Consider the following 71,611-nt stretch of genomic DNA (forward strand, 5'->3'; position numbering starts at 1 on the left):
CTACAAAAGAACTATCTCATTCCCAGGACTGGGCTATTTGCTTGCTAGCCTCTTGTCTAGTATGGACATTGTTGTCACATTATAGGATAACTGCATTTTATCTCTTTATGTACAGGGATAGGGCTATGTTAAGGTGCTGTACTGTAGTTCCCATGATTTTTAAAAAGTCTTTAGTGTACCACCCCTTTCTGTTTCCATCTTCTACCCTGTCCTGTCCTCTCACACACCAGTTTATCCCTTCTTGTTTCATAATTTCTTGTTAACCCTTGGTACCAGTGCATTTTCTCTCTCCTGTTTGTGGCCCCTTAGTGATTCCTTAACATCTATGGATATGTCAGATGAAATAACGTATCTAAAGAGTCAAAGCCAACACCCACAAATGAGAGGAAGCATGAAATGTCTGTCTTTCTGGGTCTTGGCTACCTCACTCAGAATGAATATTTTTAGCTCCATCCATTTACCTCTGAATCTCACACTTTCATTTTTCTTAATAGCTGAGTAATATTCCATGTGTAAATGACATTTCATTATCTATTCATCAGTTAATGGACATCTGGCCTATTAAAGTTTCCTGAATATTGAGAACAGAGCAACAATGAATATGGATGAGCAAATATTTCTATTGTAGGACGCAGAGTCCCTTGAGTATATGCCTGAGTTGACTAGCTGGGTCGTTGATAGGTCTGTTTTCAGCTCTTTGAAGAACTTCCATAACAATTTCTAGAGTGGTCATGCCAGTCTGCACTCCCAACAACAATGATTAAATGTCCCCCCTTTCCCACACACACTCTAGAATTGTCATCATTTTTTTTAAACTCTTCGTCATTCTGACTATCAAAGTACTTTTAATTTGCGTTTGCCTAATGACTGAGGATATTGAACACTATTTTTAATGTTTCTCAGTCAAGTGTGTTTCATCTTTTAAGAGTCTCATGCCCTATTTTTAGATGGGTTGTTTCTTTTCTTTTTGTAAGTTATTTTATTTTTTACTTTTTAATAATTTTATTTTTCAGGGCTAAAGAGTTTGCATTGGTGAAGAGCACTTGTTGCTCTTGCAGAGGACTGGAGTTCAATTCCCAACACTGTTATGGTGGTGCATAACCATCCGACTGCCATCCCAGGGGATCTGATGCCCTCTTCTGACTTCTACATATTATGCACATATGAATATTCAGGAAAACCACTCATACACATAAATATGAAAACAAATTATTTTTTCATACAATATATTTTGATCATGTTTTCTTCTTTCCCAACTCCTTCCAGATCCTACCTACCCAACTTCATGTTCTTTTTCTCTCTTACTGTCACTTCCAAAAACCAACTCAAACAAACCAACAAACAAACATCAACACTATCAAAAAACCAGTAAGACAAAAATGTCAAAGCAAAACAAAATGAAACAAAAAGCCTACAAAAAAGCCCCATGGAGTTAGTTTTGTGTCGGGCCAGCCTTGGAGTATGGTCAACAAACCCACTGACTTAGAGGAAACTGGTTTTCGCTTTCCCAGCAAATATCAGTTGTAAATAGTTTCTTGGTTGGGATGGGACTTTTCATCTAGTAGTTTTAAACAAACAGAACATAATTGGGGTAGATAAAGTAAATAAATAAAATGAAGAAGGGGAAGGCAAAAGATGGAGATAATAGACTCCTTATGTGGATGTCAGGATAAACTTGGAGCAGATTTACTAAACTACTTGAATAAATTTTTGAGATATAAATACTGATATTAAAATAATCTGCTAACTTTCAGACAAAATAAAATTAAAAGGCATGCACCATACCTTTGCTTACATTTATTAATATGTTAAAGTTTTATTGTTTTCCCTGATGAGAAAATAGTCATTGGTTTCTATGGATCATCCTGTTTGACCCCGTACAAGACAAAATGATGGAAGTTATCTTATATTGTAACTTTTCTATTGTCAACAAATTTTGTAGTTTTTTTTTTATGCTTATAAAGAAAAAACTAAACATGTACCAATGAAGTGGTAATTATGAAAGTAAAAAAGGTTATTTTTTTAAAAAAATTTCCTGAAGAATCATATTGGAATTTTGAAGATTATATTGAATTTGCAGATTGCTTTTGTAGGATGAACATTTTCACAATATTAATCTTACTAACCAATGAATGTGGGAGGTCTTTCTGTCTTTCTCCAACTTCTTTTTTCAGTGGCTTAAAGTTTTCATTGTACAGTGTTTGATACAGCATTTACATAATACCAATTTGCCTTATAAGATGAATGGGTACTCACTTAAATTAAAACTGGTAAGCTAGCCAAAATTCTTTTTGGTTTATAATGTACTAACATCAGTAAAGTTTTAAAACAAGTGGTCTTGGTTCTAGCAGCAATCCAAAACTTAAGCTTGACAAACCTGGTGATAACAATCCAGATATTATCTCCTAGATGATGTATCAAGGTAGTTAATGAAGCAGGAATGACAATAATTTTTTTTTTAAATTTTAAACCAGATATGCTAACAGCAGATCTTATTTTCTCCCTCTGTTCTCCAGATCCAGTCTTTCAAATCTCATCCCCAGATCTATAGCAGAAAATTTACTATGGTCTTCCTTTCCTTTTTGATCCTATCCGCAATGGATCACAATGATCTTCTTGCCCAAACTTCCTTTTCCCAACTCATCCTATTATCCCAGCCTTCAACAGAGCAGGCACACTCTGGGAACACACTAGGTGAGCAGGCCAGGTAAACAGGTCTACAGAAAATTTCTATCAGGCAGCACATAACCAGCACACTGTTCTAAAGTCCAGGAAGGAAGCAGAAACCAAGGAATAAGGCACTCATCCATCAGAGCCCAATCCAGATATCATCACATATACCCATAATCATCCCAGGCCTGAGTACCTAGAAATCACCATCAAAACACGATAACAGCCAGGACAATATGTCTCCACTAGAGTCCAGCAACACTACCATACTAGGCATTGAGTGTTCCAACATAGCTGAAGCTCAAGAAAAAGACATTAAAACAGCCTGTATGAAAATGTCCTGCAGATTGTAAGAGACCAAAGATACCAGCTCAGACTACTATATCCAGTAAAACTTTCAATCATAGTTGGAGAAAATAAGATATTTCATGATAAACCAATTTATATAAATTAAGTCTTAAAGAGGATTTTAGAAGGAAAATTCCAACCTAAAGAGATTAACTACAACAATGAAAACACAAGGGATAAATAATCCCAGACCAACAAAAATTCAAGAAACATATACATCTTGTTACCATCACCACCACCAAAATAACAGTAACCAACAATCATTGGTCATTGATATATCTCAATATCAATGGTCTTAATTCTTCAATAAAAAGACACAGACTAACAGAACAGATGCAAAAACAGGACCCATCCTTTTGCTGCATTCAAGAAACACACTTCACCATCAAAGATAGATATTACCTTGGATCAAGGGTTGGAAAAAGATATTCCAAGCAAACAGAACTAAGAAACAAGCTGGTGTCATCATTTTAGTATCTAACAAAATAGACTTCAAACAAAACTAATCAGAAGAGAGAGGGAAGGACACTACATACTCATAAAAGGAAAAATCCACCAAGAGATTTCAATTCTTAACATTATGCTCCAAATATAAGGGCACCAATGTTTGTGAATGAAACATTATTACAGTTTAAATCACACACTGATGCATTAGACTTTAATACTGCAGCCTCACCTATAGACTGGTCATCTAGACAAAAACCAAACAGAAAAATACTAGAGCTAACAGACCTTATAACCAAATGAACCTAACAGATATTTATAGAACATTTTATCCAGACAAAAAAGAATATACATTCTCTGCACCCAATGGAACTTTCTCCAAAATTGAATACATACACAAAGCAAGTATCAACTGATAAAAGAAAATTGAAATAATTCCCTGCATCCTGTCAGAGTGGTTATCAACAACAGCAGAAACAACAGAGAGCCCACAAACTCATGGAAACTGAACATCTCTCCATTGAATGAAAACTGGGTCAAGGCAAAAATTGAGAAAGAAATTAAAGACTTTCTAGAACCGAATGAAAATGAATGCACATCATACTCAAACTTATGGGGCACAATGAAAGTGCTTCCAAGAGGCAAGTTTATAGAACTAAGTACCTATGTAAACAAAAAAAACCAAACAAACAACACCCAAAGAGACCTCACACTAGCAACTGAACAGCATACCCCAAATCTCTAGAACAAAAAGAAGAAATCACACCCCAAAGGAGTAGATGACAAGAAGTAATCAAATTCAGGGCTGAAATAATAAAACAGAAACAAAGGAAACAGTATCAAGAGTCAATGAAACAAAGAGTTGGATCTTTGAGACAGTAAGACTGAAAAAAAGATAGAGAGAGAATATCCAAATTAACAAAATCAGAAATGGACTTGCTATCAAGGTGAGGGCAAGCAGGCAAAGAGCAAAACTCTTCTCTTCCATGTCCTTGTATAGGCTTCCAGAAGAAGGTCTGGCTCAGATTAGAGCTGGACTTTTCTAGCTTCAAAGATATAAAGGCATATATAATTAGAAGTGGATCTTCTTACTTCAAATTAAGAAAAAAAAATTCTTCACAGGTGTGCCCTTCATTTTGGGTTTTAGTTAATTCCAGATGTAGTCAAGTTGACAAGCAAGAATAGCTATCAGGAGCCACACTATTACTATGTTCCTGTAGCAGAACAAAGGAATTTGATTTTCCTGTAGTTCCATGGCCTATCTTGTCTCAGGTTCTCGGCTACCCAGGAAGTGTCAGGCGTGGCCCTTAAATCTGATTAGATAATGGTTGGTTACTCTCACAACTTTTGTGCTACTACTGTACCAGTGGCTCAAGCAGGCCGGGCACTGTTGTAGATCACAGGGTTTGTAGCTGGATTGGTGTTTATCTTTATCTTCTGCTATGGTGCAGAGTATCTTCCAGAATCCCAGACACTAGTCAGTAAGGGTAACGTCTCTAGTTAGGCACCAGCTCAACTTCTCCATATTCACTGAGTTATGTAGGTGTTGTCTTCAGCAATAGGGCCTTATCATCAGCTTGTGGAGAGCAACCAATAGCCTTGGAAATAGTCAGAGATGTTTGGGGCTTATCATGGGGCCCCTTTAGCCTACAACCCAAGTAGGTGTAACTCATTCCTAAAACTGGAGATTTCAGTTGGTGGTAAAAGATGTCTAATTGGGACCTTGTCTCCCCCATTATCTGGTGACTCCATTTAGATTCCATTCATATATGTATATAGTTTAAGATGCTTCTACTACCGTAGGTTTTCACATGACCCCTCAAAGGACCCTTAGTGTTAGCTCCCCCTCCTCATACTTCCTCCATTACCCCCTCTACCTTCCCCCCATCCATCCATTTTATTTTTTTAACCTCTGAGTAATATTCCATTGTGCAAACAAACAAACAAACAAACACATTTTCATTATCCATTCATCTCTTGATAGGCATCTAGGCTGTTTCCATGTTCTGGCTTTACACAGAGCAGCAATGAGTCCTTTCAGTTTATGTCCAAGAGTGGTGTAGCTGGATCTTGATGTAGATTGATTCCCAGCTTTCTGAGAAACCAGCACATGATTTCTATAGTAATGTATAAATTTGTACTCCCGCCAGCAATGGCGGAGTGTTTCCCCTACCCCTCATCTTGCCAGCATGGGTTGTGACTTGTTTTATTGATCTTTGTCATTCTGACAGGTGTAAGATCAAAGTAGATTTGGGTTTCCCTGATGACTAAGGATGTTGAACATTACTTTAAAGTATTTCTTTAAGTATTTCTTAAAGTATTTCTCAGTCAAATGTATTTCATCTTTTAAGAATTTTCTGTTTATACATAATCATCATTTTAAAATTGGGTTGTTTTCTTTCTATCCAGTTTTTTTAGTTCTCTATATATTTTAGGTATTAGTCTGCTATCATATGTGTAATTGGTGAAGATCTTTTCCCATTCTGTAGCTTACCACCTCATCTGAATAATAGTGTCTTTAGCCATACAAACGCTGTTCAGTTTCACAAGGTGCCATTAATTAGTGCCTATGCTATTGAGGTCTGATTCAAAAATCTTTTTTTTTTTTTTTTTTTTTTTTTTTTTTTTTTTGTGCCAGTGAGTGCAAGGCTATTTAACATTTTTTTTTCTTTTAAAAAAATCAGATTTGGTGTATTTGGCTTTATGTTGTGGCTCTTGGTTCATTTCAAGCTGAATTTTGTCAGGGTGATAAATATGGATCTATTTGTATTCTTCTTCTTGCTGTCAACCAGTTTGCCTGCACCATTTGTTGAAGATGCTGCCTTTTTTCAGTGTGTATTTCTGTTTCTTTTTTTTTTTTTCCATCAAGATTCAAGTATCCACAGGTGTTTGGCCATATGTCTGGGTCTTCAGTTTGATTCAACTGATCAATGTGTCTGTTTTTGTGCCAATACTATGCTGGTTTTATTATCATAGCTCTGAAGAGCAACTTGAAATCTGGGATGGCAATATATCCAACGGTTCTTTTATTATTCAGGATTGCTTTGGCTACTGTGTGTGTGTGTGTGTTTCTTTATGAAGTTGAAAATTGTTCCCCTATTTTCTGAATTATGTTGGAATTTTGGAGAGGATTACAGTGAATCTATATATTTCTTTTGGCAGGCTGGCCATCTTTACTATATTATTCTACTGTTCTATGAGCATGGGAGATCTTGCCATCTTCTGACAACTTCTTCACTGTTGTAAAGTTTTTATTATAGAAATCTTTCACTTGCTTTGTTAGAGTTACTTCTAAGACATTTCTTTCTTTCTTTCTTTCTTTCTTTCTTTCTTTCTTTCTTTCTTTCTCCCTCTTTCTTTTTTCTTTCTTCCTTCTTTCTTTCTTGTGAAAAGTATTATTTCCTTGATTTATTTCTTAGTCCATTTGCCATTGGTATTTAGGAAGACTACTGGTAATGAAGTATTAATTTTGTATCCTGATACCTTACTGAAAATGTTTATCAGCTGTAGGAGTTTCCTGGGGAAATTTATGTATACAATCACATCATCTGCAAATAAAGATACTTTAAATTTTCATTTGTTTATTCTATCTAGGTTCAGTTTTCTATTGTATCTAGCTGTTGAATAAGTATGGAGAAAGTGGGCATTCCTTGTTTCTGATTTTAGTGGAAATGTTTTGAGTTTCTCTCTGTTTAGGTTGAGGTTACCTGTGGACTTGCTGTAAATTGCTTATTATGTTGAGGTCTGTCCCTGTATCCCCACTCTCTCCAGGGCATTTACCATAAAGGATGCTGGATTTGTTAAAAGCCTTTTCTGAATCTAATTAGATCATGTGGATTTGGTTTTTCAGCCTCTTTATGTGGTGAATTACATTAATCAACTTCCGTATGTTGAACTGTCTAAGCCTACTTGATCATGGTGGATAATCTTTTTGGTGTGTTCTTGGATTTGGATTGCAAGTATTTTATTGAAGATTTTTTCATTTATGTTCATAAGGAAAGGTGGTCTGTAATTTTTTTTTATTGTTGGATCTTTGTGTGGCTTAGGTATTAAGGTAGTTGTAGAACTGTAAAAAATTGAGCAATATTCCTTTAGATTCTATTTTGTGGAATAATTTGTTGCATTAATTATTCTTCTTTAAAGGGGTCTGGTAGAATTTTTACTGAGTTCATTTTGCCCTGGACTTTTTTTTTTTTTTGAGTGGGAGACTTTTAATTACTGTTTATTTTTTATTTTTTATTTTTTTTTATTTTACTAGTGTTATGGGACTCTTTAAATTGCTTATCTTTTTTTGCTTCTTGCTTTTTTTTTTTTGAGACAAAGAATCTCTATGTAGCCTTGGCTATCCTGGAATTTGTTCTGTAGACCAGGATAGCCCTGAACTCAGAGGTTTGCCATGTGCCACCATAGCAAGCTTTGCTTATCTGATTTTGACTTAACTTATGTAGGTCATATATACCAAGAAATATGTTTAGGTTTTAGGTTTTCCAGCTTGGTGGAATACTCATTTTTATAGTATGTCCTTATGGTTTTATGAATTTCTTCAATGGCTGTTGTGATGTTCCTCTTCTTGCCTCTAATTTTATTAATTTGAATCTTTTCTTTCTGTCTTTTAATTAATTTGGCTAAGGGTTTGTCAACCTTACTGATTTTCTCAAATAAGAAATTCTTTCATTGACTCTTTGTATTTTTTGTTTCTGTTTCATTGATTTCAGTCCTGAGTTTTATTATTTCTTGAATTTACTCTTTTTAGGTATTTTTTCTTTCTTTCTTTTAATTCTTTTTAGGCCTTCCTTCCTTCTTTCCTTCCTTCCTTTCTTTCTTTCATTCAATTTATTCACCTTGTAGCCCCCTTCTTTATCCCCTCCCAATTCTGCCCTCCCTTCCTCTTCTCTTCCCATGGCCAGTCCAGTGTTAGGGGAGGTCCTCCTCATTCCACCTGACCCTAGCCTATCAGGTCTCATCAGGACTGGCTGCATTATCTTCTTCTGTGGACTTCTCCCTCAGGTGGAGGTGATCAAAGAGCCATCCACTGAGTTCATGTCAGAGACAGCGCCTGTTCCCCTTACTAGGGAACCCAGTTGGAGATTGAGCTGCCATGGGGTACATCTGTGCAGGGGTTCTAGGTTCTCTCCATGCCTGGTCCTTGGTTGGAGTATCAGTCTCAGAAAAGACTCCTGGGCCTAATTTTTTTTGGTTCTGTTGCTCTCCTTGTGGAGCTCCTGTCCCTTCCAGGTCTTTCTATCTCCCCCTTCTTTCATAAGATCCCCTGCACTCTGCCCAAAGTTTGGCTATGAGTCTCAGCATCTGCTTTGATACCCTGCTGGGTAGAATATGGTAGAGGTCCTCTGTTGTGGCTTTTGTCCTGTTCCCTGTTTTCTTCCTCTTTTAATGTCTATCCTGTTTGCCTTTCTGAATGAAGATTGATCATTAGAGATCTCAACATAAAAGCATACACAGTAAATCTGTTAGAAGAAAAAGTGGGGAAAAGCCTTGAATTCATTGGCACAGGAGACAGCTTCCTGAACAGTTAACCAACAGCACAGGCTCTAAGATCAACAATCAATAAATGGGACTTCATGAAACTGAAAAGCTTCTATAAAGCAAAGGACACTGTCGTCAGAACAAAATGACAGCTTACAGATTGGGAAAGAATCACCAATCCTATATCTGACAGAGGGCTAATATCCAAAATATATAACGAACTCATGAAATTAAACATCAACAAATCAAGTAATCCAATTAAAAAATGGAGTACAGAGCTAAACAGAGAATTCTCAATAGAGGAATAACAAATGGCAGAAAAACACTTAAAGAAATGCTCAACGTGCTTAGTAATCAGAGAAATGCAAATCAAAATGACCCTGAGATTTCACCTTACACCCATCAGAATGGCTAAGATCAAAAACTCAAGTGACAACACATGCTGGAGAGGTTGTGGAGAAAGGGGAACCCTCCTCCATTGCTGGTGGAAGTGTAAACTTGTACAACCACTTTGGAAATCAATCTGGTGCTTTCTCAGAAAATTGGGAATACTGCTACCTCAAGATCCAGCTATACCATTCCTAGGCATATATCCAAAATATGCTCAGCTATACAACAAGGACATTTGCTCAACCATGTTCACAGCAGCTTTATTTGTAATTTCCAGAATCTGGAAACAACCCAGATGTCCCTCAACGGGAGGAATGGATACAGAAATTGTGGTACATTTACACAATGGAATACTACGCAGCAGTTAAAAACAAGGAAATCATGAAAATTTCAGGCAAATGGTGGGAACTAGAAAAGATCATCCTTAGTGAGGTATCCCAGAAACAGAAAGACACACATGGTATATATTCACTTATAAGTGGATATTAGACATACAATATAGGATAAACATACTAAAATCTGTTCACCTAAAGAAGCTAAGCAAGAAGGAGGACTCTGGGTAAGATGATTAACTTCTTTTTGTTCTAGAGCTTTCAGGTGTGCTGTTAAATTGCTAATATGAGGTCTCTCCAATTTTTAATGTAGGCAATTTGCTTCTAGTGTCTTTAGGAGAGCTGAATTGGTAGACAGATACTGCCTGAATCTAGTTTTTATGTTTTTACTTCTCCATCTTTTGTGACTGATAATTTTCCTGGGTATAATAGCCCGGGCTGGCAACCGTGGTCTCTTAGAACTTGTGGACATCTTTTGTGGCATTTAGAGTTATGGATTTATGGCTTAAGAGTTTCCATTGACAAATCAAATGCTGTTCTAATGGATCTGCTTTTATATGTTACTTGGTCATTTTTCCTTACATCTTTTCATATCTTTTTTTTTTTTTTTTGGTCTTGTACTGTATGTTTAGTGTTTTGATTATTATGTGTCATGTAGAATGTCTTTCCTGGTTCAGTCTGTTTGGTGTTCTGTAAGCTTTTTGTGTCTTGATTGTGACCTTCTTCTGCAGATTAGGAAAATTTTCTTCTATAAGTGTGTTAAAATATTTTCTGTGCCTTTGCTTTGTGTGGGCTTCTTTCCTCTATCCCTATACTTTATAGATTTAATCTTTCCATAGTGTCCCAGATTTCTTGAGTTTTTTAGCCTTAATATTTTCTTTGACTGTGATATCCATTTCATTCACCTCGTCTTTAATACCTGAGGTTCTTTCTTCCATATCTTATACTCTGTTGGTGAATCTTACCTCTGAGTTTTTTTATTTGATTTTCTAATTTTTTACTTATGTTTTTATTTCAGTTTGGATTTTCTTTAGTCATTCAATTTCTACTTTCATGTCTTGAACTGTTTTTATTTTTTCATTCCACTTTTTGTATTTCATTCTACTTATGTATTTTCACAGACTTCATTAATGAATTTGTTCATGCCTTCTCTAATGTTCTTGAACATATTCATTATAACATTTTTAAAGTCTTGCTTTATGTTTCTACTGGATTTCTGCTGTAGTAGGTTTACAGGGTTCTGATGCAGGCATATCGTTTCAGATGCTAATGATTATTATTTTTTTTTACTGGTGTTTAGGCATCTAGAGTTTGGATGATAAAAGTGACTGTAGGTGTTGATATATGGCTTTTGTTGGGTGGATGTTTCTTTTCTCTGTTTTTTTTTTTTCTTTCCCTCTCTGAGTCTTAAAAATCTGTTGGTTACCATTTGGGTGTTTCTGCAGATCAGTTGGTGATAGAGCGGAATAAAGGTGGCATAGGAGAAAGGCTGAGAGCAGTTTTAGGAAAGAGTCCAGAGGATCCTGTTAACACCTAGAGGTGGGGTAGCCTGGGATTTAGTGATATCGTAGGAAGACAGGATCCTGCAAGTAGTTTGCAGTAAGGTAATGCGCTGTCTGGAGAGACAAGGATGAAAGGACCTGGGGAGTCTGTGTGTGAACCAAGAGTTGGAGTCTCCAGTGAGCAGAGTTGAGGTGGGAGTTGTGCCTCTGTAAACTTTTGTTACTCAGCTGAAGATGAGAGTGGACGGTAGAAAAGGCAGCGTGATTCACTTCCCTGAGTCCTTGCCACGTGTTGCCACTGCGGGCCTGGGTAGAAAGTGTTTTTAGATGTGGGGGGCTGACATAAAGAATGGGGATGATCTAGAATGGTGGGATGAGAGGGGCCACAGGAAGGAGGAAATATCGAGTCTCATCAAGATGTGGCAGAGAGCATGAGGATGGAGGTAGAGTGGGAGGATGGCACCTGTCAGTGGCCAGTTACAGGGTGGGGATGAGACTGGAGAGACTACACTGAGGGACAGGAACTGGAGTGGAAATTGGCTACCTGAGTCCCAGCCTGCTGTGGCCACTGGGTCCCCAGGTAGAGTTTCTAGGTATTGAAAGCCTGCGGCGGTAAGTGGGTCTTCAGGTAGAAAGTCAATAAAAATGATTTAAGTAGTTGTGCTTATTTAGGGGAAAGCTAATGAAGGGCTCTAAAGGGTTCTCTGCCTGGCATTGGCTTAAATTTAAAGTAAAAAAATTAAAACATAGACACGAGAATACATATAATTTGATATCCTTGGTCAAGGTATGATCTGTTTGCTTTCTTATCTGGTCAATACTTGTCTCAGCTCTGGTTCTGTAAATAGTTAAAATGACCCTTAATGGTTAATAAAATACCCTGACTTTCCCTCAGTTGGTAAGGGTAATGAGGCTCTGTTTCTTGAAGTGTTCAGCCCTGAAATCATATATGAGCGGTCAACAAAAATGTACTCAGAAGGTTATATTTGAATATTTGTGTATATATGTGTATGCAAGTATAGTGTGGAGGCAGGTAGGTATGTAGGTATGTGTGTGTATGAATAACAACAGTAAATAAAAAGATGCCATTGTTTTGAGAAGGAGTAAGGGGAAAGACATGGGAGATGTTGAAGGGAAGGAACATTGAAGGATTTGGGGGAGGAAAGGGATGGGGTAGTGAGGTAATTATATTTTAAATAGAACTGTATTTTTTTTCATTTTTGCGGTTATAATATAATCACAGAATTTCTCTCCTTTCCTCCTTCAAACACTCCCATATACAAATCTGCACTCTCTGAATTCATGGTCTCTTCATTAACCCTTATTGGAGACATGCACGTATATCTACATATTTATGTGTGTATTCCTAAATATGACCTGCTGAATCCACTACTGTCATTCTTGTGTGTGCTTTCAGGGCTGACCATTTGGCACTGGACAACCAATTTGTATGCTCTTCCCGAGGGAAGATCATCTCTCCCATGTCCAGATTTCTTCAGTTGCCTATATAGTTCTTTGTGAAGGATTGGGACCTAGTAGGCCTTCTCTCCCCCCCCCCCCCCCTTGGCGTGTCTAGTGGTGCAATTTGGAGATTCCTACTGGTGGGACTTCATGTGTATAACTTCTGACGTTACAGGAGATGCACTCTCATAGCAAATTTGCCGATTCTCTGGCTCTTACAATGTTTCTGTCTGCCTCACCCCCCCCCCCATGCCCCATTTGGCAATGTTTCCTGAGCCTTAAGCATAGGGACATTTTGTAGATGTATTGACTAAGTCTGGGCTCTACAGCTCTGTATTTTGATTGGTTGTGATTTTCTGTAATGGTCTCTGTCAATCACAAAGAGAAGTTTCCATAATGAGGGGTGAAGACACACTTCTCTGTGGGCGTATTGCTTATATATTGTTGTTAAGGAAGGATGCTGGTTTAGAAAAGTAGTGGTTGGAAATTCTTTTCCAAGAACAGTGACCTCACTAACACTGAGAAGGGAGCTGGATCAGAGTGCCAGGCTCTGCTTCTGTCTTGTTAAGTAGGCCTTATGTACACCCGGAGAGCTGCTGGTTACCACCAAGTTATGTGTGCCACCACTGCCCTCTGAGGGGGATCATGCCCTGTTGGTCAGTGATGTGGTTCATAGTCATAACTGGAGAATATTATTGGTTGCTTCCCTCCTTTGAAAGTTGCATGGCACCTTTTTGTACCATGAAAGCTAGTCTCCAGAGAGGAGGTATGTAGGTCACTTCCAGCTCAAGGGTCTCTTGGGATTGTTTATGAAGTGCATGGTGTCTTCAGTAATAGGGACTTACCTTCCACCTCTGGTAGGCAACAAAGGGCAGCAACTTTGGCTATATGTTTTGGGAGTCTCTTGAACAACCCTGGCCAACAAGTCAAAAGAGGGCTCCTCTGGTATTGTTTTTATTTTTTATTTTTCTAGGTGGTGTGTTGGGTGGTTTTATGTCAACTCAACACAAGCTAAAGTCATCTGAGAGGAAATAACTTCAGGTTAAAAAATGTCTTCATAAGATTGTAGGCAGGTCTTTAAGACATTTTCTTAGTGATTGATGGGGAGGGTCTAGCACATTGTGGGTAGGGCCATCCCTGCTCTGGTGGTCCTGGGTTCTATAGGAAGGCAGGCTGAGCCAGCCATGGGGAGCAAACCAGTGGGCGGCACTCCTCCATGACTTCTGATAAGCTCCTGCCTCCAGGTTCCTGCCCTGCTTGAGTTCCTGTTCTGACTGCCTTTGATGATGAACAGCAATGTGGAAGTGTATGTGAAAGAAAGCCTCTTCTCTCCAACTTGCTTTTTGGTCATGGTGTTTTCATTGCAGCAATAGAAACCCTAACTAAAACAAGTGATTATCAGTCAAGGTGAAAAAAGTTAATTAAAACTTGGTATGTATATTTATGCAAAGAATTTTGTGTATTATATATTTTTAATCTATAAATTATTCACGGTGTGATTCTTTGTGGCTCTTTCAGACATACTTAGTGTTATTTTCCCTACTCCTTCCTTCTTCTGTATTTACCTCCCCCTCTTCCCTAAGAAGCTCCCTGATGAGATCACCTGTACTCTGCTACTCACCCTCTATTGCTCTCAACTCCCCTATCCTGGCTATGGTCCCATTTTAAATTCCTGGTTTCTGAAGTTGGCCCAGGCTATATACTCACATCTGAAGATTTGGAGCTAGGAGCCTCAGATACATGAGAACATGCAACACTAGTAGTCTTTGCAGGTTTTGCTTACCTTAATCAACATTTTCCTTATTCATTCACCAGTTGTAGAGCATTTAGGTTGCTTCTGTTTTCTAGATATGGAGACCCCAGTAGCAATGGACATGGCTTGTTCAAGTATCTGTAGAATAGGACATCAAATCTTTTGGCCATACATCAAGAAATGGTACCGCTGGGTCATATTTTTAGCTTTTTGAGAATTTCCCATGCTGATTTCAGAATGGCTGCACTAGTTTGCAATCCAACTCCAGTGAATGAGTGTTCCCTTTTTCCTGCATCATACCCAGCATTTGTTACTGGTTATTCTGTTGATCTTTGCCCTCTGACTGGGGTAAGATGAAATCTCAAAGTTTTTGGATTTGAATTTCTCTAATTACTAAGGATGAGAAACAGTTTTTGAGATTTTTTTTAGGCAATTTTGTTTCTTCATTGAAAACTTTCTAGTTAGGTCTTAGGCTCATTTTTCAAATGGGTTATTACTAATTCTTTGTTTTCTGAGTTCCTTGTATATCCAGGATATTAATCATCTCTTGATTTTCAGCTGACAAGGATCTGTGGCCATTCTGTGGGCTTCCTTTTCACTGACTGTTTCCTTATCTGTCTTGAAGCTTTTCAGTCTTATGAAGTTGCGCTTGTCAGCTGTTGGCCTCAATTCTACTACAGATGGACTCCTGTTCAGAAAGTCCTTTCCTGTGCATGTGTCATGTTTCCCTATGCCTCCCTCTAGCAGTTTCAGTGCTTTACACTTAGGGCTTGGTCCATTTGGAGTTAGTCTTTGTGCAAGTTGATAGACAAAGGCCTAATTTCATTCTTAAGCATGTGGACATCCAGTTTCCAAGCACCATTGGTTGAAGCACCACTTGTTTTCTTTTCCCCAGACCATGTTTAGGGATTCTTTGTTAAATATCCAATGGCTGAAGTAACATGTTCTCATGTTTGGGTCTTTGATTTTGTTCCTTCTGTCAACATATCTGCTTTGTGCCCATACTACATGGCTCTTATTACTAAGGCTCTGTAATATACTTTAAGATCTGCTATGCTATTTCCTCCAACATTGGAATTTTGCTCAGAATTGCTTTGGCTATCCAGGTTAAAACTATAGTTTTTGTTGTTGTTTTCTGTTTGTTTGTTTTTCAGAGATATTGCTTCTCTGTGTAGCCTTGACTGTTCTGGACTCGCTCTGTAGACCAGGTTGGCCTCAAACTCACTAGAGACCTGCCTGCCTCTGCCTTCCTGAGTCCTGGGATTAAAGGCATGTGCCACCATGCCCAGCTAAAACTGTGTTTTTTGAAACATGACAATTACAGATTCAAGTGTCTGATTAGTCTTCATGCTTTCCAACTTTCCCACAGATATACTAACCACCAAGATGCTAAAGTTTCATCCTGCCTTTGGTGAGCCCAGAAGAAAACGAAATACTTTTAACAAAGACAGTTTCCAAATGTTTGCTAATAAAATAACTTAAACATCTAATTCACTAGTTATATTCACTTAATAAAGGAATAAGCAATGCTCCTATAAAACTGTTAAGATGTTGTGATACTATGTTAGATAGAGCTTTCTGGATTTTTATTACACAGCAAACATCTTATAAAGATGTTTACTGGGTGTTGGAGAAATGATTTGGTGGGTAGAGTACTTGCTACTCTGTTGTGACTATTAATATTTGCTAATAATTATCTTTTAGTAAAGCCGCTGTTAAACCTAAACAGCTGTCTACCCAAATCACCACACAGAGACTGGGTTTATGTAGTAAACCTACAACACAATGCTGGGCAATAGTTACTCTCTCCTAAACCTCCAAGCCCTCATAGTTTGCTAACATTTAGGTTTCCCACATTATACTTGCTTTTAGTGATATATTATGTCCAGTCCATCTCCCCACCCACGTCGTTCCAAGATCTCTCCCCAGCTCTCTTCTCCTAGCTCTCCTCTCACCCCATCTCCTCCCACTCATTTCCTGCCCTCTGGCTCCTCCCCTCTTTTCTGTCCTCTGGCTCCTCCCATTGCACAACACTGTGGCTAGTTGTTTTATTTTGGCCTGTTTACACACAGTTTGAGACGGAATGCTTAGAATAAGTATCACAATGCAATATCCGGATTGAAACCAGAGAGTTGGGGGAAGAAATCAGCATTTGAATGAACAAGGGTAAGGTATATACATTTCAAAAGAACATTATACCAACATTTTCCCCTTTAAGTCCAATAAAAGGCTCTTTTCTTTCAATAAGTATAATGGGTGAAATCTAAATGTTAGGAAACTATGAGGGCTTGGAGGTTTAGGAGAGAGTAACTATTGCCCAACATTTTGTTCTAAATTAATTAAATAAACCCAGTCTCTGTGTGGTGACTTGGTTATACAGCTGTTTAGGATTAACAGCAGCTTTGCCAGAAGATAGATCAATAGTAAATATGAATAGATTCCTACAGCACTACTCTTTCAGTGGATCAAGGTTTAGTTCCCAACAACCATACTAATGGGTGACACCACTGGTTCTCCATCTCCAGAGAACATAATGTCCTCCTCCAGCCTCTGTGGCCATCTGCATTTGTGCTCACACACACACGTAAATAATAAACATAAAAATCACCATGCAGGAGGCTGGCCAATTGCCAAGGGATGGTGGGACTTCAGCTCCAAGGATAGCTGCTCTTCAAATGATGCTCAAAGTTCTCCCATAACATCTGCACTCAAATAATGCTGGTGTGCAATAATTATTATGTTCTTTTACAGCCTGTGAGAAATGATGAGGCAAACTTTGTAGACGTCCAGATAGCCCTTTTCATGTGGACAGCAATGCAGGGGAGAAGCTGTCCCCTCCTTAGAGTGTCATGCTTGTCCCTGATAACTGACATGTGTGCTCAGTCTTCCAAGACTTCAGTACTCAAATTAAACCTGTATCACATTTTGATTTATGCCTTAATGGTTTGCTGTGAAGATCATTGTTTTGGGGACCTCCTGGGGGAACAGGCCCTGACATTTGGTGCAGAGATTTCATGATCGGGCAGAACAGTGTGTTGTGTGATGTAGTGCTCTATCTTCATGTCCTGACTTCCCTCAGATAATGACCCTATGAGCTCTCAGCTCCACATCATTTTCCCATGGCTCCCTTAGGAGAGATGAGATGTTAAAAACACACAGATCTTCAGATGCAAGTACACATCCTAGAATGACTGCAGAAACCAGGAAAGTAAAAGGAAGTATTGCTGAAGCAGGGATAGATGATCAATAAAGAAGCTGAGACCATTTAAAAGTAGCTTTAGTTATTGAGATTATGACATAATTGCATGATTTCCTCTTTCCTTCTCCTCCCTCCAAACTCTTCCATCTACTCACATCCCATTCTCTTTCAAATCCAAGGCCTTTTTTCTTACTTGCTCACACACACACACAATCTGCTCAGTGTGTATGATGTTGCTTGCATATATGTTTTCGGCGCCGATGATCTGGTATTGGAAATACCAATGGGCGTGCTCATCCGTGGGGAAGAAGACTAGTGCCCCCTGTGTCAGCATATGTCCAAGTTGGTCTGTATTTGGCTTGTTCAGAAAGTCCCTTCATTTCTTTGTTGAAGCCACGCAGTTTGGTCTTGCCTGGCTGGGGGTCTCTGCAAAGAACCCCCTGTGCTGGTGTGCTGTGGAGCTGGGCGCCTATCACCAGGAACATCTTGTTTTGACAGTCTCACTTTCTATTATGATATATCACTTTTGTTACAGAAAGGGCTAAACTGAGGTAGAGTTGTGGAGTTCTTGTTACTTTGGCCCGAAAGTCTATCAAACAAGTAAAAGTATGTGCCCTATCATGCAGGCCTTATGTACCAGGACAGACTTTTAGAACGCCTTTAACACTGGCACACTAAGGACTGGTGATGTCATGGGGGAGCTCTTACTAATGTCCCGAGCATGTGTCTAGTGCTTTTGACCAGCAAGCAAGTCCTACTTTAAGCTGTGAAAGCAGCTGATGCATTAGCTGCTACCAGGTCCCCATAAACCCAATGTTTGTGTCCCCAGAGAAATATTTATTCAAAAACCACTTGATGAGAACAAGCAGCAGCAACAGCACTAGCAGAGCAGACACAGAGCCATCTGCTCTAAATATTTCACATGTTTCTCTATTTCTCGTAGTCTACCGCTCTCTGACCTCTCCTACTGTGTGTTTATTTCTCAGTCCTACGTCTCCACTTCTATCTCCCACGTTGCCTTAGAGTGAGTCAGTCTTCTGTCTGTCTCATGTGATGGGAGAAGTCTCAAATATTTACTCAACTGTCTATGTAACACTGTTTTCTGGTATGTTGTTGGCTGTTATAATGAAAATTCAGCTAAGAAAGCCTGTGATGGCAGCTACTGGGAACAAATAGTCAGTGCTGGGAAATGAGTGTGTGGCTGTGGAGGCTCTGAAGAACAAAGAAGAAATGTGTATTTACATGAGGGAATTGGCTGCAATGCTCACTCACAATGTGGAAACAATGGCCAGAGACTGATGGTTCAAAGGAGATCCTCTGGAGAGCTAGAACCAGAAGGTCTCAGAAGGGAGAGGGCTTGGTAGTGCATCAAGCTGCTTCAGTGATAATGGGGTATACCCAGTGGAGGCAGGAATGGGCCATGATCACCCAGAAGAATGATGTGAGTGCCTTCTTGACCTCTGAGAGACACAGCAAAGCTGTGCTGACAGAAAAACACAGCTCTCACTTCAGAGGAACAAAATAGTTTATTCTGGAGTAACTATAAGTCATCACAGTCCAGGGACACACATACACAAATTTAGACATCCCAGATAGACAATGTCCACAACATTTAAAGATCAGGACCAATAAACAACCAGAAAAAAAAAAAGAGCTATGGAAAAGAACAGAAGCTTTACAAAAGAAGAAAATGAAATGGCTAACAAGCCCTTATAAAAGTTCTCAGCATCTTTAGCCATCAGGGAAATGGAGGCTGAAACTCTAAGGTTCCAGCTCAACTGGTGAGAGCACTCGTCACTGGGAATGCACATGGCAGCACACTGCGGGGATCTGAGGCAGTGGAGGCAGCACTGACACACCGCTGGGGAGAGATGTACACCAGGGTAGACTCTTTGGAACTCAACCTTTGAGCTTCTCCAACTAGAAATAGAACTGCCACGTGACCATATACCACTCCTGGGCACATACAAAAGCACTTTAGATCCAACTACAGAAGACAGTTATTTCCAAGAGGCACTGTCAGGTCCCTTCTGCACTGCACCAAGCTCTCCACCCAACCAGATCTGCCACATTCTTAAGCGTCTACCCTAGTGAGTCTCCCTGACCCTCCCGCCACCCCTTCTCCAAACCCACAGCATCTACCCCAGATCCCACAACAAGTGTGCCAGCCTAGTCTGCACACCCAGCCAAGCACGAGATACCTGCCAGCACCCACCGGTCCCTTCTGAGCCACACCTGAACTCTCCACCCAGACAGGTCTCTCATGTTATTCTCAGGGCTTACCATCCAGGCCTGCTCCTCAACCAGCCAGATCTAGCTTGGGACCCATCTCCAGTGTCCCAGCCTCATCTGATCACCCCTGCCTAGACTGCAACCTCCCTTTCGAAGGACTTTCCCTCTCTCCCTCTGCAAGCCATGACGCCACTCCCATGGCACACCTGACCTTCCTATATAGCCAGGTCTACTCCCACACTCCAGTCTTGGTCACATCTGTACATCATCCCTGTCCCCTCTGTCCACGTGACTTCATTCTACCCTAACCACCTCCAATCATTAGGCTCAACCCACCCTCACATCCTCTTTTCTGTCTCAACCTGCTCCATTCATATCAGACTGAGAACTAACAAAAGAAGTTCACACGCCCAGATCTCTTGCCAATAATATCATGAACATGAACAACATGAAAATCAACTCAGTATCTTCTTTTCAAAACCCACCAGTCCTGTAGAAAAGTTTGACAATGAGAATTTCCTAGCTGAACCCAAGACACAGGATGTAAAAGAACAATTATACACTTCATTAACAAGCTTAAGGAATTTAAAAAAGACAAATAATAATAATAAGGCTGGATGAAATTAAGGAGAAAGAGATTGAGGAGAATAAACTCCAGATAATGCCCAAGAAAATGCAAACGTGAGACTGATGAAAATGGTGGAGATAAGCTAAGACTTGAGGATGAAATTGAATAAGGAGATAGGAATGCAGAAGAGGACTCAAGTTAAAATGAAGATGTAGTTTTAAAACACAATAGCTCAACTCTAAAGCTCAAAGGGAAGCCTTGCAAGCAGAATAATCAAGCAGAAGACAGAATAACATGACTTAAATGTGAAGTAGAGCACCTGGAACAAATAAGCGAGGAATATGAAAAAATCAATACAGGAAAGTAAAATATAGGAATTGTGGGACATTGTGGAAAAAAACTTCAAATTATTGGCATAAATGAGGGACAAGAATCCCAAATCAATGACATAGACCAGATCTTTAACAAGAGCATACGAAAAATTTCTCCAAAATAATTAAGGACACACCACACAGATACAAAAAGCACACAAAACACAAAATAAATAATAAGGAAAAAAATCCCCATGGCATTATCACAGCAAAAACACTAAGTATACAGAACAAATAAAGTGTATGGAAATCTTCCCCACCCCCACTCCAACCCTCATCAAAAATAGACACATTAAAGGAAAACCCATCAGAAAAATAGTTGACGGGGCTGGAGAGATGGCTCAGGGGATAAGAGTACTGCCTGCTCTTCCAGAGGTCCTGAGTTCAATTCCCAGCAACCACATGGTGGCTCACAACCATCTATAATGAGATCTGGTGTCCTCTTCTGTCATGGCAGATGTACATGCAGGCCGAACACTATATACATAATAAATAATAAATAAATAATAAAAAACGAAAAATAGTTGACATCCCAAGGGAAACTTTGCAAGCCAGAAGATGCTGAAGCAGTGAATTCCATGTTCTGAAACATCACCCTAGAGCAACGTATCAAAAAAAAAAAAAAACCCACCATAATCAAAAGAGAAGAAAAAACTTTCCATGATATAAACAGTCTTTAAAAATTTTATATTCAAAATACGAAACCTAAACAAAAATAGGAAGCAATATTTCAAGCTGAAGAAAGGAATGAGCATAGCAGAGATACTGTGGAGAGAAATACAAAGCCATAGTTATTAAAACACAAAGTACCACTGAGAAAACAACACCAAAATCAATGACATGATGATCACAGTTAGCACATATATGTCAATCATAACATTAAATATCAATGGTCTCAATTATCCAATCAAAAGTCTCAGGTTCACTGAATGGATCAAGAGACAAAAATCCATCTCTCTGCTGTTTAAAAAAACAGTTTTACAGATAAGCACCCCCTTAGAATATAAAGATGGACAGAAGTACTCCAATCAAATTGGACCTGGGAACAGGAAGATATTAGATCATAAATCTAATATATGAAAATATAGACTTCAAACTAAAACTAATCAAGAGAGTTAAAGAAGGATGCTTCATTCTAATCAGGAAAATAGTTAACCAAGAGGAAAATACTCTCTAAACATATATGCACAAAACTCTGGTGCACTCCATTTCATAAAAAAAAAATTTACTACTAGGGCTGGGTAGCAGTGGTGGTGTACACCTTTAATCCCAGCTCTCAGGAAGCAGAAGCAGGCAGATCTCTGTGAGTTCCAGGCCAGCCTGGTCTACAGAGTGAGTTCCAGGACAACCAGGGTTGCACAGAGAAACCCTGTCTCAAAAAAAAAAAAAAAAAAAAGAAGAAGGAAAGAAAGAAAGAAAGAGAGAGAGAGAGAAAGAGAGAGAGAGGAAGGAAGGAAGGAAGGAAGGAAGGAAGGAAGGAAGGAAGAAAGGAAGGAAGAAAGAAAAGGAAAAATTACTACTATAATTAAGACAGATCAACAACTAGCCATTAATAGTAGATTATTTCAATCCCTCACTCTAGAACGGGCATGTTATCTACACAAAAAATAAACAGATGGGCATCATAATTAATTGGCATCATACTTCAAGTGGACTTAACAAATACCTACAAAGTATTATGCTCAGACACCAAAAAATGCACATTCTAATTAGCAAGAAGCTTTTCTAAAACTTGACAGCAAAAAAATCTCTAGTAAATGCACAAACTAATGAAGATTAAACAACTTGTTACTGAATGATGAATGGGCCAAAGGAGAAATCAAGAAAGAAATAAAAGAAAAAAAGACTTCCTGGAACTAAATGAAAATCAAAATACAGTGCAATAAAACCCCTGGAACACATAGAAAGCAGCCCTACCAGAAAATTTATAGCTCTAAGTACCTATATTAAAAATTAAATGGCTTAATGATGCAATACAAAAATTTGGAAAAACAAAAACAAACCAAACTCAAACCCAACTGATGGCAAGAAATTATGAAAATCAGAGCAGAAATCAACAGAACAGAAACAAAGTAAACAATACAAAGAATCAGCAAATCTAAGAGGTTATTCTCAGAGAAGATAAAAGAAATTGAAAGATGCTTGATCCAAAAGAAAGAAAGAGAGAATCCAAATTAACAGACTCAGAAATGAACAGGGAAATATTACAGTAGACACTAAAGACACTCAGAATATTATAAGGAAAGATGTACAGACACCGTGTTCCATTAAACAGGAAATCCTAAAAGAAATGAGTTTCTAGATTCATCCAAAACACCAAATTGAAACCAACAAGAAGCCAGCAACCTAAACAGAGTGATAACAAATGAGGAGATTGAAGTAATAATGAAAAGCTTCCCAACTACGAAAGGTCCAAAGCTACAGCAGAACTCTACAAGACACTCAAAGAAGATAAACAGCAAACCCTTCTTAAACTATTCAAAATAGAACCAGAAAAAAACACTCCCAACAGCTTCTGTGAAGCCTGCATCACTCTAATACCAAAACAATTTAGACACAACACATAAAGAAAGCTACAGGCCAATATCCTTGATGAACATAGACTCAAAACTACTCAGAAAATACTTGCAAATGATACAGACATACATCAAAAAGATTATATTCTGTGACCAAGTTGACTTTGTCCCTGAGATACCGGGATGGTTCGACATACACAAGCCAACATATGTAATAGAAAACATAATTTGTCATAAAGACAAAAACATCTCAATAGATATATAAAAGGTCTTTGACAAAATCCAACATGCCTTCATGATAAAAGTTCTAGAAGGATGTAGGACTAGAAGGACCATACTTCAACATAGAAAAGCTAAGTGTGAGAACAGATAACCTACATCATCCTAAATGAAGAAAAGCTTAAAGCAATCCACTAAAGTCCGGAGCAAGACAGAGAGGTCCACCATTTCAACAGAGTGCCAGACATACAGGCTGGAGCACTGGAGCAAGAGAAGGAAATTAAATGGATACAAACAGGGAAAGAAGCAGAACTACTGTTATTTGCAGATGACACGAGACTGTACATTAGAGCTTCCAAAAACTTCTACCAGAAAATATCTGTAAATGATTTTTTAATTCAGTAATGGGCAGGATACAGAACTGACTTTTATAAATCACTAGCTTTTCTATGTAGCAACAGTACACATACAGAGAAGGCGATCATGGATGTGCCCCATCCACCATAGCCTGAAAGAAAAGAAAATATCTACAAGTAAACCTAAGAACTGAGGGATGTCTAAATGAAAACTTTAAACCTCTGAAGAAAAAAAAATGAAAAGATATTCCATATTCATGCATTGGTAAAGTTAATATTGTGAAAATGACCATCCTGCCAAAAGCAATTTACAGATTCAATGCAGTCCCAATCAAACCATCCATATTATTCTTCATAAGAATTAAAAAAAAAATCCTAAAATTCATATGGAACCACAAGTTGCCCCAAGTGCCAAAACAACGCTGGAGGGATTGCCATGCCGTTTCTTAAGATTTATTACAGAGCCATACTAACAAAAACAAGATAGCCGTGGCACAAACCGCGATGGAGATGACCGGAGCAAAATCAAAGACCATAACTTCAGCCACTTCATATCTGACAAAGATGACAAAAAAAAACGCAAGGCAGAATAGCCGGTAGTGGCACACGGCTTTAACCCGAGTTTGGGAGGCAGAGGCAAGCAGATCTCTATGAATTTGAGGCCAACCTGGTCTACAGAGTGAGCGCCAGAACCCTGTCTTGAAAAAAAAGGTGGGGGGGGGGGAGGACCTTGAACAAATGCTGAAAATTTTGTATGTCCACATGCAGACGTGTGAAATTAGACCCATATCTTTCAACCTACACAAAACTAATTCCAAATGGATCAAAGCCCTAAATATGAAGCCAAAACACTGAAACTGCTAGAAGGAAACTTAGGCAGCACCCTACACGATGTAAGTGTAAGAAAGGACTTTCTGAATAAGATTCCATTTGCCTAAGAATTAAGGTCAACAATTGACCAATGTCTCAAACAAGGTGGACAGTGCCAGAGTAATGACACCCAAAGTTGACCTCTGAACACCAAATGCGCTCGTATACACATCTACATATGTGTGTGCCACCAACAAACCGGCTAAAAATGTTTGGAGGTTGGGGAGCTGGAAGTGGTGGTGCACCTCGGTGGAAGAGCACATGTACTAGGCCTTGGGGTCTACCTCAACATCATATATATATATATAAAATGGATATATTATATTTAATATATTTTATATATTTTATATATATATAATGGATCTGTCTGTAAAATGCCCGCCAAGAGAGCATGAGGGCCAGAGTGTCCACAGTACCCATGAAAACAACAGGCTTAGTGGCACACACATGTAATCCTAGCACTGAGCAGCGCATAGACGGGCTGCCCCTGCAGCGCCCTGCGTGGCCAGTCTGGCCTTCTAGCAAACTGGCTTCCGACGCGCCAGTCCTTTCTCCTCTTGACCGCCAGGGGGTGCCAGTAGGCCATGACGCCTTCCACTCTTCTTCTCTATGACCCTCGCTGCGGGCTAGATGACCCGGAAGCCGTGGCGCTGTGAGGGGTAGTGCTTCCAGGTGGGAGCGAGGTGACCCCGGCTGCCAAAGCGGTAAGACGGAGTAGCCATGGGGGCGCACCTGGCCCGGCGCTATGTTGGGGATGCCTCGGTGGAGCCTGACCCCCTGAAGATGCCTAGCTTCCCCCCGGAGTACGGCTTCCCGGAGCGCAAAGAGCGCGGTGAGCTCCGTGCGCAGGCGCGACCGCAGACCCGGCGGAACTCAGTGCTGCCTGTCTGCAGAGGGTTCGGGTTGGGAGGGCACCTGACCTCCTTGAATCTGGGGGCTGTGCGGGCGTGGCCGGAGCAATGGGCAGGGGACTAGACAGCGGGACAACGAGGCTGCGCCGGTGCGCTTCGTCCTGGGCACAGCGCAGAACGTTGGGACATGTTCTTTGCACCTCCATACAGTGTCACTCATTTAGCTGCGTACAATAAATAATACAAGCTCGGGTGATGGGGCGGTCTTGCTGTGCACTTGTCCTGTCCCGTGTGATGGTGCTGGGGATGGAACCCAAGGCCTTGTGTGCACTCGCATGGTTCTCGTTCTTCCTATGTAGGACAACCACAGGCTTACAGAGTGATAGCTCTGGACAGTCCTAGTTTGGCACTTGGGATGCCCCAGGGTAGCAGATAGACATTGACACTGTCTTCAGGGAGCCCATTGGGCAAAGCAGTGTATCCACGCAGATCTGGGAGGCAAAACTTGAATGTGGAAGCGGCCTTCGTGACAGGCAGTGGAAACAGAGGCTAAAAGGGGCATGTGTGATGAGACCGATGAAGCTGGTTCCAAGAGGGACAGGGCTTTCATTTGTAAGCAAAGGAAAGACATAAATTTGCTTTGCCAAAAGGTTGTGGTGTAGGCTAGAAGATGGCTAGGTCAGTTTTCAGCCTACAGTCCCTTTATCACCTGACACCCTTCTTTGCCTGCAATCAGAATGTAGCAGCACTTCCTGCTTGGCTAAACCAAACCCCTGGTCAAATTCAGCTAGCTGTGCTGAGCTAGCACAGGCCCGTGTGCTCAGGGAGGCTAGCCTTCATGATGTTTCTGCAGCTCTTTACTGTCTCTTCCTCCATCCTAGCATGTGTCTGTGAGCGAGCAGGCGCAGCAGCCCCTTCCACAGCCATGCATCCTCAAACTCCTCATTTCAAGTGCCCCATTCCAGGTGAGCACCTGCATATCCTCCACCCCACCCTCGGCATTGCAAGGGCTCTGCTGCAGAATGTCTCTTCAGTCGGCTGTCAGCACGCTGATACAATGCCTGCAGTGGTTATGATACATCCTCCCGGACGCAGTCATGGTGGTGGGTGAGAGCAGCAACCCCTGCAGAGACATCATGAGTTCCTTGGGTACCTAGCAATCTGTCTCACAAACAAGTGTAAAATCCCATTCAGGCCCCACCTTCTCAACCTTTCCCCCTTAACTGAAGGGCTTCTCTCAAGGCTGTCCAGACCAGCCCCAACTGTATCACCATGCTCTTATTGTCTTTCTTAAGTTCTACCTTGGTCACCTCCACCTCTGACCAATTCTTCCTCAGCTCCATGTTGGAGGCCTGGAAACTGAGGCCTCCTCTGTTCTGTCTTGGAGGCAGCTCCCAACTGCCCAGTTTATCTCCAAGGGAAGCCTTAACCCTGAACTTATGAATGGCATTGCTGACTTTTCTTTTACTACTGTTGGTTTTAGGGCTTTGTTGGTGTGTGTGCTGGCCAGAAGTCAGCATTCAGAGTGTCTTCCTCAATTCACTGTCTACCTTTCCCCAGGACCCCACTCCACCTGCTGCTGCCTTAATTTTTGAGAAAGCGTTTCACTACGTAGCACAGGCTGGCCTCAAACTCCAGGTTGCCTCTCTCAGCCTCTTGAGTACTGGGATTACAGGAGTAAGCCAATAGGTCCAACCTGAATTGTTTTGCTTTTGAGACAGGATCTTGTTACATAGCTAGCCTCAGACTTAAAGTCCTCATACCTCAGGCTCCAGATTGCTGAGATTACTGGTATATACTCCTGTGCCTTTTAATAGCTGTCTTGTACTCTGTGGTCTCAGAGCTCTGTCTTCCCCTTAGGCCTTCCCATCCTAACCTTACCAAGTTAGGGAAGCAAAGGACAGTTCTTTCCTTGTGCATAGGTCAAAACCCAGGAGGTGGGAAAGGTCCTGACACTAGTCCTGTTGCCTCAAGGCTTCAGCACCCATTCAAGCTGGAATGCTCTTGCCACAGGCATCTATCTGCCTAGCTCACCCCTCGCCTTCTCTTGGCCCCCTTTCCAGCACTGCTTCTCCCTGGTTTGTTTTGCTTTTTCCTCCGTAGTCAGTAAGGCTGCCAGCCATTCAATTATTATGTTCTGCCTGCTTTGTCTCCCTCTGAAGATGGATACCATCTATCTGCCTGGCTCCTGCTGTATTCCTCCAGCTTAGGAGGCAGCAGTATACTTCGGGAGGCTTGCTGCTGGCTTCTCTGGTGAACCAGAAATAAAAGGCAGAGCTCCAGGTTGAGCCTCCTTGCGCCTGGAGTACAGAGGTGTAGAGTGGGGGGACAGAGTTGGCCTCATCAGCCAACTGGGGTAGAGCTATCAGAGCTATCAGATTTAGGCCCTACAGGACTGTAGAGAAACAGGTGGCTACTGTTGGGGCTTGAGATCCAGGGAGAGGGCAACAAAGGTGGCAGAGAAAACCTATCCCGGTGACAGGTAACCCTGTTGAGTCACATTTGGGTACCAGGTTAGAAGCCCAAAAGGGGTATAAGGACCTGAGCCTACATGAGAAAGAGGATGGTAGCTGGAAGCAGAGTGGGAGACAGCATCCCTGAGAGGAATGACAGCAGCTGACTGGAACGTGATGTGGTTGTGCAGTGCTCAGGATTTCCCAAGGCCTCACACATGCTAGGCAAGTACCCTACCACTGACTTGCACGCCAACTGTTTTCTCTATATTTTTTAAGATTCGTTTATTTTCTTAATTATGTGTCTGTATAGAGATTTGGCCGTAAGAGTTCAAGTGCCAGATGATGGCAGGGAAGCCCCTGGAGCTGAAGTTACAGCAGTAGTTAGGAGCTGCCCAACATGGGTTTTGGAAATAAAACCCCAATTCTCTGCAAGAGCGGTATACGCTCTTAACTGCTGAGCCATCTCTCCAGCCAATTTGTTTGGTTTGGTTTAAGACAGGGTGTCTCTGTGTAGTCCTGGCTGTCCTAGAACTCACTCTGTAGACCAGGCTGGCCTCAAACTCAAATCTGCCTGCCTCTACTTCCCAAGTGCATGTGGCATCACCGCCTCTAATGGAACATGTTTTAATGCAATGAAGTAAGGCGAGGACCAAGGCACAGGTGGAGAGGAGGTAGGCCTGCAGACCCAGCAAGGTCAAGTCCTACTAGCTAACCAGGTATGTCACTGTGGGACACAGTGGGTACAGGCTGGGGTGTTCCTATTCCTAACCACCTCCTGAAGGGTCCAGTTTTGCCAGTGGTGGGAAATCCCAGCCCAGAGCTAGGTCATCTACCTGAGGCTCACACTTGAGTAAACACACATACTACGTTTATGTGAACATCAGACCTCACAGAGTTCCGCAGTCCTACAGGCTAGTGAGGGGCCATCTTAGTTTGTGTAAGCACACGTGATGCTGGTCACACTGGCACCACCTCATGATGCATCGCTGAGATGCCACCACAGCTCTGTTGGCTTAGTTGACAGCCAGGCTGCTTCCATGCTGGGCCTGGCATCTTTCTGTACTGAGGAAGCAGGGGCTAAGCATGTGGCTTAGGGGCTGAGGGGGTGAGTTCGGAGCTTCAGCTCTATTGGAGCTTTTTGGAAAACAGAATCTCTAGAGGAAGAGACACAAGAGCCCTTGCTGCTTTGGACAGAGGGTACAATGAGTCACCCTTCTATAGGGGTGTGGCCATAATACAGATGGGTTCTGCTGAACCAATGAGGGGCACCCTGGTGTGTGGCTTCCAATTGTGCCAGTGCACACTGGGGGTCGGTGGAGTTGGGGACTGGCTGCAGTGCTGAGCCTCACCTCCCCACAGTGATGGTGGCCACGCAACAGGAGATGAACGATGCCCGGCTGACACTGGAGCAGCGTGACTACTGTGCCCACTACCTCATCCGGCTGCTCAAGTGCAAGCGGGACAGCTTCCCCAACTTCCTGGCCTGCAAGCACGAGCAGCATGACTGGGACTACTGCGAGCACCTAGAGTGAGCCTGCCCTACACCCGCCCACACCAAGCCGCCTAGAGAGGGGCAGAGTTAGAATTCCAGCGGGAGGCCTCACCCCTAGCTAGGGCTTCCTGGTGGCTGGGAATGGTGTTGGGCCAGGGCCTATGGCACTGACAGCCTGTCTGTTCTGCCCACAGCTATGTGAAGCGCATGAAGGAGTTTGAACGTGAGCGGCGACTGCTCCAGCGGAAGAAGCGGAGGGATGAGAAGGCGGCACGGGTAGCCCGGGGCCATGGAGATGGAGAGGTGGGCCCTGAGGTGGCCCTGTAGGGATTAACCACCAGCCTGTGGACCTACCAGTGAAATAAAAGCCTTGGGTCACCTGCCTAACCGTATCTGTACTGCCTCGAGGGGTGGGAAGGAATGGTGTGGTCCCTGTACCCCTAAAGAACACAACGCCAGTGGGTAAGCCAGTTTTATTGTTGCTGCTGGAGAGCCATGGCCACAGCAGGACAGTGGGGCAGTGGATGGAGAGCGTTACTTGGCTGAGCCCATGAGGAGCTGCTCAGAGCAGGAAGGGGATAATGGGCATGCGAAGGGGCGGGTAGTCACGGAACTCCTTCAGGTAGCTGCGATGCTTGCCCTTGGCCCAGATAGTCATCTGGGTGAAGCCCACCAGAGAGAAGAGGGCCACTGTGGACAGAATGGGTTATCAGAAATGAGGGTGTCTGGCTGGAAGGGCAGGGCACTGCACAGGAACAGACACTCACCTGGGACACACTGCGTCATGATGGCAAAGCCAATCCAGGACCCTACCTGTGGACAGCACAAGAGGGTGAGAGCACAGAAAAGACCCAGCATCGTGTATGTTCCCAGAGAAGGAAGGCAGCAGCCTCACCAAGGTCAAGCTCTATTCCTCCCCACAACCCACTACTACACTTCACTTCATAAAGGACCTTAAACTTGGGAAGAGGAAGGCAGTCCCTCACCTCATAAGTATAGTTGGGACAGGACACCAACAGAAACAGCCAGGTGAAGGGATTCTTGGTGGGGTATGGAATCTTCCTGGTTTTGGACCCTGGCATGCAAGACAAGGGTAAGTCACCATCACCCAGCTCATCCAGTCCGAGCCTCAGCCCCAGCAGGCCACTCACCAGCCGGCCGAAGGTCCCGAAGAGCCATGTGAATGGAGAAGTTGCCAAGCTGACAGGTCTGTCAAGGAGAGAAACTGTCAGTCCAGAGCCCCTAGCCTCACCCCAACCCAGCCACACCTCACCACTCTTGGTTGCTGCCCCAGCCTCTTTACCACAAAAACGACCAGCGCCAGCTTAACCTGCTGAACTCCATAGGCTGCAGAAAAAGCAGAAGAGCCGTAAGAGGGAGGTTCGTGGTGGGGGTCATCTGGGGTAAAGGCACTGTCTGAGCCCACTTACTAGGGGGTGTGTAGAGAGGGTGGTTGATGTAATAGGCCATCCATGCAGCAAAGCCCCAATAGTAGGTGCAGTTCTGAAAGAGAGCAGAGCAGTCGGCCTGGGCGGGAGGGTGCTGCTGGTGGGCAGAGCAGAAAGAGCAGGGCAACTCACCTTGAAGATGTTCCGCAGGGGCATGGTTCCGTGAGAGAAGCGGTGCACGAAGAGGGTCTCCAGCAGGCGCTTGATGTAGTGGAATGAGTGGCACATGCAGGCAAGGCTAGTGGGGTAGTCAATTCAGCTGGAGCTAGTCCAGCCCTCCACCCCACCCACCCACCTTTGTCCAGGCCCCACTCACTGCACCACTGTGTGCCGACTGGAGGTGAAGTCGTATTTGTGGCCATAGATGAAGGGTACCCGGAAGTAGAAGAGCAGGTAGATGAAAAGGGGCCCAGCATACTCAGTCAGGAAGACCTGGGAGGACCCAGAGACACGGTGAGTGGCCCCAGGATGGCTGAAGGCAGAGAACAGGGAAGGAGTCGGTGCTCACCGTCACCCAGCTGATCTGGGCCCCCAGGTCCCGGAAGTAGAGTGTGGCTGTGGTGCCCACGGGCAGCTTCTGCAAGACATCCTCATCCTTCAAGGACTTTCCCTCTAGGAGATCAGTCAGTATTCAGTTACTGTCCTGGTTTCCTGAGCCCAAGAGCCCAAGGGAAAGCCTACTGGACAGCTGTACTCACTGGGGTCCAGGCGGAGGGACTGGCGGGCAGGATACCACTGCGGGTCTGCCGGGAAAAGGTGACAGGTTGCAGCACCTGGTCTGACAAGGTGCAGCCTGCCTACCCTCCTAACTTGGAATGCCTCTCAAGGCTCCCAAAATTTGGGACCCTCAGCTCCTCCCACCCTGTGCAAGGACAGGCAGGACAGGCAGTGACGGGATTTTTGTCCTTTGATAGCACAAGAGCATTCCTGTCAGTGGCCACACAGGGGCAGCCTGCCCAGTCAGCCGGGCCCGACAGGGTGTTTCACAGGGTGCTGACAAGCTAGCTCTACAAACCCCTGAGGAAGAGGCATATGGACCCATGCCCCAACCAGACGGGTGGCAAGATTGGAGATAGGTGTGTCAGGGGCTCAGACTCACGAGTCTTGGTGAAAAGGTTCTTGATTTCAGCAACAGTGGCCTGAGGCTCCACCTGAGAGAACAGAGTATCAGCCCTGAGGGAACCAGACCCAGGATGGGGGAGGGCAGCCAGGCACGGGCAGGTCAGAATCAAGCTGGCTGACTTCAGTGGAGTACATATCTGTCCTCCTTTCCAGACACAAGGCCCTTCCAAGCTGCCTTGTCCTTTCCACTACCAGGCAGCCAGTTACGGATCATAATGTAAATATCTGAAATATAGGATAGCTGATATGCAGCAACCCCCAACTGGGTCACGACCCACAGGCTGGGAACTGCCGCTCTGGATGAAGGTAATCCCTGTGTACCCTCTGAAGGGCAGGATGGGGCTATGAGAAGAGGCACCCCTGGCACTTCACCCCCAGGATCACAGTCCTACCTTGTCCAGGAAACACAGCTTCTCCCTCGTCTTTGCATCCCGAATCTCCACCTCAAAGAAGAGAACCGCCTTTTTATGCTTCTTGGCCGCCTTGTGGGGCATGGGCATGGGCAGGCCATCGAGGCCTTGGTGGGCCTCTTTGGCCACCATGCTCAAGCTGATATCCATGCCACTGCCAGCCCCACTGCTCTGTCTACCAGGCTGTGGTGCCCACTGCCAGCCGCCAGCCCCCACCTCCGACCTCCCCTCACAAAGCTGCTCTGAGCTGGGCTGGGCAGCATGATCAAATTCTGCCGAGGTGCTGGAAGGGAGCCTGTGTCTGACCAGGCCCAGCAAGCTTCAATGCCAGATGTAATCTGAGTGGCATCAGGGCCTGGCCCAGCTAAATATAAAACCATCCCAGCCAGAGTCCCCCACAAGAGCCACACCACACCACAGTCCTCCCCTGGGGGCTACCATCAAAAGAGCAGTTGAGTGGACACAGGCCCTCAAAAGTGCCAGGGGCAAGAAAATCACCCAGAGCAGGGGAAAAGCCCACAGCCAGTGGCAAGTGTGGAGAGTCCAGCCCCAGTGCCCAGCTCTGGCTGGCAGGTTCCTGAGGCTGGAAAAATGCCAGCTATTTAGAGAATCCGTGAGACAGATCATCCATTTCCACTTCTAAGCTGTAAGGAACATTGGATTATTTCCCTTGTGCATTTGTGTTCCCAGGGAGGTGACAAATTCCGGAGTTATTGGTGCAGAGTACCTATCCCTAAGTGTGGAGAGGAAGCAGTCAGCAAGGCCCTCCACCTCTCTTTACCTACCTCATTTTTCACCAGGTTCAAAACCCCTGCATGGTAGTCCACCACATCAGGCCAACATCAATGTGTTCACTCATGTATGGCCCTCTAAAGCCCTCAACACAAAACCCAGGCCAGCCTAGACCACTAGGACACAGCCCCCAAGGACATATCCCCAGGCTGGGGCTGGAAAGCAGTACACAGGGGCAGAGCAAGAAGGCAGGAGCCCCAGGGGATCTGAGCCATCTGCCCCAGAAGGTCAGAGAAGACTACTGGCATGTTCAGCTCAGCCATGCTGGCTGAGAGAGGCCTAAGGAGTGTGGGGATCTGTCACTTCTCATTCTGAAGGAGGGGGCATCACTCTGGCCACTGCCACCCACATGCTCCTAACAGCAGAGGTCAAGGCAGAATCCCAGGGCCCCTCCTTAGCCCTGGCCTGCAGTCCCAGGGCTGCTGGGGTCCCTGAGAGGACATGCCTGGAGCAATATGGGTACTGGCACAAGGGAAGTGTGTGCAAGTGTGCATGTGTGCATGTGCAGGCAGGGAGGCCTACACAGTGAGCCAGCCCTGCAGGGCCTAGACCCGCGCTCAGAGCAAGGCTCCTATGCCAGGCAGTGGCACCCAGGCCTGCTTGCCCACCGATGCCAGAGCCTACGTCGGGGACGCAGGACAGGAGAAAGCAGGTATCACCTGCTGTCATCAGCACACCCTGCCGTACCCCGAGGCCTGAGGGGCAAACGACAGAATCCACACAAGGATAATCAATACCATGCTAGGCGGTCATACACTGAGACCCCACTTAAGAGAAATGAGAGGGCATGAGTACATGAAAAATGTACTAGAAGGGGCTAGGTGGCAGCGCTCTAGGCTGCAGATATATTAATAGTTGCTGGGCCCCATGAGCACTGTCCACATGCTCAGAGTCCATGTGAATCACGGGAGGGCGGCACAATGTCCACTGAGAGAGAAGGCCATGGAGTTCCTGCTGAACCACTCAATAGCTTAAAATACAACCAGCCCCTCTCCCTACTGGGCCAGCTGCCGGGGAGGGCTGAAACCCTACCCTCTCCCCCAGCCAGGGCTCGGCAACAAGGCCAGAAGCCCTGGGGCACCAACTGGCTACAAGTGGGCAGCAGGAAAGCGGCATGGAGAGGGGCCACACTGGAGAGAAGCTGCCTGAACCAGAGGTGAGTCAGGGGCCTCCCACATCCTGCCCAAGCCCCAGACCTCCATAGCCATCTTCTCCCAGGCAGAGGTCGAAAAGGCCCACTTGGCCAGAGGCCATTATTGCTGCAATTTTTACAACTCTGTAAGCCTCTGGAAGTATTTCAAAATCAATTAAAAGCTATGTTAAATGTAGCAAGGAGGTTGGCTGGGTGAAAGAAACCAGATTTTCAGGCTCAAAGTGCCCAGGACCAGACCAGGACAGACAGAAAAGCAGCCTGCTGGTAGGCTGGGGTTGGGGGCAGAGGAAATGCTAAAGAATGCCCACTCTTTTTGCGTGACACAAAGGTATCAGTCACAGAGGTGGGCTGCACAATGAGATGGGATGAGATCCACTAGGTTGTATATATATATATATTTTTTTTGGGGGGGGGGGGGGCGATGGTGGTATCACTCAGGATCAGGGTCTGATTCCGTTAGACCAGGATGGCCTTAAACTCTAAAACACTCCTGTCTCAGTTTCCCAAGTGTTGGGAAATTAGTTGTCTACTGCACCCAACAGAGTTTTGTACTTTTATTTAGTCAAAAGAACTGCACTACAAAAGCTCTGACATTGAGGGATTATGTGGACTCTCACTTTACAAGGCAGATACGGTGACTCTGAATTACACCCCAGCCCCAACAAGGAACAGACACACAAAGCATTCATCAAAAAAGGAAAAAACAGAACAGCTCTAGGGAACAGGTGGGGTCTCCCCTAAGGAGACTGAGGAGTAATCAGTGTGCACCTCTTAGATCTTGGTTCACACTGCGGTCCTCCTCAACCACTGCCACCTCCATCCCTGCCCTGTACTTTTCCCACACACACCCACAGTGAGGCTAGCCTAGAGCACAAGCCAGTAGGGCACATAGGCCTAGGGTCAGAGGGCAGAGACAGCTACTGAAAGATGCCACAGCCAGGAGGGTCCTAAACCCTGAGGGCGGGAAACCAGCAGGCTCTGCCCCTCCTGGGGAGAAAGCAGCACAGCTGAGCTAAGGAAGGGAACCCTACAATAAGACAGATCCATATCTATAAAAGGATGATCCATGAGCGCACAGGCTGGGGTACGGGGATGTACCTCAGAAAGCACAATGGACAGGGTCAAAGACAAGTACAAGGGCAGGAGCCCTGGCACAGGGCACACGTGCTGGTTCTGTGATGACAGTTCCTCTAGTCTGTAAAGAATCCTCACCCAGAGGCTGAGATAACAAGGCCCAGCCCAGCCAAGAGCAATTCCTACTATCCCAAGGTCAAGGACAGAAAACACTGAGAGGCGGAAGAAGCCCACCCTAAAAATGGGAGGGTGGGGGATGGCCTTGGCAAAAATCAAGGTTGGTGCACTAGGCTCCTGTTCCTTGTTCTAAGGCTCAAAGGTAGCACTCTTGAGGTTGTTCCAGCCTGGCAGGGCAGCAAAAAGACTGTCACTGTTACAGGGATCCTACCTCCCTCCTTAGACTACTGGACACAGCTCAGCACTAGTTTTAAAACAGCAGCCCCACCAGGCATGATGGCAAATGCTTGGGATCCCAGTACCAGCAGATTGACTCAGGATCAGTTCACAGACAACCCTAGCAACATACCAAGTTTGAGGCCAACCTGAGCTACAAGAGACCCTGTCTCAAAAAAGACTACAATAGTACTCTAGCTACTCTGCACTGTCCCTCTGCCTCTGCAGCGTGCTCAATAAACTGTTGTTTTAGACAGACAGAGAGAGACCCAGGAGTCCTTCCACCTGTCCTAGGCCTGGCTGGTTTTTAGCACCACAGTGGTCCCAGGTAGGTCCCAGCTCAGTACTATCCCTAGGGAAAAGGTTACCAGGATCTAGCTGAGGTCCCCTCCTAGTTCCCCCCACCCTTTCCTGGCCACTCCTTCACCTCCCCAGGAGTCTTGCTCTGCTGCCAAACCACAGCATATACCAGCTATCTGATGTGAGAGCCGCCTGCTCCCTGGAAGCTTCCGAGCCTACACAGCACTCTAGGCTGCCAGGCTTCACAGCCCTGGTTCTGAGGTACCCACACTGAGAAAACAGATCCGCTCACCAGGCTCTAGCCCCCACAGAAACTGGGGTGTCCACCAATGGTGACCCAGAGCTGACTGAAGTGGCAACACAAATTCTCTGGACACTAAGCTTTAAAAAGACCACTTCCTCTCTGTGGCACTTGATGGGCGAGCCGCTTCCTCAGCTGGCGGGGGGGCTCTTTCCAACTGCCAATTAGAGATAACAAAAGAAGAAAGGGAGGGAAGAAGAAAGGAGAGAAGGAAGGGAGGAGCACATGAACATTTAAACATCTTCCATCTAGAATAAATGCTACCAAAAGTAAACCTTGGGCCAGGCATGGTGGTACATGCCTATGATCCCAGCACTGGGAGGTGAAGGCAGGAGGATCAGAAAATGGGAGGCCAGCCTTGAGTTGGCCTTTGTTATAAACCAAGACTTTGTCTCAGAAAACAAAAAGGAAAAAAAGCACAAGAATATCATACAAATGGACTGATTGTGGCAGATGTGCAAGAGAGCCAGCCAGGCGCTGGCAGAGCACCCAGGCCCCTTAACTGCAACCTTGACTGCATCCATTAAGGGACCCAAGGTCAGAGGGCTGACAGGATTATGCCCCACCCAGCTAGTGGCAGTGAGCCTGAACACAAACAAGAGGCCATGTGGGAGGAGAAGGAAAGGGGGCCATGAAAGCCAGCGGAGGTGGCAATACTTTCCATTGTCCCCCTGTGCCAACAGATGGGAAGGACAGCCAGCATAGACAGTTCTAACCATTATGGTCAAGTAGACAGCTGGGGTGCAGGACCAAAAGAAAGTCATGAACCTCACTCTCCCATTCACCAGCAGAGACCTTAGGGAGCCACCATCTGCCTCCCTACACTACCCTCCCCAGGCCTGGGGTAATGCTCTAAGTACCCAGCACTACCAAGCCTTTCTCCCAATTCCAGCCTCTGTCAAGGGGGCAGGGGCAAAGGGAAATACAAACAGCTCTTGACACCAAGGCTGAGGGAAACCAGGATGAGGAAGTAGAGAACAAGGACAGAGTAGCAGCTGGGCATGGTAGCACACACCAGTAATCCTAGCCCTCAGGAAGTGGCGGCAGGAAAAGCACCTAACGGTCAAGGCCATCCGCCCTACATAGTTCCAAGCTTTGTGACATAGGTCACAAAGAACCTATCTCAAAAAAAGTTAAAAATAAGGTAAAGGAGCCAGGAGCTGTGGCACACGCATATAATCCCAACACTCTGTGAGGTCACACCAGCCTGATGTACAAAGTGAGGCCAAGACAGCCAAAGCTACCCAGAGAAACCCTATCTAAAAAAAAAAAAAACAACTAAAGGAATGAAAAGGTTAAGACAGACACTCCCTGAGAAAAAACTGAGCAATGGACACAGCCATTCATCCATGTAGGGAAAGAATTTCTGGCAGAGGGAACAGCAAAGGCCTTAAGGCTGCAGGGTACCCAGCAGGCCTGAGGAGTAGGAAGAAGGCCAGCATGAGAAAGAATGGGAGGCCAGAACAGGGGGGCCGGTGCCTCCATGGGGAGGATATTGGCTTTTGCCTGGGCTGAGGTGGGAGTCGCAGAGGGTTTCTGAGCGGAGAAGGACACAGGCTCATTCAAATGCTCACAGGCACTAGTGCTAGTGAAACAGTCTGAGGGATGAGGCTGAGGCTCCAGACCAAGATGGTGAGAGACTAAAGAGAATGAGCAGTGGCTGAATTTTGGACAGTTAATGGAAGCAACAGACCCCAAGATGGTCTGAAAGTGCGAATGAAAGAGCAAGAGTCGAGAGCAGCAGCCCCACCAAGGCCAGGCTGCCAGAGTGGGGTCTGCAGTGTCTGTATGAACGGGTAGGTCACAGGTGTGGGTGCCTGCCCTGCTGCTCCAGCGTCCTCTGCCTATAAGCAAGACCCTGGCTGTAGAGTTCATGTAACAGGCCAGCTTGGTGCCTCCCACCAGCCTACCAGTCAGCCACCAAGACATCTACAACTCTGGGTATTCTACTATGAGACCTGCCCAGTGACTCCAGGTGTGGACACTGACAAACAGTTAGAACCCTGTCCAGACAGCTGCTTCACAAATGCCTCTCCTTTCATGCCCCCAGTAGCCTGAGGAAGCAGGAACTGTAAGTGTCTTAGTTACTTCTCTACTGCTGAGATAAGACACCATGACCAAGACTTTCTTATAAAAGAAGGTACTTAATTTGGGGCTCATGGTTCCAGAGGGTTAGAATCCATGACCATCACAGCATAGAGCATGGCAGCAAGCAAGCAGGCATGGTGCTGGAGTAGTAGCTGAGAGCTCACATCTTGACGCCACAACCACAAGGCAGAGAGAGCACCTGTGAATGGTGTTGTCTTCTGAATGCCCAAAGCCCACCCCCAGTGACACACCTCCAACAAGGCCACACCTCCTGATCCTTCCCTAACAGTTCTACCAAATAGCGACCACATACTAAAATACGTAAGTCAATGGGGGCCACTGTTATTCAAACAACCACAAGAAACACCAGGTTCATGTCCCAGATGAGGAAGCAAGGAATACAAACTGAGTAGTGCACCCAGGTCACCTAAGAGTGAATGCCTGAGCCAGGATGTCAGCCATGTACGAGTTCAACGTTGACCATGAGTTCACAGTGATGTAGACAGCAAGACAACACCCCCACAGGCTCTCAGCCCTGGCACAGCCCTGGACAGCCCAGCCCAGCCTAGCCACAAAGCCAGCATCTGCATGCGGCAGAGCAGCATGCTTTCTCCACTCACTGCTCCCAGAAGCCCAGGTAAAGATTCACAGAGCCCCTCTCGTCCTTCGGCCAGCTACCGCATGCACTCACGAGGCCTGAGGGCATTCTTAGGGACGCTGCAGAGCCCAGAGGGCAGAGGCCTGGTCTAAACACAGTACAGGCAGCTTACCAGTTACAGACACACAGCGTCCCCATGTCCACCTGAGAGCCAGCTCAGTGTCTTTGGCTACCATTCCCTTTTACTTTCCAGAAATACCCAGTAACCCTAATAGTGTTATGATAGCTGGTGACTCCGTCTCAGCTGCCAGAACCCCAGCACAGACTGCACCTGCTCCAGCCCAAATCTGTCCTCCCCCAATGGCCTTGGCATCTGACTTCATTCTCCATAGAGCACCACGGGCAAGGGAACAGGGCTTTCACTAGCCAGTCTCTCTAGGGGAAGCAGGGGGAACAGGCTACCCAGGGTAGGAACAGCAGATACTGGCCACCTACACTTGGCCTATGACCAGGTTACTTGGTCTCCAGTCCCTGTTGCAACGTGACAGAAGCCAAAGTTCTGAACTCACTCTGTAGACCAGGCTGGCCTCAAACTTACAGAGATCCGCCTGCCTCTGCCTCTCGTGCCCTGGGATTACAGGCATGGGCCACCACCAAGCAGCTCCAGCCTCCAGTTTCAAATACATGCAAAATGTTTCACGTACACAGAGCATGTGGATGCTACAGAGGAGCCAAAGGCTGAATCACATTTTTGACCCGAGGACCCCATGCACCTACCTCTGCTAGCCCAACCCAGTACAGTAAGGACTCCTCCCAAACCAGAGAAGCGAAGTCTGGATGGACCATCAATTCCATGTTTCCCTATGGTGTGTGAAGGCCCTGCCACCGTCTAGCCTGGGGAACAAGGGGCATCTCCAACACTAGTACAGTCAGAAAGTCGAATGGAGATGTTCACGGAGAACCTCATCCTCGTGCTGCATGGGAATTCACAATGATGGCTGGGGGCTAAGCATGATGGTGCAGGCCCAGAATCCCAGCAATGGGGCAGGACATGCTGCCTTCAAAGCTAACCTGGGCTACATAGCAAAATATTGTCTCAAATAAAAACAAAAAATAAAAAGATTGCTATAGCACCACCCAGTGGACTGGCAGGAAAAACCCTGTCCTGGTGGCCAACAGTAAAAACTCTAACAGGTGTCCAGCATCTACATCTTCAAAACCCCTGTGGAAAGGGCTGAGACCTAGGATTAGCATGCATAAGGCCTGGACTCAATTCTTAGCAGGTGCTTAGTATAGACAGGGCCAAAGATTTCATCCTCAGAAAAAAACAAAACCCTTCCCAGAGCCAGAGGAGACAGCCATCTCAAACATCCCTGTCCTCCTGGCATGGCCCACCCAGAGATCCTCAACCTAGCCACCCTCTTCCTCCTTCCCGTTCCCAACAGTGAGAGAAGGCAGACACACCCCTGTCCAGCTGCTCTCACAAGGCTGCTAGAGCGATGCTGTCACCCCATGTACTGACACGTCTCCAGGCCCGGGACAAGGCTAAGAGCTCAGACAGCTGGACCTTGCCCGCTTCTGTTCCTCAGGATGGATGAGCCCTCATTCTGGGAGCTGCCCTCCTCCAGGCTTTCACCTGTCTCTTTCATAGGTCCTCACCCCTGTTGCCCTCTTGCTACTGGTGAACGGAGAGGCCTCTCTCCGTTTCTGGGCAGGAAGACTCTGACAAGCCAGGAAGCTCAAGGACCGTGAAGATGGACTGACCAGAGGAATTCATCAGCCACTGTCCACTGTGCCCACCCCTGACTCCACCCAGGCCAGCAAGCAGGTGAGTCTACTCATGAGCTTGCCAACACCCTCTACGATCCTCATTCTTAAAGAAAGACCCCTCCTTTAGCAGCAGTCCCCTTTTGCATGTTTAAAAAAAAAAAAAAAAAAAAAAACCAAGGTTCATTAAGACTGTGGAAGTCTCTGGAGATTCCAACATGGAAGGAGAGAAAAAGATATTTGCCAGGAGCCTCCTGAGCATATATAAGGTCTAGTTTCAACCCCCCAAGAATAAAGGACGGTCAGTAAGACAATGAATATAGAAGGTAAACAGTTCCACATAATGAGAAGGTAACAGGACATCAAAAACAAAGCATGAAAAGGAGAGAGGCATGTGTGGCTTTCAAGGCCTCCCTCGCCGTAATGCAAAAGGCAAAGGCTGATGGATCTAAGTCTGAGGCTAGCCTGCCCTACATATGAGTACCAGGACAGCCAGGCTACAGAGTGCACACTGAAATTCTCTCAGGGCTGGGAGAGTGAGGGTGGGGTTCCCTGAAGGGACTTGCAACCAAGTCCTGAAGGACTGAAGAGACTACAGGCAGCCATCAAGGGAATAACAGCTGTGCAAAGGCCTGAGGTGAAGCGTAACAGGTGCTCAGATGTGGGGCCTACAGTCATTCAAATGAGAGAAAGGAGAGGTGTAAACATGGAGGTGACATGGCAGGTGGTCCCAAGGATTGGGTGAGGATTCGGTCTTCTGCTGTGAGTGGGAGCTATGGAGAGCTCTGGGCAGAAGAGCGTTAAGGCCTGACTTGAGTTTAATTTTGCTTGCTTTGTTCTGATTCTTGACACACGGTGTCACTGTGTAGCCCTGTCTGACCTGGAACACCGTGCTTGTAGTGACCACTGCCTCCTGAGTGCTGGGATTAAGGACCTGTGCCAGTACCCCTGGCTTTGGCTTAAGTTCTTAAGGGATCCTTTTGAGAGAATTAGTAGTTTGGGAGCAGAGTCCAGCTGAAGGCTATGGAATTAACTTCCTCCCAACTAAATGGTGCTAGGCATGGTAGTGCACAGAAGTCCCAGCACGGGAGGCTCAGACTGAGAGACCACATCTCAAGGACTCTTTCTGTATCTCCACTGAAGTCCTATGAGTGTGTGTTGTTAGCTGCTCTGGAGCTTGAGGGTATAGCTCAAGAGTAAAGCACATGCTTTGCATGCACAAGGCCCTGGGACCGTCCTCAGCAACAAGGAAAAAAAAAAAAAAAAAAAAAAAAAAAAAAAAAAAAAAAAAAAAAAAACCTAATACAAACCAGTGGCTGAGGAGAGGGTATGGGACAGTGAGGCCAGAGGGGGCTGGGAGCTGAAGCAGGGGCTCAGGTTCCGATTTTGTTTTGTTGGTTTGGGGGCTTTTGCCATTTTCAGTTGCTTAGTTTTGTTGTTGCTGTTGCCCAATTTGGGGGTGTTTGTTTGTGTGCACGTGTGTGTGCCCACTATACACCCACCTGGAAGGAAGGCAGCCCAGAACTGACGGGCTGAAGAAAGAGGATCTCTGCTTCAGAACTGCCTGTGGGACATGGCAAAAACTTCATCTCAAAAATAAAAAATTAAAAAAAAAAAAAATGCACCTGGATCTGGCTGGGGCGCAGGGCGTGCATGGCTCTCAGTAGTAAGGTTCTTGCCTAGAAGATACTAGGCCCCATATTCCATGCCCAGCACCAAAACAAACAAACAAACAAACATTGCTTTACACTATTTATTATCGCCTATCTCCTGCTTAAAGAACGACAGTGATTTCCACCCTACAGTGGGAGGTTCCGCTCGGGGTGTTTAAGTGTTGGTTGCAGACATATATAGAGGCCAGAAGACAACCTCATCCATCAGTCCTCCTTGTTCTTCTGAGACAGGCCTTTCACAGGCCTTCGGCTTGCAGATCCAAACAGTCTGGCTGGCCACTGAGTCCCATCTACCTGTCTCTACAACCCCAGCACAGGATTACACACATGCACCTAGATTTTTCACATGGTGTTGAGGATAAAACTCATGTTTGTATGGCAAACACTTACCAACTGAGCCATATCCCTAACCCCCAATTATCTTGTTTGTTTGTTTGTTTGTTTGTTTATTAAGGAGCATGCGTGGGGCGGTCAGAAGACAACCCCGTGGAGCTGGTTCTATCCTTCCATCTTTCCTCAGCTCTGGGAGATCACACTCAGGGCCTCAGGCTTGCATGACCAGCACCTTGACCCACTAAGCCATCTCAGCAGCCCCTCCACCACCATTCTTAAAATTTACTTATGTGTGCGAGTGTTTCCCTGCATGTATATATGTGCATCATGTGTCCCTGGTGCCCACGAGCTCAGAAGAGGGTCATAACCATGGAACTAGAATTATGGATGGCTGTGAAAAACACCAAAACCAGGTCCTCTGTGAGAACAACAAGCACTCTTACATGCTCAGCCATCTCTCCAGGCCCACTGTTTTATGTTGACATGTAAATTTCTTTTTACCTCAGAACGAAGTTACTTGTAAGTGACATCACTCTACTGAAATGTTTATGTAAATACTGATGGGATTCCATTAGTCTATAACATCTAAACAGTAAGTTAAAACCAAAATATAATCTTTTAAAATAAATAAATTTTTTAAAAAAAGTCAAGGCAGGAATGGCTACAGTGTGGATACTTCAGGAGGCTGAGGCAGCAGCAGCGCCATCTTCTAAAAATAGCTGCTACCTGCCGTGACAGCAGGGTGCTGCAGGTGCCATGCCACCACTGAAGGCCAGCCTACAGTGCTGTTCAAATGCAGACTGCCTGTGAGTGCGTGCAGGCCAGGCTTGCCTCAAGCACATGATCCCCTGCCTCTGCTTGCTGAGATGACAGCATGTTACCACTGGGCTAGGCTCTTCTCTTCAATGTAAACACTAGCTGTGTTCACACACGTAATGCGGAAGGAGGGGGAAAAGCAGAGATGAAGTATACTCTACCCCAGTTCCCCCGACCAGACTCCTGAGTTATCTGCAGAATGCCTGGCTTCATCGCTTATAGAAAATGTTCACAGCCAGGTGTACCTGCTACCCCAGCATTTGGCACATTGAGGCAGGAGGATTGCCAGGTCAGCCTAGGCTACACAGTGATACCCTATCTAAAAAATAAATAAATAAGTTAAGAGGCTGGCAGGTACAAGGACCTGAGTTTGAGCCCAGAACCTACAGGGGAGAAGACGGAGTTTAATCCTACCACTGGAAAGGTATAGAAAGGATTGCCATGATTATGAGGCCAGCCTGGGCTACACTGTAAGACTCTTTAAAAAAATTAAAAAAAAAAACAACAAAAAACTAGAAAGAATGATGGATGGATGACATCAATCAGCCATGGTGGGCAGTCTGGGTTCAAGCCCCATGGCAGCCTGCGGCATTCAGCAAAGCCACCAAGCCAGTGTTCAACACTTCGGCGCTCAGTTCTGTCGGAGGCTGACTGCAGTAGCCTCCTGTGGACCTAATTTACAGTGCTCCTCAGGACAAGTCTGGGAGAGAAAACCCCACAGCCCCAGAAGCTTAGATCCTTTCCCTCCTCAGGGAAAAGGGAAAGGAGAGAAAGAAGACTAGAGAGGGTGGAGAAACAGAAGGCCACAGGGTGTTAGGGAAGTCCAGTCTACAAGCTTGAGCTGAGCTATGATGGCCACCCAAAGAAGGCTCCCTTCGAGGAGCACAGAGGCCCTGAGACAGCTCGGAGCTAGGCAGAGTCTGGGACTATCTGTAGTTTTGGTTTTTGTCCTAACAGCCCTAACAGAAAGCCACTGGAGTGCCTCAAGCTGCTTTGGTTCTTAGGAGGAGCCTTCTGGGTGCTAAAGGCAAAAGGACAATAGTGGAGCTAAGGTGGCTGCAAAGACAGTGTGACAGGATCAGAGGCCTTAAGTAAGATGTGGAGGTGGAAGTCGTGGGAAGGGTACCTTCTGCCTGGGGCATGGGACACCAGTAACCTGCCACAGTTTTCATTAAAAAAAAATGTGTATGTCAGAGGAGGCAAGCTGAAACATGTCTGTCATCTTAACATTCAGGAAGCTAGACAACAGATCATGAGTTCAAGGCTATACTGGGCTACATAAATTTCAGGAAGTCTAGAATATGGTGTAAGACCGTGGGGTGGGAGCAGTTAAACAGACTATCAGATGCTTCCTAATTTAACACTAAAACCTGAGAGGGATAGGAGATGGCTCAGCAGTCAAGAGTGCTTGCTTTCTAAGCTAGGCATGGTGGCATATACCTCTGATTCAACGTGAAGGAGGCAGGGGCAGGCAGATCTCTGTTGAGGTCAAGGTCAGCCTAGTCTATACAGTGAATTCCAGGCCAGAACTGCCACGGGCTACATGGAGAAACCCTGTCTCAAAACAAACAAACAAAAACAGAGAGAAAGACTGTTGCTCTTGCAGAGTTCCATTCCCAGTGCCCAAGTCAGGCAGCTCACAATATCCTGTAATTCAACTTCTGGGGAACCAATGCCCTCTTCTGGCCTTGACCTCTAGCACTAGAAAAGAGAAAAAGAGAAAAAGGGGGAGGGAGGGAAAGAGAGAGGAAAGGAGGAGAGGGAAGAAATGGCAAACTCCAGAGTACTAAATCAAGGCTGACTGGAATAGGAGCCCAGGTAGATTATGCTGTGAGTGCAAGCCCCATACTCAAAGCCAGATCTGCCAGCCACCTTGAGCCTCACCCTCTGAGACCAAAAGATGTTGTGTTCTCTCTGGTGGGCTTCTAGGGAAACAGGTCATGTGGCTGCCAGAAGAGCTTGCCCTGGTTTTGCTCTGTGGGTCAATGGTTAGAAACACTCTCACGCTGTCAACAGATCTGCAAGCTCTGAGGTCAGCTGGAAACTAGGAGGGAGCCAGAGCGCACATACACACTCATTCATTCACCGCCCCTCCCCCTTCCAGGGACAGAGGAAGAGAAAACAAAGGGGGCAAAGCTCTAAAACATGACTCCATTTGGGCTAGCAATGTGATTCAGGAGTGCTTACTTAGCCCAAAGCCCAGAGTTCCATCTTCAGCATCAAATGAACTCTGCATGGTGGCACCCAATGTACTGGCAGGAGAATCAGAAATTCAAGGTCATCCAAGGAGACAAAATGGATTCAATGCTAGCCCCAGCTACATCAAAGTCTGTGTCAAAAGGTTTGTGTGTAGCAGACATAATCTCAGCACTCAGGAGCCTAAAAGGGATCACAAGCTCAAGGGTGTGAAACAGCATGATCCTAATTTAAAAAAAAAAAATCTCACCAGCTTTAGCAGGGACTTGAAAATGCTAGTTTTTCTTCATCCTCGGGGTGTTGGAGCCAAACCCCCAGGATACCAAGTAATGCTCCTGCTAGCTATACCTACTCCTAAGTATTCTGAGAGCACCCCCCCCCAAACAGAGCTCCACCCTCCCTCCACCTGCACACATACATGCACACATGGGCCGTGCACACACAGGTGAGACTCTGCCAGGCTCCTCCAGCTCCAGAGAATCCCTGATGCCATGTGTACTTCCTTCCCTACCTGACTTGACAGACCAAGACTCTCACACCCCAGCCTGAGCTGCTCGTCCCCTCCCCTCTCCCTTCCCCTTGGGGGTAAGAGGATTCAGAAGGTACCAGGAGGAATACAGGCCCTTGCACTGCTCAGGGCTGCCTTCAAGGCCATAAGCTCCAACTGCAGTGAAAACTACACACAGCTTCAGAGCTAATTACCATACCTTTCTCTCTTGCAAACAAGGTTGAGAGAGGATGAAAAGAAGGGACCGTAGTCCTGTGCCTTTCCAATGCAATGGTTATGAGAGGGGACCCAAGGACTTAAAAATAAGCTGTCCTCTGATGGTTACACATTAAGCAGGATCAACAGGTAAGAGAATTTCATCATCTCTGGCTCACTCAGCAGTTAGGAACATTTGCTGCTCTTGCACAGGACCCAGGTTCAATTCCCAGTACCCACATTACAGCTCACAACCACCTGTAACTCCAGTTCTAGATGATAAAACCCCCTTCTTCTGGCCTCCACAAACACCAGGAGCAGACATGGTGTACACAGAGACAGGCACATAAAACTCACACACATAAAATAACAATTAACCAAGTTTGGGGGTTTTTTGGGTTTTTGTTTTGTTTTGTTTAAGGACAGGGTGCAGCTGGATGATGATAGAACCTTCACGGCTGTTCCAGGCACTGAGTTTGCTCCCCAACATCACAAAGAGGTGGGGGGCACAGGTAGGTGGCACTTCAGGCAGCATATGGGGATGGAGATTTGCCTTTGCTTGATGATTTAAAACTGGGAATATGGAGGCACCCAGGTACAGCGCCCAGTGCCTCAGCCTCCCTGTCGGCCCCAGGGACTGTATCCTTATCTTGGCCTCCTCCTACCTGAGGAAAGTCAAGGAGGTAAAGTAACTGTCCTGAGGAGAGGTCAGGTGGCCCCAAAGGCCACGCCCTTTACAATCACATACCCGCTCCTTCCTCAGTACAGAATCACCAAAGCTTACCTGAATTCTGCCACTTGACAGCTTTGGGCATGAAGTCTCTCTGTTCTGTGCCAGTTTCCCCACGTCAAGTGAGGATAAGAACCATATATTATAAAGCTAAACTGCAAGCATGTGGAGGCAGAATGACTAGAGATGGAACACAGCACAAGAGTAGGCTTAGCATGTTCCAGCCCCTAGCTCATCCCCTGTACCAAAGAAGAAAACAGGAAGGCAGATGTAGTGGTACAAGCCTTTAATCCCAGCATTCTGGAGGTACACAGAGCTCCGTGAGTTCCAGGCCAGCCTGGCCTATAAAATGAGTTCCAGCTGGCCAGGGCTGCACAGCAAAACCTTGTCCACAGAGAAAGGAAAGGCACTGAGCACATGCATCGTGTCAGCACATGATGGCTAGCTACACTCTCGTCGCTGGGTAAGCATCTCCAGCTGTTAAAACATTCTCATCTGTCACTATCAATAGCACCAAGAAGGTGTTAAGACCTGAACTTGACCAAACAGCTTTTCTACCCAGCCAGACCTGCCTGTCAAAGGGCAGGACTCCCAACCAAAGCCAACAATGTTATCAGAACTAGGAGTCTCTTCTGGGCCAGCTCTGTGCAGTGGCCAGTGTGTCCAGGCCACTTGCTCCTCTCTATCTAGTCGGGAGTCAGTGAAGCAGGGATGTGCAGTGCTCTGGGGGCCTCTAAGTCACCCCTAGCATGACTTAGCCATGCACATCACAACCATCAGCTCAGCTCCTCCTAGGGTCCTTCAGTCTCAGCGCTGCCTCCTTGCCAAGACCTCTTCCACGGTGACTCTGCCACCTCCTCCTCCACACAGATGCACCTTCTGTTCAAGTCTTTCCTGCCTTGCCTGACTCCAAAACTGTATCACTGTTCTCATGCCAGCTGCCTGGCACTGAGCACCTAATGCTCACCAGAGCACCAACACTTGGAAGGAACAACTCTCTGCAACAGACATGGTTATCCCTGGCATTCACTGCGTGCAATAAGGGGAAGGCAATCCGATGACCTCTTCTGGCCTCCAAGGCCACGGACACACAGGTCCGTGCACAGATACATACATACAGGCAAAACACCCATACATACATACATATTTATTTATGTATATTTATTTATGTATATATAAAAAAAAATGTGCCCCTGGGCTCCATCCTACCAGTGGAGAAGGATCTTATTCCAGCTCTGCTGCAAAGCCCAGGAGCCTTGCTGTCTTCCTAGAACCAAGAATCAATACAGATACAGCTAACACAGTCTGGGAGTGGCCTAGGGAAAGCCCCGGCCAGGATCAATACAGGCGCTGAGGCTGACATCACCTGCCCGATACCCTGTGCAACGTAAAGATGCTACAGGGAGGTGTGCAGGCTGAGCTGCCCAGGGCATGAGCCACACCGTGATCATGCCTCATACCATGATCAATCAGGGAAGTGCTCACAGCAGCCAGACCCAGTGGCCCACATCTGCACCAGCACATCAAAGAAATCTAAAAAGAAAGCTGCCAGTCATGGAGGTTCATGACTTTAACCCCAGCACTGGAAAGACAGGGGCAGGCAGATCTCTTCTGAGTTCCAGGACAGGGCTACCTAAAGACACTGTGTTACATTAGGGGGGAAAATATGGGAAAGTAGCACACACAGCTCTCTCCTGCACACACAGCCTTGCCGACATTATCTCGCCACATCATGATGTTCCCTACCCTCAAGGTCCTTTCACAAGCAGGCAGGTTTCATTCCAAGGAGCAAGAACAAACACGCTGTGAGGTTGGCCAATCCACGGAGGGAAAGCATCATTTCATCACGTGGCCATGGCAGAACTCGGCCTCGGGCCTGCCTGAGTGCTTGCTCACAGGTCTACTTTCTCCTCACCTTTCACCTACCAGTGTTCTGCCTCTAAGCAACTGCCGCAGAGTGCCAAGCTTGATGACACATGCCTGTCAAGGCTCCAGGATGAGGCAGGAAAAACAGAGAGTCAAGTGAGACCCTGCCTAAAAACCCAAGGGGGGAACTGAGCCGTACATGCCTTTAATCCCAGCACTCCAGAGGCAGAGCCAAGTGCATGAGGGTGAAGCTAGCCTAGTCTAAGCAGCCGAGTTCCAGAACAACCAGGGCTGCAGTGAGACCCTGCATAAGAGGGACACCAGTGGTTTCTATGGTACTTAGCGATTCAGATCCCAGAATCCACGGAACACCTCAGACACTAACACTAGGTCACAACGGGGAGAGAAATGGTGCTGGGTATTGCTGGCCTTCGACCCAGCTCCAGGTTCACGTTCCTGCCTCAAAACTTAAGCCCAGAATGAAAAGTGTACCCAACACCCTCCTCTGGCCTCTGCACAAGTCCACACATTCACAAGTGGTACATAACCAAACATACACAGATAATGATCATGATGATAGTTTTTTTTTAATCAAGGCCTATGGATGCAGCTCAGTGGTACAGCACTTTTTCAGAGAGACCCTGGGTTCCAATATCTAACATTTATATATATATATATATATATATATATATTTTTTTTTTTTTTAAATGCCTCTTGACAAAAACTCTTTCAGAATTTTCATACTGAATCCTTGCAGAGAGCTGGCCAAACAGGAAATTTGCCTGAGGCATGCTACTAAGCTGGTCTAGAATGATCTGCAAGGTGGATACCAAGCTACCTTTATAGCCTATATGGTGAGTCTCACCATTCCATGAGCTTAAGGTCAGCCTGGCTACAGAAGATCTCTCCCAACGGACTGACTCTCGTGAGATTTACAGGCACAGTAGCTGGCACCATCTCCAATGTCTCCAGTAGCAAGACACTAATAAAATAAAGTTAAATAATCTAAACCGGCCTAGGATAAGCAGTTCTCATCACCAATCCCAAGGCCAACCTGTTCTACAAGTTTCACCTCAACTAGGCCTAGGCCTTTGAAGGTATTCTTTCCTGCTAGATAAGCAATGAGCTGTGCTTGGTAAGATAAGAAGCTTATCAAGAAGTCACCCTCTCTACTCCAGGTGGGACCTCCGAGACACTAACTGGCCATGTGACCATGAGGACGGCCTAAACTTGTCTGAGCATGACGTTTTTCAGGGTTGTTTGCCTGCATTATGTGCATCTAGCTAATGCAATGCCCATGGGACAGAGAAGGCGCTGGGGCCCTGAAACTGCTGTTAAAGGTGGGTCAGACACAATGTGGAGTTGGGTACTGAACCTGGGTCTTCCGGATCCATCTCTCCAGCCCCTGAGCACCAAGTCTGTCCATCACATCAACTCACCTTCAGGCTGGAGGTGCAGCTTGGAGTTCAAAAACCTTAACTGTTGTCATAGTCACTGAGGTGGCTGCCTACGGGCAGGAAGTCCTTCTCTTTCTTAAGATACTGTGTATTCTGGAAATTGGTTCTCTCCTGCCAGAGTTGGGGTTTAGGAACCAAATTCAGACAGGCCTTCAGAAAAGCACCTCTACTGACTCTAAGTCTTTTGAGGGAGGAAGGCCTCCCAGTGGACTTAGAGGCTACCTGAGGACAAAGAATGCACTCAGTCCTTCAAAAGTATCTATTAATTTTATTTTTTAAATTACATTTTTAGTCAGCACTTTGGAAGACAGCGGGCAATCTCTGAGTTCAAAGCCAGACTGGTCTACAAGGCAAATCCCAGGCCAGTCAATCAGAGCTACACATCGAGATTCTGTGTATGTGTGTGGAAGTCAGCGTTGTCCCTCTTTTTTCAAGATGTGAGTTCCAGGAATTAAACTCAAGACTTCAGGCGCTGTAGCAGACTCCTTTACCCACTGAGCTATCTCTCCAGGGTGGCTTAGAACTCACAAGTAGCCAAGGATGACACTGAACATTTTTTTTTTAAGATTTATTCATGGGCTGGAGAGATGGCTCAAAGGTTAAGAGTGCTGGCTGCTCTTCCTAGAGGTCCTGAGTTCAATTCCCAGCAACCACAAGGTGGCTCACAACCATCTATAATGAGATCTGGTGCCCTCTTCTGGCCTGCAGGTATACATGCAGACAGAATACTGTATACATAATAAATAAATCTTAAAGAAAAAGATTTATTCATTTATTATTTATACAGAATTCTGCCGACATGTGAGCCTGTACACCAGAAAAGGGCAGCAGATCTCAATATGGCCAGTTCTGAGCCACCATGTGGGTGCTGGGAATTGAACTCAGGGCCATTGGAAGAACAGTCAGTGCTCTTCTGAGCCATCTGTCCAGGCTGACTCTGACTTCTAATGGCACCACCTTCACCTCTGAGTACTGGGATCACAAGCATGAAGCACTGCACCTGGCTTTATGCAGTGCTGGGGATGGAACTTGGGGTCTCCTGCACACGAGTCAAAACCTCCAGAAATCTATGTTTTCATGTGTAAAACTGACACTTTTTCCCAAGATCTTAGCTGTGAAAGCATCTCTTCCATTTTCAGTGGTCTGTGCCAACAGCTCTGCAAACTGGGCTAGAAGACAGTAGATGTTTCTACCCCAAAACTATGGCTTCAGTGGGTACTGGACACATGTAAACAAAGAATAACAAAAAACACTGGAATATTTTTTTTTCCTCCAAGGTCATATTGGTTTGGTTTTTTTGTCTCTTTGTTTTTGTTTGTTCTTTGGTCTACTTCATTTGGTTTGGATTTTTGAGACAGGCTCTCTAGGCCAGGATGGCATCAAAGTCACTACGTAGTTAAAGATAACCTTGAACCCCTGGCCTGGTTTTCTTCAGTGCCAGGGATCCCACCCAGGGCTTGAAGCACATTAGGAAAGTTCCCTATGAAATGAGGCACACCCCTATTCTCCAGTTTGGCTCTTGTCTGCTTTTGTGGTGCAAGGCTGAGATAGACCCCAGAGCCTCATGTCTGCATGCTAAGCAGGTACTCTGGCGCTGGGACTACCACAGTCTATCCGAGACACCCTGACAAGTGAGGCAAAGAAAAGACTGAAGTACATGAGATCATGTTTCCCAGGCCAAACCATGAGCCTTGAGGCTGTGCTCAGGTTGCTAGAACCAAAGCACCCACCCCCTTAGTCTGCAGAAGCCTACCAGGCCTGATTTTCAACTAGAAAATTAAAATGACTGACTGAAAATTCTATCTTCCACCTATACTTTTCAAACTAAACATGGCTTTTCCCCCAGGACAAGACAAGGTGTGAAAGGGGAAAGCATAGCAGGAAAAAACTTTCTATTGAAGCACAGGCTGAACAGGGAATAAGGAGGACAGAACCTCCTGGTTCTTGGCACCATGTTAAAAAAGACAGAGGATTTCTAGATTAACGGTTTCAAGGGACCTGGGAAATAGTACCAAAAACAACTACAACCCAGAAGAGGAAGAGTAGTAGTAGTAATCAATTTGCTAATTGATTATTATTGATTATTGATTATTTAAAAATAAAATTATCTCTTATGTACTGGAGATTCCTAAAGAATTCCAATTTCCATAGTCAAGTGGCAGTTGCCATGGGCTGGGAGAATAGGAAATAGGGAGATGCTGTATAATAGTGTAGAGTTTCAGTTTACAAAATCAAAGAGTTTGAGGGTGTTTGCCTAGCAGGAGCAAGGCCAGACCTCCATCCTTAGCACTGCAAATTGATTAAAGGGAGCAGTAGAGATGCAGAAAAGGAAAAAAAAAAAACTAACCTCACTCTAATCTTTAAAAAAAAAGTTACGGAGATGGATAACAGTGAAATTTGCACAATATGAATAGACCGTACACTGAAAATGGCTATCATGGAAATTTTGGCAAATTTCATCACAAATTTAAAATTTGGGAAAAAATACAAGCAATCTCTCAACTTGCTATGGAACTGCATGTCTAGTGGTTAGAAACTATGTCTTTGAGATCTGCAATGCTCTGTTCTGCATTTACTGGCTGGGACCTTTGCACAACCCCTCCTGACATCTCTGACTTTCACCTACATAATCAGTTCGTGATTAAGTATCCCATCTTAGCAGAGATGAGTTTGAGGAAAGATAACAAAATCTCAGTAATACGGTAGTAAGCCCTACTAACATATTATTACTATGACTGTCAGCAATCGGATACTGTTTTGTTACTTAAAAGTCGACAGTAACGAAATTAATGTCATCAGTTAGCTGGAGAAGAGCATTAGAAGACTATGAGGAAAAGTGACCCAAGATAGTCAGAAGACTTGAGCTTCCAGAATGATCTTGTGCGTTCTGATTTCTTCCCTGGAGGTCACCGTGGACTGGCGTGACCGTGGAACCAACACCTTCACCGCTTAGCATCTAGAGCGGGCAATGGATGAGAGGGTCGGAGGAGGCAGGCTGGCTGCAGAGCCCCTTCCTTAGCCCAAGGCGCTGTCACCGTGCAAAGTTCGTGCAAGAAATGCTCACACCAACAAGTGCTGTGCATTCTTCCTGAACACCTGCCACTAGGGCACCAAGGATGCTGCAAGGAAGCTGAAAGCTTCTCCTAGGCCCTGCAACACCCTAAGAAAAGGGAACCCATAAGGCCTGGGTAGCAGATTTATAAAACCACCTGCACATGCGCATTGGGATTACACTGCGCCTGCGCCATCGGAGGAGAGCCGGACCTTGAAAGAGGGTCCAAAGGCCCTACAGGGGACTGCGGTCTGCATCGGCCATAGCCCAAACCCTACGCTGCTTACCTCGTAGTGCTTCATGGTTCCTCCACAGGATGTCACCCGCTCAGCTGCAGCTCAGTGGCCGCCCTGACCCACTAACCACAGCCCAAGCCCACACGCTGGGAGCCAGGCTCCACTGGCTCCACTGGCTCCAGCTCCGCCCCTCTCTACGCATGCGCCCCTCTGGCCAATCAGCGTGGGGTGCACCCCCCCCCCCCCCCCGCGCCACACGACTGACCAATCAGCTCTCGAGAGTCTACAGACGCGGGGACACCCCCCCCTCCTCCGGACCTGGGCAGTCAAGATTAAACAGGGCCACCTACCCAATCGAAGGGGAGCCTTGGCGCCGCGCGCCCTCTGGCCCCGCCCCTTGCAGTGTCGCGGTTGAAATCCGGCAAAACCAGGCTGAGGTCAACGCAGCAGGGCCAGAGCACAGCTTTGAGTGAACGGGAGGGCCGAGATCACACGGCGGCCAGCGCTTCGGGGTGACCTCGAAGATGCAGAGTGGCTAAGTCGCCTAAGAGTTGGCACCTCAGAGATCACTACCAGGACCCTTGAAAGGGCTCCATATACCATGAAAAGAAAGCCTGCGCCGCAGTCTGCACTGTCTTCACTGTCCCTGTCCGCCCAGCTGGCCCTAGAAGCAAAACCACGTTTGTCTCTGCCTGTGAGATCGTGTATGGTTACCACTAGCTACATGTAGCTGCTGAGTTCTTGAAGTATACTGGAAAAAAGAAAAATGGCAAGTGCTGCTAATCTAAAATTACATGCCATCAGAGAATAGTGCAGAGAGCAAACGGCATGGCATACCTGATAAGACACTTCCTGCCCAGCCCAGTGAGCCCAGGGACCCACATAATTAAGGCCAGAACAAATCCTAGCAAGTTATCTTCTAACTTCCAACAAGCACTACGGTACATGTGAAACCACACACATACATACACACTCATAAATAAATATAGTTTTAGAAGTATAGTGCAGCCAGATGTGACGGCATACACCTTCAGTCCCAGGTGTCAGGAGTCAGGGACAAGCAATTCCTTTAAGTTCCAGCCTTCGTGTACATAGCCAGTTCCAGGACAGCCAGGGATACATAAAGAGACCCTGTCTCAAAAAAAAAAAAAAAAATCAATAAATAAATTTTAAAAAGATTATATAGTTCAGGGTTGAGGATGTGGTCATTTGGTACAGTACCTGTCTAGCTTGCAAAAGCCTCTATCCATCCTCAGGACCATAGACACACAGTATATGTTAAGAAGAAGAAAAAATTGTCACCTTTCTTCCTGGTAGAACACTACAATGACATAGTGTGTTAAAATGTATTATTAAAATTAAGTTTCCCTGGTCATTTTTGTTATGGTTCTATATACAGGGTTTCTAAATACAGGATTTCTATATATACAGGTACTAAATACAGGGTTTCCATGTCACACCCCAGAGTCCTTGGGGCTGAGGGTGGGTTTTTATTCGTTCGTTTTTGTTTTTCGAGACAGGATTTATCTGTGTAGCCCTGGCTGTCCTGTAGCTTTGTAGACCAGACTCACAGAAATCCACCAGCTTCCGCCTCCAGAATGCTGAAATTAAAGGCATGTGCCACTACAGCCCAGCAGAGGGTGGTATTTGGGGGGGGGGGGGGCTTGTTTGTTTGATAGGTTGATTTTGATTTGGTTTGGGGTTTGTGTTGTGAGTTACCAGAGTTGATCAAAGAAAGTCACTCCAGGATGAATTAAGGCTCTGCCGGCACAGAGAGATCCAGCCTCTGTGGACAGAATCTCAAACAGCCGTGCAAAAGCATATTTATTGATTATGCAAATGTTGGGGGGTTTTTTTGGGTGAAACAAGTTCCACATAGCAAAGCCCCTAATCTAATCTATATGTTTACTGAAGGAAAGCATCACCCCTGCAACTTTAGTTCTTACTGTGCACTGTTTGCAGTACCCAATAATGCAAGACATTCCAGGTGTGCCAGGGCTGGCTGTGACCAAAGTCATGCAAAGACTGTAAAGTGCCTTCAGAAAAATAACTCTTTAGATAATAGAAAACAATCACTGTTTTCTACAATGATTTTTTTTTAAGATTTATTTATTATGTACACAATGTTCTGTCTGCATGTCCACCAGAAGAGGGCATCAGATCTCATTACAGATGGTAATGAGCCACCATATGGTTACTGGGAATTGAACTCAAGACCTCTGGAAGAGCAACCAATACTCTTAACCTCTGAGCCATCTCTCCAGCCCCTACAATTTCTTCAAGGTCAAAGTATTTATAAAAAACAACTATTTATTGTAATGTCTACTCTACTGAAAAACAACTATTTCATTCTAATACTATCTTAATATAATAATTCTACTAGAATTCCTACCATAGTTTAGGGGTTTTTATATTTTTTATCATGTTTTAGTGTGTATCTGTACACTTATGCAAAGGTATGAGCACCTGTGTAGGAAGAGAACCTACAGAAGCTGTTTCTGTTCTTCCTTCTTGAAGACCTGGGGGGTTGTTGTGCACCCATTTCTCTAAGATATAACATGTTCCATCTTTTAGAAAACCTCATTAAGACACGGGCATGGTGGCACACATATTTATCTCAGCATTTGGGAGGAAAGAGCAAGCAGATCTGAGTGGGTTCAATGACAGCCTGATCTACATAGTGAGTTCCAGTACAGTCAGGGATATGTAGAGAGACCTTGTCTAAAAAAAAAAAAGACACCAGATGTTTTAAAAATTTAGATTTTTGTTGTTCTGCTTTTGAGACAAGTTTTCTTTATATAACAGCCTTGGCTGTCCTGGAATTTGCTTTGTTAGACCAGGCTGGCCTCGAACTCACAGGGATCAGCCTGCATCTCCCTCTCGCATGTTGGGACTAAGGGCCTATGACACCACTGCTCCGCAAAAATTTATATATTTAATTTTATATATATGAGTGTCTTGGCTGCATGTATGTATGTCTATATGTGCCTGGTGCCAGGGATGCCAGAAGCCTAGGGTGAAAACCAGAAGTGGGTGTGGTGTCAAATCCATCCCTCCAACCCGAAAGACACAGGATGCTAAAATGGGAGGTGAAGTCCTCCTCCTTCAAATGAGTTCCTTAAGCTCAGGAAGTAAATACACAATAGCTTCAGAAAGTTCCTAAAACTGATCAGATTCACTAGACTGCTCCCCTACCCCCCAATCATATATAAGCACTAGACTGCTGAGAAGTATCCTCTGACCATTGGGGCTGCCTGAAAAAGGCAAATCAGCCAAGCCATCTACAGAGTGGAGACCAACCTAGTAATCTTCTGTCTTCCCTCCACAGCTTTTGCATCAGTTCTGCTTTGAATTCCTGCCCTGATTTCCCACTGTGATAAAGTATGGCCTGAGAGCTGTAAGATAAAAAATTAACCCTTTCCTCCCCAAGTTGCTTTTAGTGGTGGCATTTTATCACAGCAATAGAAACACTTAAAGTGGAAATTAAAGACAAAATCATATGAATATGCAGAAAAATCATTCGACAAAAATTCAACATGCCTTCATAGCAAAAGTCTTTAGAAAGAGTAGGTCTGAAGGGGTTATGCCTCAACATAATAAAGGCTATCTATGACAAACCCAGTGCCAACATCACCATAAATGGAGATAAGCTTGAAGCAATCTTACTGAAATCAGGAATCAGGCAGGACTGTCCACCATCCTCCATTCCTTTCAATATTGTGCTCAAAGCACTAGCTGGAGCAATAAAGCAAAGAAAAAAATTAAAGGAATACAACAGAAAGAACTCCAATTCTCCCTATTTGCAAGTGATATACATTAGAGATCCCAAATATTCTACCAGAAGCAACCAACAATTTCAGAAAGATGTGCACTGGCTAGTTTTATGTCAACCTGACACAAGCTAGAGTCATCTGAGAGGAGGGACCCTCAACTGAGAAAATGCCTCCATAAAACTGGGCTGTAGGTTAGCCTGTGGGACATTTCCTTAATTGTGTCTGATACAGGAGCACCAGCTCATTGTGAGTGGTGTCACCCTGGGCTGGTGGTCCTGGTTCTATAAGAAGGCAAACTGAGCAAGTCATGGGGAGCAAGCCAGTCAACAGCATTCCTTCATTGCCTCTGCATCAGCTCTTGTCTCCATGTTCCAGCCCTGCTTGAGTTCCTGTCCTGACTTTCTTCATTAATAGACTATGTTGTGCTGGTGTAAGCCAAATAAACCCTTTCCTCCTGTGGTGGTTTGAATAAGTATGGCCCCGATAGGGTCATAGATTTGAATGCTTGGTCACCAGGGAGTGGCACTATTTGAAAGGATTACAAGGTGTGGCCTTGTTGGGGTAGGTGTGTCACTGTGGGCTCTGAGATTTCAAGAGCCCAAGCCAGGCCCAGCAGCTCTCTTCCTGCTGCCTGTGGACCCAGATGGAGAACTCTTAGCTTCCATGTCTGCTCCCCGACAAGAAGATAATGGACTAAACATCTGAAACCATAAACGAACCCCAATTAAATGTTTTCTTTTAAATGAGTTGCCATGGTCACATGTCTGTTAACAGCAATAGAACACTGACTAGGACAACTTCCCAACTTGCTTTTGATCATGGTGTTCCATTATAGCAACTGTAACCCTAAATAGATAAGGGGCAGTGCACAAAATCAGTAGCCTTCCTTCGCATACACCAACAATAAAGACACTGAAAACAATACCGTGGGCGTACTCCCATTCTCAATAGCCTCAAAGAAAAGAAAATAACTAGGAATAAACTTAGCCAAGGAAGCAAAAGACCTTTACAGCAAAAACTTTAAAATCACTGAAGAAGCAGATTCGGGAAGACCATTCCAGATTTCAAGATATGTTGTAGATATACTATGACACTGGCATAAAAAAACAATCGTGGGGAAGCTGGAGAGATACCTCAGCAGTTAAGGGCCCTGGCTGCTCTTCCAGAGGAGCCTGGTTCAATTTCCAGCATCCACATGGGAGCTCACAACTGTCTATAATTCCAGTTCCAGGAGACCTGGCACTCTCACACAGACATACATCCACACAGAACACCAATGTACATAAAATAAAAATAAATATTTTTTAACAAATCATGAAGACTGGTGGAACAAAATAGAAGACCCAAACATGAGTGCACAGCCATCTAATATATGAAAAAGATGCCAAAAAAATACACTGAAAAAAGTAGCATTTTCTTTTGTTGTTGTTATTTGTTTGTTTTGTCTTGTTTTGGTTTTTTGCGAGGCAGAGTTTTTCTGTGTTGTCTTGACTGTCCTGTACACCAGGCTGGCCTCAAACTCACAGAAATCCTCCCGAGTGCTGGGATTTACAGGCATGCTCCATTAATCCAGGCTTAAAAAGGTAGCATTTTCAACAAATGATACTGGGAAAACTAGATGTCCACATGCAAGAGAATGAAATTAGACCTGGATCTATCACCTAGCTTAAAAATTATCTCCAACTTAATCAAAGACCTATCCCAGAGACTCATACTCCAACCAAGTACCATGCATGGAGATAACCTAGAACCCCTGCACAGATGTAGCCCATGGCAGTTTAGTGTCCAAGTGGGTTCCATAATAATGGGAAGAGGGACTGCCTCTGACATAATCTGATTGGCCTACTCTTTGATCATCTCCCCCTGAGGGGGGAGCAGCCTTACCAGGCCACAGAAGAAGACAATGCAGTCACTCCTGATGAACTAAGATCAGAAGAAAGGAGAGGAGGACCTCCCCTATCAGTGGACTTGGGAAGGGGCATGTGTGAAGAAGGGGGAGAGAGGGTGGGACCGGGAGGAGAGGAGGGAGGGGCTTATGGGGGGATATAAAGTGAATAAAGCGTAATTAATAATAAAAAAGAAAAAAAAAAAGACCTAAATGTGAAATCCAAATGAAATCCTAAATGAAATCCAAAACACTGAAACTGCTAGGAGATAGCATAGGCAGCCCTTACATGATATAGGCAAAGGAAAGGATTTCCTGAATATGACACCATCTGCCCAGAAATTACAGCCTCCGGGAGAACTCTCCCACCTCACCCCAGAAGCAGGACCATAAAACAGCCCCAAGGCTTCAAGAAACCTCTACCTGTGGAGTTCTATAAAAGCAGCCGCCCCCGTCACACGCCCTGGAGCTCTGAAGTAGCAAAAACAGGCAACTGACTTATCCCCACTCTGAAGTTTCAAAACAGTTCATCCAGTTTCTGGGCCTGAAATACACACCACACAAACTGTTCTGGGCCCCGGACGGCCTGTTCTCCCATATCCTTGGGAACTAAACTACAGAGTTTGGAGGCTCCAACCAATCAACCAACAAAAGTCTCCCTCACTGTTCTGAGGTCCGACTACTCTCCTCTGCTAACTTATTTTCTACAAGGCCATCAGTTAACAAGTGGGACCTCATAAAATTAAAAGCTTTTGTACAGCTCAGGAAACAAGTAAAGGGGAGCCCCAGACTGAGGGACAATCTTTGCCAGCTATAGATCTAATGGGAGATTCATATCCAGAAAATATGAAGAACTCATAAAAGAAAGAGTCAAGAAAACAAATGACCCAATTTAAAAAAAAAAAAGGCTGTGGATATATGAACAGACAAGTTTTCAGTAAGTGAAACAAAAATGGCAAAGGTATATCTCAAAGTAGTCATCATCCTATAGAGTTAAAGAAATTAAGGTAATACAAAGGTTACAGTCAGAATGGATAAAATCAATAAAACAACCAGTAACAAATCCTAGAGGGGGTGTGGGGAAAGGTGAGTCCTCATTCATGGTTGGTGGGACTGCAAACTGGTGCAGCCCCTGTGGAAATCAGTACGGGAATTCTCAAAAAGCCAACAATAAAATAATAATAAATCTACCATATGACCCAGCTCTACTGCTCCTTCATATGACCTTACAATCTTACTCCGCAGATACTTGCTCAGTCATGTTTGTTGCCACTCTAGTCACAATACACTAGAAACAATCTAAATGTTCTTCAACCAATGATTGGCTAATGAAATGCAGTGCAAATATGCTATGCGATACTATTCTGTGGTAAAGAAAAATGAAATCATGAACTTTGCAAGTAAATGGATGGAACTCAAATAGATCCTGTTGAATGAAATAACCCAGACCCACAAAGACATGTTCTCACAAATCTGAGGTTCCTAGCTCCAAATCTTTAGATCTGAGTCCATAAGCTGAACTGCAGAAACCGAAACGTTGAAAAGAATAATGGCAGAGGGAGTGCTGGAGAGGAGAATAATAGGGTACAAGTCATATGAAGGGAGAAATGGGGGAAATGAAGAGGGCTTCAATTCCAGAAGGGAAGGAATGGTGAAAGAATGAGAGGGAGGGAAGTGGGATGAATAACACTAAGGATGTTTGAAAAAGCCATAGTGAATCATTATTTTATGTTTACTTTATATTACAGCTGCATGTGCATATAGTCTCAATTAAGGTATGCCAGTTGGGGAACTAATGCACCCTCCAAGACCCCAACAGCTACACTATCTGGCAGAAACCTCAGAGCCAGGCATGAGACACCATTTTTCAAGGCTCCCAAAACAATACAGACTCTGACTGTTGCCTGGGTTACTTCCCAGAGGTTAAAGATGCTGAAGACACCATGCAGTTCAGACACAGGACTTAGAGGAATTGAGCTGGATCTGACCTGAAAGCCTCCTTCTTGAGGACTAGCTTCCACAGTGCTCTGCCAGCTGCCAGCGGAGGGAAGAAACCAATAGTCCTGCCCAGCTGTGATGCTGATGAAGCACAACAGTGACCTGCACATCCCTAAAGGTACAAAGTGCAATTTTTATCTTAGCAGTGATAAACAGCTGTCTAATTGGATTATAGGCCTTCTTAGCAAGAGGGAAATCATGTCTGGTACTATAAACCTAGCCAACTACAGGTGGCTAGTGAGGTCATGGATCATAGAGGAGAAAGTACTATTTATTGTCTCTTCGCTAAACTGCAAAATTCCTAAGTGCATTCTAGATACTTACCTTTATACCCACTGACACGTGTAGCTCCTGTTTCTCATCAAAGAAGCAGATTTTCTTTGTGTGGGAGACAGAAGTAATTATAGAAAGTCCCAACTAGTCAAAATGATTCTGGGGTGCCAAGACCCAGCAGATATATTTAAAACACAACCCCCATGTCTTACAGTTTCTATTGCTGTGAAAAGGACACCATGATCATGGCAACTCTTATAGAGGACAACATTTAACTGGGGCTTGGAGCAGAGAGCCACCTGTAGCAATCTTTTTAAAAAACTCTACTTTATTTGGACCCTTTTAGGCCTCTACCTCCCTTCCACCAACCCCCCAACCTTAAGTAGGAGAGAGAAAAGGTTAGTGTGGAGAGCGGGCCTAGACCCCTTTACTTCTCCCAGCTATTTAGGGCTCTGGACCAATCTCCTTCAACTCAGACACAGCTGGCAATGTGTCCAATGTGTCCTCCATGCTGCTACACCCTGAAGCATTTCTCTATATCTGTCTGTTCCAAACCGCCACGCCGTCTCTGGTCTCTCCAAACTGCTCCATGCCGCACACCAACACCGAACTCCACACAAAATGCTCCCTTCTCTTTCTTGCTCTCATATTTATATTCTCAGAATCTTAGACTACACCCTTCTCCTTGTGGCACATGGAAGGCTGTTACCAGCTGGCAGTCCCAGAGGATTAGCCCACTAGTCATCATGGTGGGAACATGGCAGCATCCAAGCAGACATGGTGCAGGAGGAGCCGAGAGCTCTCTATCTTTTCTTTTAATAATTTATTTTTAATTTTTATTTTATGTGCATTAGAGCAAAGTGTCAGATCCCTTGGAAATGGCACTACAGACAGTTGTGGCCTGCCATGTGGGTGCTAGGAATTGATCCCAGTCCTTTGGAAGAGCAGCCAGTGCTCTTAACCACTGAGCCATCTCTCCAGCTACATAAGAGTTCTATATCTTGACCCAAAGGCATCAGCAGGAAACTCTGAGCTATACTGGGCATAGTTTGAGCATATGAGACCTCAAAGCCCACCCCCGAAGTGACACACTTCCTCCAACAAGGCCACACCTCCTACTACTGTCACTCCTTATGGGCCAAGCATTCAAATGCATGAATCTATGGGAGACATTCCTATTCAAACCAACACACCCCACATCAAAAAAGAAGATGAAAAGATTGTTAAGAAACAGGAAGTCTGCTGTGTGGGTATGTGTCCTGAGGCATGACAGGGAAGCTACACCAATAATATGGCTGCCTAAATAAGACCTGAATAATGACATCACCAAAAGACATGCTAATGTGGAGGAGGGAAATCTCACAGGGCCCCACCCTGAGATACAGAACTGTAAGCAACTAAACACTGCAGAGACAGAGAATTAGTCTTCCCAGGGATGAAACCCCTAATTGATTATCCACTACTAAGTGGTCAGCCCCAAAATCATATACATATTAGCAACAGTACATGGATGCAGCCATTTCTTCTTCCTCAGAAAATAGCACCACAGAGAGTGGGCCTAGGATTAGGAGGCCACAGCTTCATGGAGGACTCAGCAGCTGTTTTAGGGGACCCTTTACTTAACAAAAAAAAAAAAAAGGAGGACAGTTCCAGAACAACACTTGAGGCTGACCTCTGACTGTTACGGATATAAAAAGGGTTTTGTTTTAACCCCAGGTGTGGGATATGGGAGTGATTCAGATTGTCCACAGCAGCAGGCTATTTGCATCATGCAGGCTCTGAGATGGGCTCTTTGCCAGATAGAATTAGTTGAATACTGAAGATTTGGAGGGGTATAAATATGATAGCCCAGAGGAAAAGGGGGGCTGCGGCTTGGAGGAGTCAAAGGAGGCTGCTTGCGGCTCTTGCTGTTCTTGCTGGCTGGCTGGTTCCCTGGATTTCCTGATGACAGACATTGCTATTGCCCCCCAAATTCTCCGACCCTTCCCAGCAGGAGGAAGTAAAGAGGGCTGTGTCCCCTTTCCCTTTCAACCTTTTTTCCCTACCTGGGGTTGGGGTATTGGAAAGGAGGTATAAGCTTTAAAAGAACCCCCAAATAAAGTAGCATTTGAAAAACTAGCACCTACAGGTGCCACCCAACGTGGCTAGGCATAATGGGAAACTTGGTTTCTGATAGTGTCTAGGAGACAGCAAGTTACAAAGGTCTGAATGTACTGCTTCAAGATGTCAGCAAAAAAATTTATAACAGCTGCTACTGCTGGGTTCTCTTCTGCTTTAATCCCAGAGTAGGATTTTTCTATTTCCTTTTCCTCCTCTTCCTGCATTCTGTTCTAGAAAAGTTGGGAGAATAGCTTAAAAATCAGAAGGTTCACTTGTTTTACAAAAGATTGCAGAATTGGCTATGTACCTACAGCATTTGCAAGTGGAGGTTGAAGTGCTTAGAAAGAAAAAGTACCAGTGGAAGAAGAACAAAAGGGTTCAGGCCTGATGTCCGAGAGCAGAAATTTCCCTCACGATGAAAGAGGAAAGAAACTAGGCTGGAAGGCATATTGCCACTCTGCCCTGCTCCACACACTTTGCTGCCAGGTGCCCAAAGCACCTGCACGAGGCAAGAGGCCAGAAGAGCAGGAGGCTGTACAGGGTTACTGTCAACCCAAGTGCACCGCCAGAGGACTTGTTTGGGGCTATGCAAGCACCATCAGTTTTCCCAGTCTTTGTGCAACATATGCCTGCTAATGAGGGTGATGAGGCTTATGATGAGAGAACATGACGACCAATACGAATGCTAGATCTAAAGCATTTTAAAGAGTCTATTGTAAGGTATGGAATGCCTTCATGTTTCATTAAACAAATGTTAAATAACTGGGCTTCCCAAAATGGACTTTTCTCCAAGATTGGAAGGGACTGCTGTCAGCTGTGTTAGAAGCTAGTCAGCAGTTGGAAAAAAATGATAGCACAAAAATAGAACAATGGAATATAGCAGGGAAAATAAATGTTGTTAAAGAGCAATTGTTTGGGGAAGTGCATGCTGATTTATGCTGAGAACAAACAGGATCTGACGATGTTGTAATTGAAAAATGTCATGTTACAGTGTTAAGAGCTTGGGATATAGTTGAGGAGCCTGGAAAAACATTGGCCTCTTGTACTAAGGTAGTACAAGGACCTGAAGAAGCCTTCACTGAATTCTTACAGAGATTGGGTTCAGCTGTAAATAGAGCCATATCAGACCCTGAGAGCAGACAAGCACTGATATTGATCTTGGTGTATGAGAATGCAATGTAAGAATGAATGGAAGAGAACACTTAGACCATGAAAAGCAAGAGCAGCCCCAATAGAGGAATGGATAAGAGAGACAACTGGCATTGGCTCTTAGGAGCATCATGCCAATATCATAGGACAAGCTATAGCTAGAGGTCTCAGCTATCAAAATACTTGGTGCTTTAATTGCAGTGAATTTGGCCATTTACAAAGACACTAAAGTTAAATGCTTTAGAGCTCAAAATAGGATGTGTGTTATCTCTGAGGAATACAGTACATTTACTCATAGGTGGGAACAAGCAGATTCTGTTTGCAACAGAATACAACAGCTCTGAGGGTTTAGTAGCCACTGTGGCAAGAGAAAGCATTGGTCTGGGGATTTCATATCAAGAGGGATATACAAGGTAACCTCTTAACTGGTGGAGGGGCCTGTCAGCTTGAGGCCCCGCAGCAAACAATACAAGCAGTCTTCCATTGGACAGCCAAGAGGTAACCCGCAGGCAAGAAAAACAAAACTAAGAATCTAGGATCTGATGCATGCTACTGAAGGTAGCCAAGCTTTTGATCTGGCTACAATTAAACCTCTTCCCCTATCCTCAAGAGTTGAATGTTACAAAATAACCACTGGTATTTATGGTCCTTTGCCTGCAGGGACAGTAGGGATGATCTTGGGAAGAAGTGGATTAACTTCTCAAGGATTTATTGTGCATCCAGGTATTATAGATGAGGATTTCAAGAAAGAAATTAAAATCATGGCATATGTTTAAAAGAGAGAGAGAGAGAGAGAGATGCAAATTAATGCAGAGGATAAAAAAAAAACAGGAATATTCCTGGAAAACATGTGTTCTGGCAAACAGTGGTTAATGTACCCCAATTAATGGTACAAATGAATGGTATTGAAATACAGGGTTTGGTAGATACAGGAGCTGATGTCAGTATCCTTTCCCAAAAGTCTTGGAATCCAGACTGACCGTTTCTGAAGGCTAATACACAATTTATACTAATTGATAAATTATCTCAAATAAGACAAAGCATCCTGGCGGATTAAATGTGTGGGACCAGAAGGTCAAACAGAGAAGTTGAGACCCTAAGTGGCTGACACAGCCATAAATCTATGGGGAAGGGATCTTTTACAACAATGGGGTACTCAAATTAATATTCCTGCAATCCCAGAGACAGCCAATTATATTAGGGGTGAAATGGTAGATGCTCCTGGGGAAGATACTGGTATGTGTAATCACAAGCTGAGATTGAGTTTCCAAGTGTGTAAGAGGGGCCACTGCTGAAATACCAACAGCCTTGCCCTTAAATTGCCTATCAAATAGACCTGTAGGGCAAGAGTAGTGACCCATAACAAAAGAAAACTTGCAGGCACTTGAACAACTGGTACAGGAAAAGCTGGAGACTCAACACACAGAAGCGTCCACAGCCCATGGAGTCCCTGCGGTTGTTATGAAAATGAAAAAAGGAAAAAAGAAAACGGTCAAATGGAGGATAACAGACTTAAGAGCAGTGAATAGAGTAATTCAACCAATGGGTCCTTTACAAGCTGGACTTCCTTCTTTTTTGTTACTAGATCTTAGACTATGATAATTGATTTAAAAGATTACAGGATAGGGAAAGGTTTGCTTTCTCAGTACCTACTCTGAATAATAGTGGTTCAATAAAGAGATACCACTGAAAGGTGTTACCACAGGGAATGCTAAAATGGCTAACTTTATGTCAATATTTTGTGAGATAACCATTCAAAATAATTCATAAGCAATTTCCTCAATCGATCATGGATATTTTGTTGGCTGATTCTGACACAGATACTTTAGGAAAAAATGTTTAATGAATCACAAATAATTCTGTCATGCTGGGGGTTACAGATTGCTCCAGAAAAAATACAAAGAGGAGATTCACTTAGCTATTTGGATTATACAATAAGCCAACAAAAAATTCAACCACAAAAGGTACAGATCCATATGGACTAATTGCAAATTCTTAATGATTTTCAAAAATTAATGGGAGATATTAACTGAATGAGGCCTACAATTGGATTGAGTACTTATGAGTTAAGTAATTTGTTTCAAACATTACAAGGAGATTCAGTTTTAAACAGTCCAAGATGTCAGACAGCTGAAGCAGAAAAAAGTTAATTTGGGTTTAGAGAGATGGCTCAGATGTTAAGAGCACTGACTTTTCTTCCAAAGGTCCTGAGTTCAATTCCTGGCAACCACATGGTGGCTCAAAACCCATCTATAATGAGATCTGGTACCCTATTTAAAAAAAAAAAAAGTTAAATCTGGTAGAACAATGACTGCAAGATGCATATATTTAGGATTGAATTAATCCTAAACTTGGTTGTATTTTGGTCATCTTGCCTTCAACTCATTCTCCTACCAGGCTCATTATGCCAAGGGAAGAATGTATTATGGAATGGATTTTCTTAGCATATAAACAAAGTAAAAACTTAAAGACATACATAGAAAAGATTTCTGAATTAATTATAAAAGGTAAAACAAGACAATTGTCAGGAACAGACTGGGCTGAAATTGTAGTGCCTCTTACTAATGCTGAGATTATGTCATTGTGGGTAATCAATGAAGATTGGCAAAGAGATTATAGTAACTACTTGGAGAGAAATTAATAACAAATATCCTAAAAGCAAACGTATACAGTTTATTTAAAAAATTAATTGGATTCTTCCATGTATTGTAAAGGGAACACCAATTCCAGAGGCACCAATATTCTATACTGATGCAAACAAGATGGAAATGGCAGGATATAAGTCAAACAAAATAAGCAAGGTGATCAAAAGACCATATACCTCATTAAAAAAAAAAAAAAAAAAAAACTAAAAAACAGAATTGTATGCAATCCTATATACTGAATTTTCTGGAATCTCTTAATATTATTACTTTCAATAAGCAAAGTTGCTTTGCATAAAAACTGCTGAATTTATTACTGATAACTCAGAATTGACTTTGTTATTTATGCAATTGCAAAAGGCAATCAGAAGTAGAAACTATACAATATATATTACTCATATTCAGTCTCATACAGGCTTTCCAGGCCCATTGGCAAAAGGAAATGAGGAAATTTATCAATTACTAATAGGAAATATATTAGAAGCCTCAAAATTTCATTAAAAAAAACACCATGTTAACAGTAAAGGCTTAAAGAAAAAAAAAATCTCTTTCACTTAGCAACAAACCAAAGAAATAATAAAAAAAATTCTACACATTCTCTGTATAACCAAACTCCATTGCCTCCTGAAAGTAACCCTAATGGTACCAAAAGAAATGAAATATGGCAGATGGATGTGTTTCATTTTACAGAATTGGAAAACAAAGGTAAGTACACCATACCACAGATACATATTCAGGGTTCCAATGGGCAACTGCTTTAAGTTCTGAAAACAATAATTGTGTGATTACACATTTGTTGGAAATAATGGCAATCATGGGTATATCTGCACAAATTAAGACTGAAAATGCTCCTGCATATGTGTCCAGTAGAGTGAAGAAGTTTTTTGCATATTATAATATAAAGCACTGGGGCTGGAGAGATGGCTCAGCAGTTAAGAGCACTGTCTGCTCTTCCAAAGGTCTTGAGTTCAACTAACAGCAACCACATGGTGGCTCAGGAAAATCTCTAATGAGATCTAGTGCCCTCTTCTGGCATGCAAGCACACATGCAGACAGAACACTATGTATGTATAAATAAATACATTTATTAAATTTTTATTTTTTCTATTAATTACATTTTATTCACTTTGTATCCCAGCTGTAGCCATCTCCCTCATTCCCTCCAAATCCCACCCTCCCTCCCTCATCTCCTCCCCTCCCATGCCCCTCTCCAAGTCCACTGAGAGCAGAGGTCTTCCTCCCCTTCCATCTGACCCTAGCTTATCAGGTCTCATCAGGGCTGGCAGCAATGTCCTCCTCTGTGGCCTGGCAAGGCTGTTCCCCCCCTTAGGGGACGGTGTAATCAATTAATTAAAAAAAATAATATAAAGCACATTACTGGTATACCACACAATCCTACAGGACAGGCAGTTGTGGAGCTAATTGTACTTTAAAAGAGATGCTTTTTAAACAAAAAGGGAGAGTAAAGACCCCCCCCCCCGGACAGGCTAAATAATGTTTTGTTAACTCTAAATTTTTTTTTATTTTATTTTAGCATTAGGAAATTCTCTGTATTTTTTTCTTTATTAATTACACTTTATTCACTTTGTATTCCCCCTGTGTTTCCCTCCCTCCTCCTGTCCCAATCCCTCCTTTCCTCCCCCCTCTGCACGCTTGCCCCTTCCCAAGTCCACTGATAGGGGAGGTCTTCTTTTCCTTCCTTCTGATCCTAGTCAATTAGGTCTCATCAGGAGTGGCTGCATTGTCTTCCTCTGTGGCCTAGTAATGCTGCTTCCCCCTCAGGGGGAGGTAATTAAAGAGCAGGACGCAGGACAATCAGTTCATGTCAGAGACAGTCCCTGTTCCTATTACAATGGAACCCGCTTGGATGCTGAACTGCCATGGGCTACATCTGTGCAGGGCTCTTAGATTATCTCCATGCATGGTCCTTGGTTGGAGTATCAGTCTCAGGAAAGACCCCTACGCTCAGATTTTTTGGTTCTGTTGCTCTCTTTGTGGAGTTCCTGTCCTCTCCAGATATTACTGTTTCCCATATTTTTCATAAGATTCCCTGCACTCTGCCCAAATGTTGGCCATAAGTCTTAGGATCTGCTTTGATAGTCTGCAGGGCAGAGCCTTTCAGAGGTCCTCTAAACATATTGGTGGATCAATGGAACCGAACAGAAGATCCTGAAATAAATCCTTATGGATTTATTTATAAATACACACTTATGGACACCTGATTTTTGACAAAGATGCCAAAACCATTCAGTGGAAAAAAGATAGCATCTTCAACAAATGGTGCTCGCCTAACTGGATGTCTACATGTAGAAAAATGCAAATAGATCCATACTTATCACCGTGCACAAAACTAAAGTCCAAGTGGATCAAAGACCTCAATATAAAATCAGACACATTAAATCGGTTAGAAGAAAAAGTGGGGAAGACCCTAGAACTCATTGGTACAGGAGACAACTTCCTGAACAGAACACCAACAGCACAGGCTTTAAGAGCAACAATCAATAAATGGGACTTCATGAAACTGAAAAGCTTCTGTAAAACTCTAAATTTTCTTAATGTTGATGAAAAAGAAACAACAGCAGCTGAGAGACATGGGGTTATAGAAAAAGTTTGTAGAACTAGAACAATCCATTTATTATAAGGATTGCTGGCAGAAAAATGGAAACCTGCAATAGTTTTGAGATGGGGACATGGTTATGCTTATGTATCTACAGGGAATGAAAAATATGGTTACCAACAAAACTTATGGAGATGAGATTTGACCAGGAAAGACCTTCTACTAGCTGAGACTTGAATGTCTTCACATGGTAAATGAATCCTATTGGCTACCTGGTCCTCATGATGCAAAAATATACGTATAGTATTACCTCTAAAAGTTTATTTTCAGAGGAAAAGACCAGATAACAATGAAGATAAAGCAAGTATCCCAGATGATCCAGCCTCACAGACTGCTTCAGTTACTGTTCCCTCAAGAATCTACATCTAGGCAGCCCAGACTAGACAGACTAGACAGAAAATACAGAGACTGAGAGAGAGAGAAAAAAAAAAGTACAGTTAGATTTTCCAGCACTTGGCCAATGTCCTAATTTTTTAAGGGTACCCAATAAGATGTTTTCCCACACAAAACAAAAATAGTTTTAAGAACATGACACCTCCAAGAGGTGGGGATGAGTGTTGTTGATCGTTTGGTGGCTTATGGATTGGTCATCGTAACAGAGAAAATAAAGAAAAGGTTAGAATCAGGGATCTCCCCCCCCCACCGTCCTTCTTTTTCTCCCTTAGCTAGTATTAGGGGAAAGGAGGAAAAAAATGGAATGATGAAAGAAAAAGGGAAGGATATAGGATTATAAAATAAAAGGTGGATTATTGAATCTACTAGTCTCAAATATAAAAATTGGTATGGATTATTGTATATTGATAGAAATTCAAGATTATTCTGATCAACTTTTGTTTAAGGTATTGTACATATACAACTCATTTATTGTATATTGATAGAAATTTAAGTTTTGTTCAATACTCATTTACTGTATATTGCTAGAAATTTAAAGTTATTTTGATCAACTTTTTCTTACAGTATTGTACATATGCAACACATTTGAAAAAGTAGGGTAAATTTCTAGTCTTATAAAAGCTAACTATTGCAAACTAAACAGTGATTGGAGATGCAAATTATTAGACACCTATAAATAATCTTGTAGTCTTGTTAGATACTAGTTTAATTAATTATCAAAATAAGCTTTAGTCTCATGTATGTTTTCAAGGTTAAGTA

At 44.3% G+C, this 71,611-nt stretch overlaps 2 protein-coding genes across 3 annotated transcripts; one reads left to right on the forward strand and one right to left on the reverse strand.

The window, feature by feature from the left end:
• Positions 1–25,350: 25,350 nt before the first annotated feature.
• Ndufb7 (NADH:ubiquinone oxidoreductase subunit B7) lies at positions 25,351–29,901 on the forward strand. Its single transcript, XM_055621300.1, has 3 exons — positions 25,351–25,547; positions 29,382–29,550; positions 29,709–29,901. The coding sequence occupies exons 1-3, from the start codon at positions 25,436–25,438 to the stop codon at positions 29,839–29,841; spliced, it is 414 nt and encodes a 137-aa protein (XP_055477275.1). The 5' UTR covers positions 25,351–25,435; the 3' UTR covers positions 29,842–29,901.
• Positions 29,902–29,973: 72 nt separating this feature from the next.
• On the reverse strand, positions 29,974–54,223 carry Tecr (trans-2,3-enoyl-CoA reductase). 2 transcript variants are annotated; one of them, XM_055621292.1, is made up of 13 exons: positions 54,074–54,223; positions 32,477–32,527; positions 32,062–32,113; positions 31,661–31,705; positions 31,471–31,574; positions 31,279–31,394; positions 31,095–31,200; positions 30,945–31,017; positions 30,818–30,861; positions 30,666–30,723; positions 30,501–30,589; positions 30,282–30,327; positions 29,974–30,204 (listed from the first exon to the last, which is right to left on the reverse strand). In XM_055621292.1, exons 1-13 carry the CDS (start codon positions 54,086–54,088, stop codon positions 30,077–30,079), a joined length of 927 nt encoding a protein of 308 aa, XP_055477267.1. In that variant the 5' UTR covers positions 54,089–54,223; the 3' UTR covers positions 29,974–30,076. The 2 variants fall into 2 exon arrangements, with proteins under 2 accessions (XP_055477267.1, XP_055477266.1); XM_055621291.1 differs by lacking the exon at positions 54,074–54,223 and having other exon boundaries at positions 32,477–32,659.
• Between the last annotated feature and the right edge of the window lie 17,388 nt (positions 54,224–71,611).

Source organism: Psammomys obesus, unplaced genomic scaffold (genome assembly GCF_907164565.1).
Source record: "Psammomys obesus unplaced genomic scaffold, mPsaObe1.curated_primary_1811, whole genome shotgun sequence".
Classification (NCBI taxonomy): domain Eukaryota; kingdom Metazoa; phylum Chordata; class Mammalia; order Rodentia; family Muridae; genus Psammomys; species Psammomys obesus.

Bases quoted from the DNA above. Each gene is read 5' to 3' on its own strand.
- Ndufb7 (XM_055621300.1), top strand. From the start codon at position 25,436: ATGGGGGCGCACCTGGCCCGGCGCTATGTTGGGGATGCCTCGGTGGAG. The intron at 25,548-29,381 runs GTGAGCTCCGTG...ACCTCCCCACAG, and splicing joins CCCGGAGCGCAAAGAGCGCG to TGATGGTGGCCACGCAACAG. The intron at 29,551-29,708 runs GTGAGCCTGCCC...TTCTGCCCACAG, and splicing joins GACTACTGCGAGCACCTAGA to CTATGTGAAGCGCATGAAGG.
- Tecr (XM_055621291.1), bottom strand. From the start codon at position 32,644: ATGGATATCAGCTTGAGCATGGTGGCCAAAGAGGCCCACCAAGGCCTC. The intron at 31,706-32,061 runs GTGAGTCTGAGC...TTTTCCCGGCAG, and splicing joins GAACCTTTTCACCAAGACTC to ACCCGCAGTGGTATCCTGCC. The intron at 31,201-31,278 runs GTGAGTGGGGCC...CTACCCCACTAG, and splicing joins AGTCGGCACACAGTGGTGCA to CCTTGCCTGCATGTGCCACT.